Source organism: Humulus lupulus, chromosome 5 (assembly GCF_963169125.1).
Source record: "Humulus lupulus chromosome 5, drHumLupu1.1, whole genome shotgun sequence".
In the NCBI taxonomy this organism is placed as follows: domain Eukaryota; kingdom Viridiplantae; phylum Streptophyta; class Magnoliopsida; order Rosales; family Cannabaceae; genus Humulus; species Humulus lupulus.
In genome coordinates, this window is record NC_084797.1 from 205,027,832 (window position 1) to 205,099,920 (window position 72,089).

A 72,089-nucleotide genomic window follows, 5' to 3' on the forward strand; every position below is an offset into this window, starting at 1 on the left:
GTGGCATTGGATCCCTCCAAGGCGACCTGTACCTCCCCCAAGGTGGTCCTGGCGTCGTCCACCTCTGCTCGGATCCGAGAAATACCATGGATTTGAGCCATGCAAGACTGCAACCAATTATTAAAGATGGGTCAGTTTGTGAAAACATGGAACTAAAGAAGGAGGATAAGGATAAGACTTACGATTAAAGACATCCCCAACACAGAGTCAAGGAAAGTCGCCAAGGGTCTCGCCCTTATGGCCTGAAGCTTTGTAATGCCTTACTAATACAGGACTGTTACACTGTGTGATTTAAATAGTGCTTACTCGTTAAGCAAGCCATTTGGACTAAAACAAGTTATTAACATTAACTAATGGTTTAGGTATTAAAAATTTTGGTCAAAGAAGTAATAATTTTCATTAAAAGTTTAAGTCTATACATAGGATCCCAAAAATAGTTTAAAAGTTAATTACAGATACAAAATAAATACAAAAGTGGACGGCCTAGGAGGCAAAACAGGATTCAATCCTAGTTCCTCAAAAGCAATTCCGGCCATAGCAGTCGAGAAGGTTGTATATGTACACACCGCCCCCAAAGCTCTCCAACTTATGGTGGGTCCAACTTCTCTCTGCTCTTACCTCCACGAGTAGCACCTGTGAGCTAAGGCTCAATAAGAAAACTTAAATAAATAGAAATGAATAATCAACAGATCATAAATAACACGCTTAGCAGAAATAACCATACTCATACAGGAATTCTATTTATTTATGCGACCATTAAGTCACATGAGTGCATATCGCACTTAAAAGTGGCCTAGCCATAACGGCCTGCGTTCCGCACACTAATGCCGACCACGTCTTATAAGCAAAGATTTTAATTCAGATATAGAAAAATATGCAATTCAGACATAACCATGTTCAAATCCTAGGGCTCAAGCCCTACACTTAACCCAGGTGTAGTTTCCTTACCTCTGGTGCTGTGCAGAAGAACTACTACAACCCTGAGCACGATCCTTCCCCAAACCTTGCGGTAAACCTAATCAAAACCATAAGCGGTACTCCAGTTAAGATCCAATTCCAAAAACAGACTTTGAGACAAATCCCATGCTCTTGGTACCTCCAATTCCACCAAACGGAGTTGTGGAATCGTTCCTCGAGGCCTCGAGCCAAAACCCTAAAAATATAAAATTTAAGGCCCTGAAAATGACCTGGCAGTGCGACACTGCCTCCTGGCGCTGCGGTGAGTCGAAAGGGCACCCTCGCCATGGCCTGGTTCAGTGCTGCAACACTATTCATCTGGCAATGTGGCCTGAACCCAAACTTCTAGGTTTCTCTACGCGACAATCCAAGCTCATAACCTTCCAAAATCGATTTCTAGCCAGAAACATCCAAAATTTTGACTTCTAATAACATACCCAAGTGCCAAAAATCTTTAAAACAACATCAAAATTCCCAAAAATACACCAAAACCCAAAATCACCATTTGATCTTTATAGTTCACGTCTTTTCCAAATCCAAAAGTTAAAGACTTAAAATCATGATTCTGACCACAACAAGCTTCCAAACCAGTTCGTAAACCAATTCACATCCTCAAACCAACCTCTAAATAATCCTAAAGGCACCAATTCCAAATTTAAAAATAAAAACCCGCCCAAACTCAAGAACATCAAAGGAAACTTAGATAATTCATACCTCTGATGAATAATTCTGTGATCTTAGCCTTTGAATGACCACTTAGAAGCTCCTAGCTCCAGCCAAACCCAGTTTTCCTCAAGAAATCTCAAGAAGCTTCAAGCTTGGATCACTTGAAAACTTTTTGTGCACTTAGCTAGCTTTTGAAAGAAACCCCAAGGAGAGAGAGAGAGAGTTACGTGTATGGCCAATCCATCAGCCAAGGTTCTCTTCCCTAGTTATCTAGTCAAAAGACCACTTTAACCCTAGCCCATAACTTCTCCCCGAAGCATTCCCAAGGGCATTTTGATATTTTTCCTGAAATTTCCACTAATCCTCAAATTATACAATAAATTCCCAATTAAATTAATTAAACTCTAATATCCACCAAATTAATTCCCATTAACCAATAAATCCAGATAATTTATCAAATTACCAGAATACCCCTATGCTCATCCCGAGCTGGGTATTTATCCCTATTATGAATTTTATGCTAATATCACAAATATATCCATATAATAATCTGGTCTCAATTTCATAGCATATAAAATTACAGATATACCCTCAACGGGTCAAAATTACGAAAATGTCATTTCCAACAGAAAGGATCCCACAAGCATAATTAGTACACAAAAACATGCATAATATCATCCCGAGCTGGGTATTTATCCCTGTTATCCAGATTTCTGGATAGCGTTTAGATGGATAGCCTCGGGGAAGCAGAATTATCAAAGTCTTTCACGAAAGGTGACCAGAGCTCGCGGATGGACAGAAAGGCTTCGCCTCTCCCGTTTAGTGTCAAGCTTACTCTTTCAAGCAACCGAAGGTCACGGAGGCTCGTCAATTCTCCCGGACTCCCGAAGGGATATCCTTCGGGGAAGGTTCTTCCAGGAGAAGCTCTTCAGGCTACCTTCGCGGATACAGTCCCGTGCCTCGCACTAAAGAAGACCAAGCGGCCGAGTCATGGAAGAGGCATAGTTGGAATGATCTCCACCTGACACAGGATCTCGCCTGACACGCCTGACAGATCGAGGCCGCACACATCCCAGCACGCCTAAAGGTACCACTTCGCCTACTGTTCCGCTGACAGCCTGGAAAAGACAGCTGCCTTTGTGCATTCCCCATACTTTCATGTAAATATACCCACATAGAGTCTGGTAACCAGACGACTACGGTAATTGTATCCCCTATTTATGGCTGGTGTAATTAAGGCTCAGGGGGGCAGAGTGAAACCCTAATCCAAAACCCTAGCTATAAAGACCCCCTCATTTTACGATAGAGGGGACGGCAAAAAAAGATTACATAGCAAGAACTCTACTGAAATCTCTCTAGCTTCATCTTCTTCAAGAGAACCCGAGAGAAACATTGTGAGTTTGTGAGGGTCTTATACACCAGCCATTTCACTGTAATCCACTACAAGTATAATAACATCGACTCGTGGACTAGGGCTCGTTAATGCCTGAACCATGTAAAAAACCTGTTTGTTTATTTGTATTTCCGCACTTCTACAGTTCTTATCTTTTTATTATTTTGTTTATATTCGTTTCCGAAAAACTCGGTAAACATTTTGGTGCTTTCATTGAGAGTTGTAGGGAGTTTTTAGTCAGCTCTTTTTCTGTGTACGTTTTTTGTATTCGCTCCGTACTGAAAAGATGGTGACTACGAGAAAATCCGCGGTTGACAAAAATGCTAGGGTCAACCCCGATACTATAATGGAAGATGCGGTACAAAACGAACCCTCGGACTACCAAGGGGAAGACCCGACGTCCCGCCAGGATCGGGTCAGTACTGAAGATACGACATACTTAGAAAGCGAAGAAGAGTATGGCCGAGACGGTTACTACAAAGACGGCTACTACTACGAGAAGGATCCAGAACTGGTCCAAGTAGCCGAGGAACTGGTGGCCACTAAGGCCAAGCTTGCTGAGCAGGAGCGCGTCTCCGAAAAAATGCAGCGCATGATGGAGCGCCTCCGAGGCAAGCTTGGAGATCTAGGCGACTCGGACGAGGACGCCTCTGTTTTAGGTGGTGCTGATGCCACCATGCCGGATCCAGCCGTTGCTGGACCATCCAAAGCCGCCCCTAACAAGGGCAAAGAAAAAGTTGGGGAGCCTGTGCGCACTAATGCCCCTGCACCTCCTAAAGGCGCGAATCACCAGGCCAACTGCCCCCCCCCCCCCCCCCCCCCCCCCGCGCGCAGAAGGTCTCTGGCTCTCCTAAGCCCAGACGTCCTTCAGCCCCAAGGGGGCACTCTGTGCCTGAAGGGCCCGGTGCTAAGGCACCCAGGCCTAAGTTAAGGAACAACCACCCCAGTGATTCCGTCAACCAGGACGGTCGAGCTGCGGACACGCGCTCCGAGGATAGTTGGTCCACGGTGGACCTAAGAAGAAGGTTGGAGGCCAAGTATGAAAAGGCCAAAGGAGAAAAGGCCCGGCCTCGCGGAGATGACCTGCGAAATCATCTCAACGACAAGATCCGGGGATGTGACCTCCCGGAGAGTGATACAAAGAGGCTCGAGGAACAGATAGCCGCCTTGACCAAGCTGGTCCGGAAGCAAAGTGGGGCCCTGTCAGACTCTGAGGAGGAAGACCCGGAACCATGTATTCGGAGGATCGCGGAAACGCCCCTCCCGGAGAACTTCAAGATGCCTCATATAGAATTATATGAGGGGAGGACAGACCCGCGCACCCATCTAGCTAAATACAACAAGATGATGCAAGTGGCGCGCGTCAGTGAGGATGCCAAATGCATGTGCTTCTCACTCACCCTTACCAAGTCCGTAGAGGACTGGTGGAAAAGATTAGCTCCCGGATCCATCCACAGTTGGAAGGAGCTACAGTCCGCGTTCAGGAGGCAGTTCATTGCTGCCCGGGACCACGACATGGAGGTTGGTTCCTTAACCAACATCAAGCAACTACCCAATGAGAGCCTCAAAGCTTTCATTCAAAGAATGATGGAAGCTGCTGCTAAGACCAAGGTTAGCGATGATATGAAGTTGATCGCCCTTCAATCGGGACTTACCGTCGGTTCCCTGCTATGGGGGGAAATGCAAAGGAGACGGGCAGAAACTCTGTCCGAATTCATGTCGAAAGCTCAGGGAATCATCAACCTAGAAGATGCCTACCAACAGGCCTTTGGAGTTCCCCCAGCTCCGACGCCCTCCGTGACTGCGCCGAGCTTTGCTTCGCAAACTCCTGCACCAGCCCTCACGTTTCCAGGAGCCCAGTTCACTCCAAGCGTGTATGGGCCTTCCGCGTCTGCTCAGACGCCGAGTCAAACCCATTTTTCTGGGTACGGAGCTGTACAAACCAGATGTAGTATCTCTCCCGGCCGGTCGCAACCGCAAGCGGAAGGCCCAGAACAGAATCTGAGCCAATCGCGGAATAAACGAGGAGGAAGAAACTCCAACCGGGGGGACCATTCAAAGAAACCCCGGAAGGACTATGAGCCCAAGTTCACGGAGTACACCAGTTTGATAGACTCACGAGAGAATGTCTATCGAGCGACCTATAATATGGTCAACTACAGGAAGCCCCCGAAAGTGTCTCACGGAGGAAGGCGTCCGCGAGACTCCAATAAGAGGTGTGAGTTCCACGGAGACGTGGGGCACACCACAAACGAGTGCCTTCAACTGAAGGATGAGATCGAGTCCCTGGCAAGAGCGGGACACCTCGGTCAATGGGTGAGGATACCCATAATCTATCCCGGACAGGGAGTAGTTCACGGAGCTGCGTTCTCTCCGGGACAGAGGGGGACCGCTAGCGCTCCTGGAGCTAGTCACCCCCAAGCTCCTGGATCCCAGTTCCCAGCGCTTCCTGCTCCGACCTCTCCGGCACCCATTGCCATGTTGGCTCGCGGACCCGGAAATCCATATCCGCCTGGCCTTACTCCGCCATCAGTTGACGGACACGTAGCCACCATTTCCGGAGGACCACACCTTGCCGGAAGCACCCGCAACTCCCAGAAAAGGTACTTGAGGGAGTTAGAACACACCAGGGAGATGTGCGCCTTGGTTCAGTCACCTGCTCAGCGTCCCCGAATGATGGATCTTCCCATCACCTTCACGGAAGATGACGCCCGACATGTGCACTTCCCCCACAACGATCCCCTCGTCGTGGAAGCCCAGATTGCCAATAAGAAGGTGTCACAGATCCTCGTCGATAATGGAAGCTCCGTAAACATCCTCTTCAAAGCTGCCTTCCACGCGATCGGATTAACCGAGACTGATCTGACCCCATGCCCCATCCAGCTTCAGGGGTTCAATGGGGATGCACTCATGCCCTTAGGCAAAATTCAACTTCCAGTCACCCTCAGAGGAGACAGCGACGCTTGTGCCTTCAGGCACTGCACATTCGTGGTGGTCGACTGCCCCATGGCGTATAATGCCATCCTAGGCTGACCGGTCCTAATCGATTTTGGGGCAGTAACCTCGATACGCCACTTATGTTTGAAGTTTCCATGTGACAACGGGCGTATCGGCACCCTCAGAGGGGACCAACGAAGTGCATGAAGCTGTTATAACGTCTCCGTCCGATCCGTCTACACGGTCCAGGAGGCGACTGTTGCCGCTCCTTTGGCGGAGAATCTGCCAGAAAATGGGGGTGCCCAAGGGGCATATGTTGACGAACTCGACCCTAGATTGGGGGTCGAGAGGGCGATAGAGCCGATGGAGGAAGTCGAGGAGGTGATCCTCAACCCGGGAGATCCCACCAAAGTCATTCAGGTGGGGAAAAACCTTCCATCGGCCGTTCGAGAAAAGATCGTGGCCACTGTGAATAAAAATCAGGATATCCTGGCATGGTGCCACGCTGATATGACGGGGATTAATCCTAATGTTGCGTGCCACGCACTCAACATCGACCCATCTGCAACTCCCGTTCGCCAAAAGAGGAGGTCGTTAGACCCAGTGAGGGCCGAAGCAGTCAAAGCTGAAGTGGACAAGCTGATGTCCATAGGCTTTCTCCAGGAGTCACACTATCCCGTGTGGTTGGCCAACCCGGTTCTGGTCCCGAAACCCAATGGGTCCTGGAGAATGTGTATTGACTTCACGGACCTAAACAAAGCCTGCCCAAAAGACTGTTTCCCTCTTCTGCGAATCGATCAAATGGTAGACGCTACTCCCGGGTATGAACTCTTATCCTTCATGGATGCATACTCCGGGTACAACCAGATCAAGATGCATGTCGCGGACCGGGAACACACCAGCTTCCTCACGGACAAGGGTGTCTACTGTTACGTGGTCATGCCTTTCGGTTTGAAGAATGCTGGGGCGACATACCAGCGCCTAGTAAACAAGATGTTCAAGGACCAGTTGGGGAGGAATATGGAGGTGTATGTAGACGACATGTTGGTAAAATCCAAGACCTCCGGGGACCACAGCGACGACCTTGAGGAAGCTTTCGCCGTGATCCGAAAGTACGGAATGAAACTGAATCCGAAGAAATGTACTTTCGGGGTCTCGTCGGGGAAGTTCCTCGGTTTCATTGTCAGCTCCCGCGGAGTGGAGGCCAACCCTGAGAAAATTCAGGCGTTCATAGATATGCCTTCTCCCCGAAAGCATAAGGATGTCCAAAGCGTTACGGGAAGGATAGCTGCTCTTAGCCGCTTCGTATCTAAGGCCACTGAAAAATGTGTCCTCTTCTTCAATGTTTTGCGAGGAAACAAGAGGTTCGAGTGGACCCCCGAATGCGAAGCAGCCTTCCAACACCTCAAGGAACATCTAACTCAAGCTCCCATACTGTCCAAACCTGTCGAAGGAGAGGCATTGTTCTTGTACTTAGCTGTAACCAAGCATGCCGTAAGTGCCGCTCTCTTCCGGGAAGATGGCCGTCTCCAGCTCCCTGTGTATTACGTGAGCAAGAGATTACTGGACGCCGAGTCCAGATATTCAATGATCGAGAAACTCTCCCTCTGCTTGCTAATTGCTTCACGAAAGCTAAGGCCCTATTTCCAGGCGCACACCATCAGAGTACTCACCAACCACCCTCTCCGGCAAGTCCTGTAGAAGCCCGAGTCTTCTGGAAGATTACTTAAATGGGCCATGGAACTGAGCCAGTTTGACATCCACTACCAGCCACGTGTTTCCATAAAAGGTCAAGCTCTCGCGGACTTTATTGTGGAATGCTCAGGAATGAATGACCTCCCGGAAGATCCTGTCCCGGAACTTCCCACATGGAAAGTCTATGTAGACGGAGCCTCAAATGAAAAAGGAGCTGGAGCAGGGGTTTTCCTAATTTCTCCCCAAGGACATCAGCTCCAGAGCGCCATCCGTTTCGCGTTCCCAGCATCCAACAACGAGGCAGAACACGAAGCCATGCTAGCTGGATTACAACTGGCCAGGGAAGTCGGAGCCCAAAAAATCGAAGTATACAGCGACTCCCAACTTGTGGTAAACCAAATATCCGGAGAATACCAGACGAAAGGCGAAAAAATGGCTGCCTACGTGTCTCTCTCCCGCGGCCTCCTGCAGCATTTCAAAGGCCACCAAATCCGCCAGGTCCCCCGGGACCAGAATTCACTCGCGGACACACTGGCCAAGCTTGCAACAGACCCGGAAATTGAACAATATGGCCTAGTGCCCATCGGGCACTTAGAAGCGCCTAGTACCAAGACACGGAGGGCAAATGCCATCATCGACCATTCCCATTCTTGGATAGGGCCCATCCTCAGATTTCTCACCACCGGAGAGCTCCCCACTGATAAAGCGGACGCAAGAAAGCTCCAATATCAAGCTCCCCGATACGTGGTTATGGATGGAAAGCTTTACCGCAGGGGGTTGTCCATACCCTTCCTTAGGTGTGTTGCCGGAACCGAAATCAGCACCATCGTCCATGAGATTCACGGAGGCTTCTGTGGCGACCATACCTTCGGTCTGAGCCTCTCCAAAAAGATCCTTCGTCAAGGATACTTCTGGCCCACCATGAAGAAGGATTGTGTGGATTGTGTCAGAAAATGTGAGCAGTGCCAGAGGTACGCCAAAGTTCCGCGTGCGTCGCCTACAGAAATTACCTTAATGACCAGCCCCTGGCCGTTCGCCGTTTGGGGCATTGACCTAGTAGGTTCCCTCCCAACTGGGAAGGGTGGAGTGAAGTATGCCATAGTCGCGGTAGACTACTTCACCAAATGGGTTGAAGCTGAACCTATGAACACGGTCACCTCTAAGAAAGCACTGGACTTTGTCATCAAGAATATAGTGTGTTGTTTCGGGCTTCCGCGAAAAATTGTGTCCGACAACGGAAAGCAATTTGACAGTAAGCATTTCACGGACTTCTTTGCTTCGCATGGAATCATCAAAAGCTTTTCCGCAGTCGCTAGACCTCAAGCCAATGGGAAAGTGGAAGCAGTGAACAAAATCTTAAAGACCACGTTGAAGAAAAAACTCCAAGCATGCAAGGCTCACTGGCCGGAAGAGCTTCCGCGAGTACTTTGGGCCTATCGCACAACAGAGAGAACTTCGACGAGGCACACACCTTATTCCATGACCTTCGGTTGCGAGGCCTTCATCCCAGTAGAAACTATGATCCCCTCTCACAGGCAGGACACCTACGACCCTACCCGGAACCACGCCCTTCTCCAGGAGTCCCTGGACATGATCGAAGAGCTCCGGGAGCAGTCGCAGGTCCAACTAAAAATGTACCAAGGCAAGATAGCCCGACACTTCAACACAAGAGTCAAGAGCCGTACATTCGAAGTTGGGGACCTTGTCCTTCGGAGAGTATTTCCTGCTACGAAGGATCCGGGAGTGGGAGTCCTCGGACCCAACTGGGAAGGCCTCTATGAAGTCCAAGAAAAAGTGGGCCATGGGACGTATCATTTAAAGAGACTCGACGGATCTAAAGTCCCTCGCGCCTGGAACACGGAGCACCTCCGCCGTTACTATCAGTAGGCCCCGGACTATCTAGTCGGAAGTCCTTGGTAGATATAGCCAAAATGTAAAATATGGAGATAATCCTCCCAGCTATAAAACGCATGCCTAACAGGCTAATTTAATAAAACACGGAGAAATTCACTCCGCTTTTACTGCATTTTTTATCCCTTTGTTCCAAGCTGTGTTTTAACAACTGACCACGCGGTCCGGAGACGTCCGGACCCCACGCTCACTTGGGGGGGTATACATGGCTAAGGCATAGCCATACGCCCCTTGAACAAAACATACAGAGAACACCACTTATGTGTTAGCATTGTGTTTGAAAATTTTAAATTGTTAAGCTTAAGTTGATTTGTTGCCATGAACATAAATGCATTACGTGTCATATGTGCCTTATGTGGTTATGTGAAAATTGCCATGCAAATGTCTGCCATTATGCATCATGAAAATTATCTCCTGTGTAGCCCAGCGACGAACAGGACTGGGGGTTGAGGCACATTCAGAGAGCTACGCCGAAACACCCCCAACTCCCCGACAAGTCCTGCGCAGAATACTCCGCGACCGCTGTAAAACTTTGCTTCGCAAGTTTCAGCTCCAGGTCTCATAAAGTAATGAATAGCGAGATCCGCGACTGCTGTAAGCTTTTCTTCGCAAGCTCCAGCTCCGGGTCCCGCAAGGCGAAAGATGGCAAGATCCGCGACCGTTGTAAGCTTTGCTTCGCAGGCTTCAGCTCCGGATCTCACAAAATAATGCATGGTGAGCTCCTCGACCACTGCAAGCTTCAGCTCCAGGAGCAGATATGATCGATCCCCCAATTACAGCAGGCCTTGCTTCGCAGAGCCCCTGCTCCGGGATCGCACATGGTGGGCATGGCAATTTCCCCGACCGCAACGAGCCTTGCCTCGCAGGGCTTCATGCCAAGTCCCTGAAGTCAGCCACCATGAGGTTTGCAACGACAGTTAGTATTGCTTCGCAAAGATCTAACCCTAAGTCTAACGACGCTCACCAAAAGAACTCCCGTTCCGGCACCATGGAACGGCTCACCTTAGCAATCCCAGCGAACGGTATAACTACAAGTCCCGGGATTGGCTATTTGCCTTAGGAAAGCTGAAATACGGTGAAAGGAGTCTGGCCGTTGGAACCAAGAAACCTTCGTAACCTAGAAACTACGTGGGAAAAGACATTAGCCATTGGAGCTTCAAATTGGAAATGCATAGGTTCTGGCCGTTGGAACCAAAACCTCATGCGCCCCTACAGCAGTTTCTACCGTATAAAAGCCTACCCTAAACGCAAAGTTAAACAAAGAACTCGGCAGAAAAGGAAAGAAAAATGCTATAATTATGGCAAATATGTCTGCAATGAGAAAAGAGTACAGGGAGCTTCGCCCCAAAGAAAAATACAAATGAAAAATAATAATCAGTAAAGAATATTTTTTACAAAAGATAAGACCCCTTCAAGCACTGGGGGTGGCAGCGGCATCCACGACCGGGGGCTCGGAGACAGCGGTCTCAACTGGGGCTGGCAGAGTCAGTTCATTGGAAGATGGAGCTTCATCAATGGCAAGTTCAGAGGTCCCCGCCCCTTCGGGATCTTCTACCTCAGGGACTCCAGCAGGCTCGTCGATGTTATAAGTCTGGACGTACACCTCTGGGCTTTGATCCCACGCCTGTATCTTTTCCCTCATTGCGGCGGCGTCCTCTCCCAGGTAGCCTACTACCTCCGGATTTATTTTCCAAAGTTGGTGCATGAGGACCACGTGGGATAGATTAATCGTTCTGTTCAGCACCACCTCGGCATCTTCCTTCTCCTTCAAGCGCTCCGCCTCAGAGGTCGCCAGCTTTGCCTCCGCGACAGCCAATTGAGCCCTCAGTTTTTCCAGCTCGGTCTTGGATGCATCCCGCTCTCCCTTAAGGGAATCAATCTCCTTGCGCTGCACCTTATTGTGACCCAGCAAGGATTGCTTCTCGATTACATGTGCCCTAACGGTGAATTGCAAGGCTCCAATCTGTTTATCCTTCTCAGCATGCCCCAACTCCTGCATAGACGCGAGATCCTTGCTCCTCTTATGATCCTGCTCCTCCTTGTGAAGCCTATTCTGAAGAGTGGCATATTCCTCTTGCCGCTTAAGGAGGAGATCATTTTTCGATTGCAAGCGGGCTTCCAAGGTATCTTTCTCCTCCCTGGATTTGGATAGCTCTTCCCGGAGCTTGGAGTTTTCGGCCTTCAAGTCATCCGACCGCTGTTTGAACTCATTCTCTGCGCTGGCCCGGTACTCTCGATATTTGGCAAGATATTTCTTATCCGCCTCTTCCTCGGCCGTGCGCCGAGCCTGGCTAATCTTCTCCATAGCCTCCCCCTTCATGCCCTCGACCTGTTGGGTCAGTTTCTGCTTCTCCGCCTCCAAGGCCTGGCGACCCGCCTGGCTCTCCTCCAGCTGAACCAGAACTGCACCCACCTCCCGGAACGAGCGTTCCGCGATAAGAGAGGCCTGCAAGGAAAAACAGCAGAATAAGTTAAGCAGAACCAAATGTACTAAGACCAACGACCCCAGAACACAGTAACTGATAGCTCACCCCAGTAAGTTGCTGCTTTACGGCATGTGTCAGCAACAGCGGGTCCTTATTGCTACTGATGGCCCATTTCTCAGAATTGAGCTCGCACAAGCTCAAGGCCATGTCTTCCATCATCTCCGCCCCGAACGGCGCCAAAGCACGCCCGAGTCTAGGCACCAGCCTCTTCTCCAAGGCTGGGCCATCCAGAACCGCTCCAGCCGGGTGAAGGGATCTCACCCCTTCTGCCAGCTCAGCTCTCTTCACGGCAGACAGGTTGTCTGCCCTTCCCTGAGTAACAGCCTTCTCGGCCTCCAACCTCCTCTTCAAAAAATTATCAGCCCATCTAACACCCTCCAGGAGGGCAGCGGAGAAACAGGTTGGTTTTTGAGGAAATTGGAACTTCAGGCCAGGCTGAGGAAGGCTTGTTTGTTGAGAAAGTGGAAGAGAAGGAGAAGAAGGAGACCCCGGAAGGGTGGACTCCCTTTGGACTGGAGGAGGAGGTAAAAGGGGTATCAGAGACGGTAGGGAAGACACTACTGCCCCGGTTTGTTGTTGCTGCTGGTGTTGCTTTTGTTTTTGCTGCTGCGGTGGCGGAGGTGATTACCTTTGTTGTTGCTGCTGTTGTTGCTGTTGCTTTTGCTGCTGCGGTGGCGGAGGTAATTGCCTTTGTTGTTGCTGCTGATTTTGCTGTTGTTTTTGCTGCTGCTGCGACGGTGGTGGTTGTTTTTGCTGTTGCTGTTGTTGTTGTTGTTGTGGTTGCTGCTGGGTGACAGTAGTCTGGCGAGGACTGCGCGCAGCCCGGAGGTCTCCATAACCTCCGGGAGAAGAATGTCTGAGGCGTTTCTTCTTGTCGCCCTCAGCCTCTCCTCCGGGGCGCTTGCTCGTCCCGGTCGTCTTCGCGGGGAACACAAGCCCTTCCCCGTCGCTGCTACTACTCGAGGCCGCCATGGTCTCGGAAGGCCCCTTGGCAGGAGACCTCTCCACCGCCGGAGACACTTGCGCCTCGCCACCTGTCTTCTTGGATGTGGCAGCTTTACCTCCCCTACCAGCTCTGGCTTTTCGTCCTTTCCCCTTGGACGGGTCTTGGCTGGTGGCGGCCTTCTTGATAAGTGAGGTGACTCTCCCCAACATCTTTGCTTCGGGATGTTCTGCAAGCAATGCACGAAGCAAAGTTAACCAACCAGCAAGCGATGTGAAGAAAGATAAGCAGAAAACAAAACATGCAACAACATAAAAGCGCAAACAAGTCCACCAGAGGGGAACAAGAAACAAGCAAGAGAAAAGTTTGAAAGGGACGACCATGCACGAGAAACGTGGATGGCCTTCCCCGAGCAAAACAAAACATCGCTTCCTGCTCCAGGAAGCTCCCGTGCTCCTCGAAGTCCGGGAATAACATGCTGAGGGAAGAAGGGTCAACCATGGTGACACCTTCTGGCGAACTATCGTCACTCAAACACCCGAGGAGCTCATCTACCCTATCGCAATATCTGTCAAAGGGTATCCTACGCGGATCTAGCATAAGGAAGTGGGGATCGAACCCCGCCTGAGAAGTCCGGGAAACCTCAGACAGGCTGGGGGTGTGGATCAATCGAAAACTAGTCTTACCTCTCCCGGAGTTACCAGCTCCCGGAGTCCCTTCATTGGGGTAAGCTGCGGCGTGGCGAGCCTCGATCTCTTCTTCCTCCGGCTGGGGGTCGGGGAACCTCTCCGCCCAACTAGGAGATAAATTATTCTCGTCCCGGGCCGCTTGGAAGATCACCTTGGACAGCTCCAGGGCAATCTGCTCCCGGATGTCAGCTGACACCTGACTTTTCCCCCTGCCACTCACTGGCTCAATATTTTGGAAAGAGGCAAGTAGCCCATACTCCCTCAAAGATTCGGTGGTCACAAGTCCTTCCACCTTCAGCTCTTCCTCCAAGAGCCCCTCGTAGAATTTTGACCTCCTTATCATCTCCGCACAGCGAGGTGTCCGCGGGACGACTTCTGCAAAATCCAAATACGAGCATTGGAGATCCTCCCGAAAGGCAAACCAAACGTAAAGAAACAAAGTTAAAAAGGAGAGGAAGGAGCACTTACCAGGGACTTTGAAGTCCAAAGATAGGGCTAGCACCCTCTTCAATGGGAAGCCGGTCGTCAGGAACCAGTACTCCCGGAGATCTGGAACCCTCGCGGTATGACAGGTGGGACATATCACGTCCGGGTACCTCTCCAGCCTGTAAAACCCCACCTTGTCTGGATGACCTCTCATGGGTTGAGACTTCAGCCTATAGAAGTATAGCACCTCCTCCGGGGTAGGGGCCTCCAGGTCCCGGGACTTGCAAAAGATGTACCACCCCGCTAGGAGCTTGTAGCTGGGGGGAATCAACTGGAAGGGGGCAATCCCCGCCTTCACACAGAAATTGGCAAAATAACTTCTTAGGGGCAAGTGCGCCCCACACACTATGTGTGCCCAGCTCCAGGCACCAAAACCCTCGTGACTCTGACTAGCAGACTCACCCAGCACCGACATACGGTGCCACATCAGGCCTGGGATGTTCTTCAGGCCTGCCTCTGAGGAGTACAGCTCTAGCATGCCGTAGTTCCTGAGCAGGTTCGGCTTCTGGTCCATCTCCCAGATTGAACTGTTGATAGTCGGTGGGCTAGCCGCGACCACTTTAGTTTTTCCTTTCCCCTTTGCGCCAGCGACAGGGGAACCTTGCTCCTGGGCAGATTCAGCCTCTACCGCAGCGATGATTTGTTCCTTTGAGGTGTTCGTCACTGAACAAAAGAAACAAAGAAGAAAACACTCTAAGCAGTCAGCACCCTTGTCATACCCTAACGGTATCAAAGGCATCGGGGAGACCCTCCCCGAAAACTGCTTGGAGAGGCTCCCACCGAGCTTGCCGAGGGGTTGGCACCATGCCACCCGAAGGATAGCAAGGAACCAAACTCAAACTCCGAGCCTATGCCCGCCAAGAGAAGTGTTTTTCCAGAGGAAGACACCCTAAAGGCGCTCACGCTTATGCCCTAAAACAGCAAACCAGAACAGCACAAGCAAGACGAGGAACGACTTTCCAAACGCAAATCGTCAAAGCATGCAAAGAGATTACTTATTAACTCACATCAGTCACATGCCTATCAAAGCCCTATTCACGCATGCATATAGACGACACCGGCAGAAAACTCAACCCTAACAACTACCAACAATCTAAGGTTTGGAAGGAAAGAGCAAAGTAGAAATACTTACTGGTGTTCGGATAGTTGAAGATTGAAGGAGTAACCGGGTCACTGCACCGCACGAACACAAGAAGTAAAGGCTGCCAAGACAAGGCAACGATTCAGACTTAGAGCTTCGGCGAACAAACCTACGGTCAAGTTGAAAGAAAAGTTTCAGGATTCCTTACCAAAAGAAGTGGCGAATTCGCAGGAAAGGAAGCTTGACAGCTTGAGAGTTCGAAGATTTGGGAATCTGAAAATCTGAAAGCTTGAGAATTTGAGAGCGTAAAGAGGAAGAAAGGTCCGTTCCCTCGTTTTTATAGCAGGAACGAAGTCCTTTCGAATTCTACAAATGGACGGTCCTGATCTTCCCATACCGCATGCATCAGATCCGACGGCTGAAGATGAAGCGCCGGTCCTATTTTTGACTCCTCGGATGGGAATAAAGTATTTATTTCCCATCATTATACCATCTTGGGCCCGGTGTACCATTAAATACCGTCAAATCACTACTCAGATGCCTGACGCACGAATACTCAGCCAGTCGCCTCACGCACACGTCTTGGTCACAGAGCCATACCCGGCATGACGCGTGGCCCTTTGCCACACTTGAGTACTTGAGTTCAAACAGAAGAAATTTCCTTTCTTTTTCATACTAACACTCAGGCGGGAAAAAGGAACCCTTCCAGGAACACAGGAGGTGACCCCTCGCCTAATCTAGAAACCAGAATACCCGGAGGGCTGTACAAGCTCCCGGACCTCTCAAAGCTCCGCGACCTTGGGGGGAAATGTTATCCAGATTTCCGGATAGCGTTTAGATGGATAGCCTCGGGGAAGCAGAATTATCAAAGTCTTTCACGAAAGGTGACCAGAGCTCGCGGATGGACAGAAAGGCTTCGCCTCTCCCGTTTAGTGTCAAGCTTACTCTTTCAAGCAACCGAAGGTCACGGAGGCTCGTCAATTCTCCCGGACTCCCGAAGGGATATCCTTCGGGGAAGGTTCTTCCAGGAGAAGCTCTTCAGGCTACCTTCGCGGATACAGTCCCGTGCCTCGCACGAAAGAAGACCAAGCGGCTGAGTCATGGAAGAGGCATAGTTGGAATGATCTCCACCTGACACAGGATCCCGCCTGACACGCCTGACAGATCGAGGCCGCACACATCCCAGCACGCCTAAAGGTACCACTTCGCCTACTGTTCCGCTGACAGCCTGGAAAAGACAGCTGCCTTTGTGCATTCCCCATACTTTCATGTAAATATACCCACATAGAGTCTGGTAGCCAGGCGACTACGGTAATTGTATCCCCTATTTATGACTGGTGTAATTAAGGCTCAGGGGGGCAGAGTGAAACCCTAATCCAAAACCCTAGCTATAAAGACCCCCTCATTTTACGATAGAGGGGACGGCAAAAAAAGATTACATAGCAAGAACTCTGCTGAAATCTCTCTAGCTTCATCTTCTTCAAGAGAACCCGAGAGAAACATTGTGAGTTTGTGAGGGTCTTATACACCAGCCATTTCACTGTAATCCACTACAAGTATAATAACATCGACTCGTGGACTAGGGCTCGTTAATGCCTGAACCACGTAAAAAACCTGTTTGTTTATTTATATTTCCGCACTTCTACAGTTCTTATCTTTTTATTATTTTGTTTGTATTCGTTTCCGGAAAACTCGGTAAACAATCCCTATTATGAATTTTATGCTAATATCACAAATATATCCATATAATAATCTGTTCTCAATTTCATAGCATATAAAATTACAGATATACCCTCAACGGGTCAAAATTACGAAAATGTCATTTCCAACAGAAAGGATCCCACAAGCATAATTAGTACACAAAAACATGCATAAGCAGTCATATCATAATATAACTCATGCAATTCATGCAATCACATAGATATTCAATTAAGTCATATAATATCACACAATATTCCCATCATGTCCTCTCGACACCCTAATCAAGGCACTAAGCCTTATTAGGAACTTTCAAACGTTAGAACTATCCTCTCCTTATAGAAATTTCTTCCTCGAAATTTACCTGAACAACTCGAGATACTAATCCAAATGTCTGACTCTAATTCCCAAGTCACTTCTTCGACCTTATTGTTCCTCCATAATAGCTTAACCAAAGGTATAGTCTTGTTCCTTAAGACCTTATCCTTCCTATCTAGGATCTGAACTAATCGCTCCTCATAGGAAAAATCTGTTAGTCGCTCCTCATAACTCAACACATGAGTCTCATCTGACACATATTTCTGAAGCATTGAGACATGAAACACATTGTGAACTCCTAATAATGATGGAGAAAAGGCCAACATGTAGACCATTTTTCCAATCCTCTCAAGGATCTCGAAAGGTCCTACAAACATAGGGCTCAACTTTCCCTTCTTCCTAAACATTTTCACCCATTTAGCGGGTGAAACTCTAAGGAAAACATAGTCTCCAACATGGAACTCTATATCTCTATGTTTGGGATCAACGTAGCTCTTCTGTCTACTCTGTGAAGCGAGCATCCGAGCTCTAGTCTTCTTAATAGCCTCATTGGTCCTATGAACTGCTTCAGGACCAAAATATTTCCTCTCACCCATTTCATCCCAATGAATGGGTGATCTACACTTCCTACGATACATCATCTCATATGGAGCCACTCCAATAGTTGAGTGATAGCTATTGTTATAGTAAAATTAAATCAAAGGTAAATACTTACTCCAGGACCCTTCAAAGTCCAATACACACACCCGAAACATGTCTTATAATATCTGAATCGTCCTCTCGAATTTCCCATCTGGCTGAGGATGATAGGCGACAATAAACTTCAACTGTGTACCCATAGCCTTCTGTCTACAGACTTCCCCAAAACTTGGAAGTAAAGGTGGGGTCCTGATCTGACACAATAGACTTCGTAGCCCAATGGAGACATACTGTCTCCTTAACATACAACTCAACGTACTGATCTACAGTAAAATTTATCCTCACAGGCAGAAAATGCGCCGACTTGGTATATCTGTCTATAATCACCCATACCGAGTCATTCTGCCCCACCGTTCTAGGCAAGCTCAACACAAAATCCATAGTGATGTCTTCCCACTTCCACTCAGGAATACATAAAGGCTGGAACAACTTAACTATGCTCAGGTGTTCAGACTTCACCTACTGACAGTTTAGGCACTTAGCCACATATTCAGTCACATCCTTCTTCATCTTAAACCACCAATATAAGGCTTTCAGATCTTGGTACATCATTGGGGCGCCTGGATGTAGAGAATAAATAGTAGTATGAGATTCATCCAGAATCTCCCGTTTCATCTCAGTGTTTTGTATCTCAATAAATCCATGTTGTACACTGTATAGTCCTTAGTTATTCCAGCTAGGACATCCCCTTTGATCTTTCCCAACCGTGGGTCACTCAACTATTTCTCGTGATATTCTCTAGAAGAGTAGAGTGAAACGTAATGTTGGCCAAGTGACCAACCAGTACCTCCACTCCAGCTTTGGTCATATCCCCTGTTAACTATCTGGATATCTGTCTCGCATTGTACCACTGCTTCAAGTTCCAGATCATGTGTGGGGTATCTCTGCTCATACTCCTTCAGCTGACGTGATGCATAGAAAATCCATTTCCTGTCTGCATAAGGACACAACCTAGGCCCTGCCTCGAGGCGTCGCAATAAACTACAAACTTGTCCAGATCTGTAGGAAGACTCATAACTGGAGTGGTGATCAAATTCTTTTTCAATCTCTGGAAACTATCCTCACACATGTCTGACCATATGAACCTCTGATTCTACTCTATCAGTGGTGACACGATCTTGGAAAACACATCCACAAAGAGTCTGTAATAACCTGCCAATCCCAAGAAACTTCCGATCTTTTATGTATTCTTTGGTCTTGACCAATCTCTGACTGCCTCAATCTTTGCTGGATCCACAATTTTGAGATGTTGCTCATGCTCTATCTTTGACTGAGAGTATAATGGTATATCGTCAATAAAGATGGTCACAAACAGATCCAGGTAATCTTTGAACATCCTATTCATCAGATTCATAAATGTTGCTGGGGCATTAGTCAATCCAAATTATATCACCAAAAAGTCATAATGCCAATACTTGGAGCGAAATGTTATCTCCAGTCTATCTCCTCCCTAATCCTCAGCTCTACTGAAGCCATTCTATAAGGTGCCCTAGACATTGGCTCTGTCCTTGGTGCCAATTCAATCACAAACTCTATCTCCCTGTGTGCAGGTAACCCTAGCAGATCCTCTGGAAACACATCCAGAAATTCGCAGACTAATCAGGTTTGTCATGGTCCCATTAGCATGACCTGAGTGGTATCCACCACACTAGCTAAGAACTCCATGCATCTCCCCTGTAATAGGTCTCTAACTCTAAGTACGGATATCATAGGTATACATGGTCTATGCACAGTGCCAATAAATACAAAGGGATCCTCACCCTCAGGCTCAAAGGTTACCATCTTCCACTTGCAATCTATTGTTGCCTCATACTTGGCTAACCATTCCATAACCAAGATCATAGAAAATTCGATCATAACCAACTCTACTAAGTCAACCGATACTCTCTACCATCCACTGTCACCGGTAATGATCTGAACCCTCTCTTAAATAGCTACCAGTTCCTTGGTAGGTGATAGGGTTTCAAATTCTTAGCACAAAATAATCACGTAATCAACAAACCAAGTCTATGCCTCTACTAGATGCAACAAAAGTAAGAAAACATGGCACCAGAACCAATCAACATAATATAGGAATCACAACAAGGAGGCTAACCAGTCACTACTGAGTAACCCACCTCAGACTCTAACCGCGTCAGAACAAGCACTCGAGTTGTAGTCAAGCTGTTTGCCCCTTTTGATTCTTTCTTCCTCAGCCTTGGGAAATCCCTACTGAGGAGCCCAACCATCCGAAACATGCCCTTTCTCGGCATTCCCCCAAATGCCACCTCCTGCATCGAGCATATTCCGGGTAGAGTTTCCAATCCTCGCCCCCACTCAACTGGCCTATCTAATCATTTCGGAACCCCTCTTTCAGCTCAGGGGTATTGAATATATCTGTTACCTTTTCTTTATGATCACTGGGGGCTCCACCCCTGCTTGACCCTATTAACGGGGGTATCTGTAACGACCCAAATTTTCTAATAAGGCTTAGGGCCTTGATTAGCGTGCCTAGAGAACAATAAGTGAATTATTGCTATAATATGTGAATTTATGTGAATATGTGATTAGAGATGCATGTTTAGCTGAATTAAATATGCATGTGAGCCCCATTTGGATATTACGGGTATGTTTTTAATTTTAGCCCGATGAGGGCATAAATGTAATAATTGTTATAATTGTGATATATCTGTGTAGCACGATCCGAGACAGTCCCTGGGAATTGTTAGTCAGAAAGTCACAACGGGGTTGAATATCTGACTCGGGACAAGTCGAGGGGTATTTCGGGTATTAGATGTTTTATGGGGTTATCGAGTTATGGAAATAAATATTTGGAGATATATTTGAGGTTAGAATGTTTAGGAGGGAACATTGGGGAAATTTACCATTTTGCCCTCGGGGACGTTTTTGGCACCCCGAGCCTTGAGGTAACCTTAGGAACTTGACTTAAATAAAACAAAACCAATAGAAGCTTTTAGAAGAAAAAAAAAACCGACCCTCCCTTCTGTCTCTCTCTCTTGGAGTTGCATCCTTTGGAAGCTTTGGGAAACTTTGGTGAATCTAATCAAAGACTAAGGAAATTTAGCTGGGATTTTAGGAGCTAGAGGCTTGGAGCTTAGAGAACTGATTTGGGGATTCACTTCAGCTTAAGGTAAGATTTAATCTCAGTGAATTGTTTTGAGTAGCTGCTGGTTTTTCTTAGAGTTTGCATGTGTGTTGGGTGATGGATCACTCTTGAGATTTTATGAGGTTTAGGGCTAATTCTTTGTTAGGTTTTGTTATTGAAATCATAGTAGAGCATCTGTGAATAATGGTTTGGATTGTTGGTTTGATTTTGGGTTTAATTGGATTGGTTTTCGTGGAAAAATTGGAGGATTTTCTGGGTTCAAAGGGTCAGGTCACGACATTGTTCTTGCTCAGCTGTAGCCCTCTGAAGCAAAACGGTGGCCTGGAAGAAGGGGTTGTCGCGGCATGCCCTAGCTAGGGCCGTGGCGCGCCTGCCTTGTTTTGGGGTTGCTCTCGGGTTTGGGGGTGGGCCGCGGCTCTTGGTGTAATTTTGGGCTTTAAAATGTGTTTAGGCTTGGGAACTTAAAGGTTAAGGCTCGAGATGGATTTTATCACCTGGATTGATAGAATTCAAGGTCCCAGAGATTAGAATTATGGCTCGATTTTATGTAATGGATTAAAACTTGATGGATGATTATTGTTGGTCCGTTGTCACTAGGGTTTCAGCGAGGCTCGGACTAGAGGACTGTGCTCGGGGCATCGGTGCTTGGAAAGCTTGAGACACAGGTAAGAAAAGGGATGTACCCATAGAGCTTGTGTTGTAGGGCACGACCCTATATTATTGTGTTGTAGGGCGCAACCCTTTAATTGAGTTTATTCATGTTTAAGTATTTACTTTACTATGCTATGTGTGCATATATGTAAATGAACAACAAGAGCCGGGAACAGGGAGGGCCGGGAATGGCAAAGGCCGAGATCGGCAAGGCCGGGAATGGCAAGGGGCTGGGAATGACATTAAGCATGTGGAGTGCAAGGATGAGTACGGAAAGGGGCTGAGAGCAGAATTTAGCATGCGGAGTGTGAGTTGCCAGGGCGAGACCCTAAAGGATACCTGGGATATCCTAACGGTGTGGACTGTGAACCCAGGGCCTGGTAAAGCACCTGGGACGGCATGGTCGTATGTGGTTAGCCTGATGATGGTTTATTTAAATGTTAAGTGTTTGATTTGCATATGCTATATGCTTGTGAGGGTTTTCTTGCTGGGCTTTGGCTCACGGGTGCTCTGTGGTACAGGAAAGGGCAAGGGGAAAGTCGACCAACCATGAGTACGGAGAGCGTGAAGTGACGCGTACATGTTTGGCCTGCCTGTTTGCCACGACCAGGGGTATTTTTTGGAGACAATTGTACTAAACCTAAATTTTGTCGCTTAGCCGACTCAGATTGTGTTTTTGAGTTGTAAATGTTTTTAAACAGTATTTTGGGATCCCAAATGTGTAACGTTTTGTGATTTTCAGTAAATGGAATTAATTTTTAAGGTTTATGACTCTGTTTATAGTTTAATTACACTTTTGCCTTAAAACCTTGATTAGCGAGTTAATTGCACGTTTTAAACTCACTTAGTAACGACTCTAAGGAAGTAGGGCGTTACAACTTGGTATCAGAGCGAGCCAAGGTTTATGGTTTCTGGAGATTGATCAAACATGTACGCTCGCTGTCAGTAACAAGCTCGACTCAGGGTTGGTTGGTAATGATTGACTATTATGCTTGAATATGTGCTTAAATGCCCTGTTTGCCTGCTTATTTCATATAGAGCATGATGAATGAGTTAACATATGCATGATGCCAGGGCATGGCCCGTTGTGTGTTATGTGCTATCTGTATGTAATGTGGACTGTTGTTTATGGTTGGCTGATGAGGTTGGGAGGTGGTTTTGGATGTTGTTATCATGCCTGATGAGCGGCGTCGTTGATTGCAGGCATATTTGTTGAGATGCGTCGACAATCATCTAGACTCCGCGGCAGTAGGGCTGAGGATGACAATCAGGGTCAAGACCCTCCACCTGCCCCATAGAATTTGCAACAGATGTTTGCCAAAATGGAAGCAAGATTGCAACGAACAGAGGAAGAACTTCGACAGTTAAGGCAGCAGGTCCCTCCACAGGTCACTAGGTTACCAGTTCAACAGGTTATGGCACCAGTGCCGGTTCAACCTGTTGTGGAGAACAGGTGGGAACCTTTATATGAGAGGTTCAGGAAACAGTATCTACCCACCTTTGAGGATGGATCAGACCCATTACGGGCAGAGCAGTGGATGAATATGATTTCCTCAATTCTGGATTTTATGAGGGTTGAGGGGAACGAGAGGGTAGCTTGTGCTAGCTACATGTTCAGAGAGGATGCCCGCATCTGGTGGGATGTAGTAGTTCAGAGGAGGAATGTGGAAGTTATGACCTTGAGAGAGTTCAAAAACATTTTCTATGAGAAATACAACAGTGTAGCAGTCCGAGCTGCGAAGGTTGACGAGTTCATCAACCTGACTCAGAACCGGTTTTCAGTTACTGAGTATGCTTTGAGATTTGAACGATTGGTGAAGTTTGCACCAGATTTAGTGCTGATGAATGCGGCAAGAAGGGACATATTTTTACGAGGATTGAACATTATGATCGCCCGTGATGTGAAGATCACTTTGGATCCAGAGACTACTACCTATGCTCAGGTTGTAGACAAGGTCCTTACAGCTGAGGGGGCCGAGGACCAGATTTGGAAAGAGAGTGCTGTTAGGTGCGCTACCAAGAGGACAGTGCCTCCTTTTATTAGATCCAGTCGGGGTAGTGGCTCCAGTGAGCAGAAGAGAAAGGCCCTAGATTCTTTTGTTCCTCCTAGCTCAGATAGGAGGGCACGGGGTGCTTTTGGTGGCCGTCAGGATGGAGGTGACAACTGGAGGAGCTTTCCAGTGTGTCCCCGGTGCAAATGAAGACACCAAGGTGAGTGCAGGATTAGAGCCTGCTTTGTCTGTGGGAGTTCCAATCATCTGAAGAAAGATTGCCCACAAGCCAAGAAAGATGAGCCGAAGCAGAGCGACGGTCTCGCTCCTGCCAGAGTGTTTACTTTGACTCAGACTGAGGTTGAGATTAGCCCCTTGGTTATGACAGGTCAGATTTCTAGTGCTGGTTCTTCTTATACGGCATTGTTTGATTCAGGAGCTACTCATTCGTTTGTGTCTGCTAGAGTGATAGATCAGCTGTGTAGACCTAGTGCTTTGTATGCTAGAGGTTTTCAGACTTTGTTGCCAAATGGGGAACTGGTAGTCTCAAGGAGGTGGATTAGAGCTTTACCAATAGAGGTAGATGGTAGGGAATTGTTTGCTGATCTGATTGAGCTTGCGATGGATGACTTTGACATGATCCTAGGGATGGATTAGCTATCGAAGTATGGGGCGAAGATTGACTGGAAGCGCAGGATGGTGACTTTTGAACCAGAAGGGGAGGTACCCTTTGTACTTGTGGGAACAGTTGGTGGACCGCAAATACCTATGATTTCAGCACTGAAGGCTAGAGACCTGATGTAGGGAGGTTGCATCGGATTCCTAGTGAATGTTGTGGATACCTCTAGGGTTGTGTCGGTTGGACCGGGGGAGACCAGATTGGCATGTGAATTTCCAGATTTATTTCCAGCAGATCTGCTAGGGCTGCTGTCGCAGCGGGAGATTGATTTTGTTATAGAGTTGGTACCAGGGGCGGAGCTAGTATCTAGGACACCATATAGAATGGCTCCAGCAGAGTTAAAAGAGTTGAAGATTCAGTTGCAGGAGTTACTAGATTTGGGGTTCATCAGACCGAGTTTCTCGCCATGGGGTGCTCCTGTGTTGTTTGTCAAGAAGAAGGATGGATCTCTTAGGATGTGTATTGACTACAGGGAGCTGAACAAGTTGACTATTAAGAATAAGTACCCACTGCCTAGGATCGATGATATATTTGACCAGCTACAGGGAAGAACAGTGTTTTCCAAGATAGATCTCCGGTCAGGTTACCATCAATTAAGGATTAATGAAGAGGACATACCAAAGACCACTTTCTGAACGAGGTATGGACAATATGAATTCCTGGTGATGTCCTTTGGATTAATCAATGCCCCAGCAACTTTTATGGATATGATGAATATGGTTTTCAAGAATTATCTAGATAAGTTTGTGATTGTGTTCATCAACGACATTCTAGTGTACTCTCAGTCAGAGGCAGAGCAAGAGAAGCATCTACGTTTGGTGTTGCAGTGGTTGAGGGAGCATGGGTTATACGCTAAGTTCAGCAAGTGTGAGTTCTGGTTACTGCAAGTTACATTTCTGGGCCATATCGTCAGTAAGGAGGGGATTCTGGTTGACCCAAGTAAGATAGAGGCAGTGAGAAATTGGCCTAGACCGAGCAATGTTCCTGAAGTGAGAAGTTTCCTGGGCTTAACAGGATATTATCGGCAGTTTGTTGAGGGGTTCTCCAGGATAGGTGACAGAATTGACAAAGAAGAAGACAAGGTATGTTTGGACAGACAGATGTGAGAAAAATTTCAAGGAGTTGAAGCGGCGATTGATCACCGCGCCAGTATTGAGTCTCCCAATAGATAATGAAAAGTTTTTGGTTTATTATGATGCTTCCAGACAGGGTTTAGGATGTATGCTGATGCAAGCTGGGCCTATGCATCAAGACAGTTGAAGGAGTATGAGTAGAGATATCCCACGCATGATTTGGAGTTGGCAGCGGTGGTATTCGCACTTAAGATTTGGAGACATTATCTCTATAGAGAAGTGTGAGATATACACCGACCATAAGAGTTTGAAGTACTTCTTCACTCAGAAGGATCTGAATATGCGCCAGAGATGGTGGCTGGAGTTGGTTAAGGATTATGATTGTGATATCCTATACCATCCTAGGAAGGCTAATGTAGTGGCTGATGCATTGAGTCGGAAAGGCCCAGGACAATTGTTCAGTTCGAGACAGATATCTGAGAAGCTAGTTGAGGAGATGACTAGAGCGGGTATAGAGTTAGTGGTTGGCCGGTTAGCCAACATCACTCTCCAGTCTACACTCCTTGAGAGGATCAAGGAGGCGCAGGGGAAGGATTCCCAGTTGAGAGGTCACTGAGAAAACATCTTAGTTGGAGCGGCTAAGGACTTTTCTATTTCGGAGATGGGGTTACAGAAGTACAAGGGTCAGATTTGTGTTCTGATGGATTCTGATATCCGGCGGGTGATCTTAGATGAATCGCATACCACTCCCTATCCCTTACATCCAGGTACAATGAAGATGTACCAAGATCTGAGAGCTTTGTATTGGTGGTCGGGCATGAAAAGGGATGTGATGGATTATGTGGCTAAGTGCTTAACTTGTCAGCAGGTCAAGGCTGAACATCAGAGGCCAGCAGGATTGCTGCAGCTTCTAGGGATTCCAGAGTGGAAGTGAGAAGATATCACCATGGACTTCGTGATTGGTTTGATGAAAATCGTGGGTCAGGACGACTCGGTGTGGGTGATTGTTGATAGGAATACCAAGTCTGCCCACTTTTTACTTGTTAGGACGACTTATACTGTGGAGCAGTATGCTGAGTTATATTTGAAGGAAATTGTTCGACTTCATGGGGCTCCGAGGTCGATAATATCTGACAGGGACCCCACCTTCACCTCCAAGTTTTGGGAGAGTCTGCAGAAGGCTATGGGCACACAGTTACGATTTAGTGCTGCTTATCATCCTCAGACAGATGGACAGTCTGAGAGGACGATTCAGATATCGGAGGACATGTTGCGAGCCTGTGTGCTAGACTTTGGGGGATCTTGGAGTAAGTATCTCCCTTTGATTGAGTTCTCGTACAACAACAGTTATCAGGCGACTATCGAAGTGGCTCCGTATGAGATGCTTTATGGGAAGAAGTGTAGATCACTTATCCATTGGGATGAGATAGGTGAGAGGAGTTATTTGGGTCCTAAGGTGGTTCAGAGGACCAAAGAGGGATTAAGAAGATTAGAGTTCGAATGCTCGCCTCCCAGAATCGCCAGAAGAGTTACTCAGACTTGAGACACAAAAGCGTAGAGTTTCGGGTCAGTGACCATGTGTTTCTTAGGGTTTCACCTTTGAGGGGTGTGAAATAGTTTGGTGTTCGGGGCAAGCTAAGCCCTAGGTTTGTTGGCCCCTTCAAGATTCTGGAACGAGTTGGAGAGGTAGCTTACAGATTAGCGATGACTCCAGCCCTATCAGAGGTTCATGATGTGTTTCACGTGTCCATGCTCTGGAAGTATGTGTCTGATTCAACGCATGTTCTGAGTTATGAGAATTTGGACCTGGATCAGGATTTGTCTTATGAGGAGAAGCCGGTTCAAAAACTTGACCAAGAGGACAAAGTCTTGCGGAGCAAGACCATCGCCTTGGTGAAAGTGCTGTGGAGGAAGAGCAAGGTTGAGGAGGCGACATGGGAACTTGAATCAGAGATGCAGTAGCGGTAACCTGAGTTGTTCAGGTAATTTCAAGGATGAAATTTCTGTAAGGAGGGGATAGTTGTAACGACCCAAATTTGCTAATAAGGCTTAGGGCCTTGATTAGCGTGCCTAGAGGGAAATAAGTGAATTATTGCTATAATATATGAATTTATGTGAATATGTGATTAGAGATGCATGTTTAGCTGAATTAAATATGCATGTGAGCCCCGTTTGGATATTTGGGGCATGTTTGTAATTTTAGCCCGATGAAGGCATAAATGTAATAATTGTTATAATTGTGATATATCTGTGTAGCACGATTCGAGACAGTCCCTGGGAGCTGTTAGTCAGAAAGTCACAACGGGGTTGAATATCTGACTCTGGACAAGTCAAGGGGTATTTCAGGTATTAGATGTTTTATGGGGTTATCGGGTTATGGAAATAAATATTTGGAGATATATTTGAGGTTTGAATGTTTAGGAGGGAACATTGGGGAAATTTACCATTTTTCCCTCGGGGACGTTTTTGCACCCCGAGCCTTGAGGTAACCTTAGGAACTTGACTTAAATAAAACAAAACCAATAGAAGCCTTTAGAAAAAAAAAAAGAAAAAGAAACCGACCCTCCCTTCTATCTCTTTCTCTTGGAGTTGCATCCTTTGGAAGCTTTGGGAAACCTTGGTGAATCTAATCAAAGACTAAGGAAATTCAGCTGGGATTTTGGGAGCTAGAGGCTTGGAGCTAGAGGCTTAGAGCTTAGAGAACTGATTTGGGGATTCACTTCAGCTTAAGGTAAGCTTTAATCTCAGTAAATTGTTTTGAGTAGCTGCTGGTTTTTCTTAGAGTTTGCATATGTGTTGGGTGATGGATCATTCTTGAGATTTGATGAGGTTTAGAGCTAATTCTTTGTTAGGTTTTGTTATTGAAAGCATAGTAGAGCTTCTGGAAATAATGGTTTGGATTGTGGGTTTGATTTTGGGGTTAATTGGATTGGTTTTCGTGGCAAAAATGGAGGATTTTTCTGGGTTCAAAGGGTTGGACCGCGACATTGTTCTTGCTAAGTCGCGGCCCTCTGAAGCAGAACAGTGGCCTGGAAGAAGGGCAGGCCGCGGTGTGCCTGCCCTATTTTGCGGTTGCTCTCGGGTTTGGGGGCGGGCCGCGGCATGGCCTCATGGGGCTGCAACTCTTAGTGTGATTTTGGGATTTAAGGTATGTTTAGGCTTGGGAACTTAAAGGTTAAGGCGCGGGATGGATTTTATCACGCAGATTGATAGAATTCAAGGTCCTGGAGATTAGAATTATGGCTTGAAGTTATGTAATGGATTAGAACTTGATGGATGGATATTGTTGGTGCGTTGTGACTAGGGTTTCAGCGAGGCTCGGACTAGAGGACTGTGCTCGGGGCATCGGTGCTTGGAAAGCTCGGGACACAGGTAAGAAAACTGTTGTACCTGTAGAGCTTGTGTTGCAAGGCACGACCCTATAAGATTGTGTTGTAGGGCACGACCCTATATGGTTGTGTCGTAGGGCGCAGCCCTTTAATTGAGTTTATTCATGTTTAAGTATTTGCTTTACTATGCTATGTGTGCATATATGTGAATGAACGGCAAGAGTCGAGAACGGCGAGGGCCGGGAACGGCGAAGGCCAAGATCGGCAAGACTGGGAATGACATTAAGCACGTGGAATGCAAGGCTGAGTGTGGCAAGAGGCCGGGAGCAGCCTTTAGCATGCGGAGTGCGAGTTGCCAGGGCGACCTTAAAGGATACCTGGGATATCCGTACGATGTGGATCGTGAACCCAGGGCCTGGTAAAGCACCTGGGACGGCATGGTCGTATGTGGTTAGCCTGATGATGGTTTATTTATATGTTAAGTATTTGATATGCATATGTTATCTGCGTGTGAGGGTTTTCTTGCTGGGCTTTGGCTCATGGGTGTTTTTTGGTGCAGGTAAGGGCAAGGGAAAAGTCGACCAACCATGAGTACGGAGAGCGTGAAGCCTCGCGTACATGTTTGGCCTGCCTGTCTGCCATGGCCAGGGGTAGTTTTGGGAGACGATTGCACTAAACCTAAATTTTGTCGCTTAGCCGACTCTGATTGTGTTTTTGAGAGGTAAATGTTTCTAAACAGTATTTTGGGATTCCAAATGTGGAACGTTTTGTGATTTTCAGTAAATGGAATTAATTTTTAAGGTTTATGACTCTGTTTTTAGTTTAATTACACTTTTCCCTTAAAACCTCGATTAGCGAGTTAATTGCACGTTTTAAACTCACTTAGTAATGACTCTAAGGAAGTAGGGTGTTACAGTATCATTGCCTGAACTCTGTGCTCTCCATCGCTCTTCCTCCATATCTCGTTTCCTATGCCTTCAACAACAAGGACCCTCCCTACCACTTGAGTAAAAGTAGAGATCTCATGTATTGAAGCGATCCTAACGCCTTGAGCTATCCCGTAATTCAATCCTCGAATAAATTGCTTTTTCCGAGCCACGTCATTGGGTACTATATCAAAATAAAACTTGGCCAACACATCAAACTTGTTGACATATTCTATTATTGTCGTATTTCCCTGAACCAAATTAAGAAATTCATTTGTCTTTGCAGTCTTAACCGCGCCACTATAGTATCTCTCATTAAACAACAGCCTAAATTCTTCCCAGTTCATCATAGTTGTATCTCGTATCTGGGATACTACTTCCCACCAAGTCCAGGCATCCTCCCGTAATACATACGTAGCACAAATCACCCTATCATGACTTAACCACTCTTATAAAGTCGAAGATGGAGCTAACCATGCCCATCCTTTGCTCAACTCTAAACAGATCTAGGCCTCACTTGAAAATTGGAGGTTAATGTTTATGAAACCTCTCATATATTGATTCCCACCTATTCTAAACCCTAGGTTGAGCCAATGCTGGTGCCACTCCAGTCATAAGAAAGGATGAAGTGTTCTCTGGCAGAACCGGCTGCTTAAACCACTTGATCTCATCCTCTTTCCTCTACAATCTTACTTGCATGTCTGTAAACACCTGTTGCTAATTCTGAGGGGCAAGCGAAGGGCTCTGGCCCTGATTATAACTTTCGGCCTCAACATAAATGTTGTCGGGTCCCATTGACTACCTTAGGTTCATAACCTCTAAGTTCGTTTACAGTCAATGACTTGTCCCATTAGGCATGATGATCACATCCAAAAACCTTCCCACGGGGAAAACCAAACAACATTGCATTCACATACAATAGTAATACTATAATACATGCCCATAAAATTCATGCATCGCTCAATAAGCCATGCTCTTACAAACATAAATATCAAGCTCTCTTCTCTAGCTTGTAGGTAAAGCATTTATTTATAAACTGAGCAGGTAGGCACATAATCATATCAACAATCAAGGGTCAGGCCCTATCAGAATATCTCAAGCTCCCTAATAAGCATGCAAATAAGGCACTTATATCCTATTTAATCAGTTAAACACATAACCAGATAAATAGTTACCAAACCCTGAGTCGAGCTTGTCTTTAGTGGCGAGTGTACATGCCTGGCTAGTCTTTAGGTACCCTTAACCTTGGCTCACTATGATACCAAGTTGTAACATCCTCCTAATCCATGACCATTACACTATGTGCTTTAAATAGTGTCAGACTTGCTAATCAAGTCATTTGGTTATAAACGTGTAACTAAAGATAATGTCAAGGGAACATAGACTTTTCATTTGAAAGTTTCATACACATATAGGATCCCAAAAAATTACAACCAGACGTTTAAAAGGGGTATACACAAATCAAAAGTTACAACTAGCTGGCCTAAGCGGCAAAATAAGGGGTACAACTCTAGTTCCTTTGAGATATACTCGGCCATGGTGGATGAGCAGCCGCATATGTACACGCCGCCACCAAAGCTCTCCAACTCGTGGCTAGTCTAGCTTTCCTTTTCCCTTACTTGCACCACATAGCACTTGTGAGCCAAGGCTCAAGTAGAAAACTTAAATATGTACATGAACAGTAAAAACAGATTCCAAATACATATCTAGCATGCCCAACAGTAATAACTTACTCATGCATGCATACGATTACTAATAAATGATTGCCATGTCATAATGAGGGTCGCTGCATTAAATAAATAGTTAACAAGTTATACTGGGGCTCAACGCCCTAGGAACTAGGACTAATGAGTCACCTCGGGGGCCCATGCCCTATCCTCCGTATAACCAACCTTAGAGCTGGCCCAACGTACCTGGCGCTTTAATTTTCCACAACCATTGGGTCCGACAAGCGTATAATGCGCTCCTGGATAGGCCTAACCATATCGACCAGCGCTCAGCGCGCTATTGTCGCCCTTGACTTATGAGCCAAGGCTTTTCGATCAGATAAATGCAAACATGTATACCACTTTAACCATTATCCCAAAATAGAGCATTCACACATGCTTAATCAATCAAAATCACACATATTCACAATCATGTTCATTCCTAGGGGGGCCAAGCCCTATTCATAATCATACTTAACAACCAGAAAAGCAAATACTATTAATCATACTTCAGAAAATACAAGTATGCATACATATTAATCATATATCCCAACCAATTAAACACAAACACATTAATGACCATGTTCCTTAACAGGGCCTAGCCCAAATCACATAGACAATCATATATAATCATGCTCATGTATAAGGGCCAAAGCCCTAATCATAACCACATCTAACAATCGAGCCAAGCCCTAATCATATACATCACATATTGGGTGTAGTTTTCTTACCTTAGGTTTGAGTGCAACATGTATTAAGATCGACCATCAAGCACGATCTTGATCTCGAGCCCCTAACGATAACCTAGTCACAACCAATAGAGAATCTCGTCAAAATGAGCAAATAAAGGTTTCTAGATTGAGTCTTAGCCTCTGAGACATCGAACTCTACTAAATCGAGTAGTAGGATCGATCCCGAGCCCTTATGTTTGAGTTCCCGCACTTAAAAACCCTCCCAAGACTCAAAAACCTTCAAGCGTCGTGACTCAAAACAAAGGAGTCGCGGCCTGCCACAAGTCAGAGAGCTTAAGCTCTCATCTACTTCAACACGCGCTGCAACACTCCCTAGTAGGCGCTGCAGCTCAAATGGCCCGATCCTACTTCTCCCAGTATTCAAGAGAGCCGCGACCTCACAACCTTTAGGAACTACTCGAGGATGAGAAAAAGTGACTAGAAAAGCTCGAGTTTGAGGCTGGAAAATTTTGCAAAAATTAGTTTCGACCTCACATCCTTGAGGAACTACTCAAGGATGAGAAAAAGTGACTAGAAAAGCATAATATAACCAAACTACTAAAATTACATGCCATATAAGTACCTTCGAGTGCATGGTAAAAGTAAGGTCCAACCTTGGCAATAATGAGGTCGGACATGGATATATCGAGTAAACTGTGCATGAATGCATTACAACTCATGCTTAAATTCAACAAGTGTGTTTGTACGAATAAACGAACATAAAATCAAGCCTTTAGTATAACATGCTTGAAATATTTCAACTCAGAAATGTAAAGCAAAAATATTAAAACAAAAGCTGGATGTAAAATTAAATGCAAAAAGGTTTTCAAGCATGAAAAACGTGTGCATAAAGATTAAAATTACTATCTAAATAATAATAAAATAGCCCTAAAACAAGTTATGTATTGTCTTTGCCCCAAGGCCATATATATTAAAAGTATTACAAAAAATACTAATGGGATGCAGCCCATGACCTCGATTTCATGAAGCAGGCACCCCCTCAGCAACATCGGACTTCTCCGCCGTCTTCCTCGTCAAGCGGAGCCTGCCACCTCTTAAGGAACTCGTCTTAGAGGTTGTCCAAAAAGCTGGTGTTGAGATTAGCAATATTGGCCCAGATGCGATACATGGCCATGTCAACAGCGTGATCCTTCTTCTGCTTGAACTCTTCAAGAAAGCAAGCCTTCTCACCCTCGATATTATCAAAGATTTCTTATCCTCCTCGAGCTTGGCATTCAGCTCCTGAAGTTCCTTGATTCTGGAGTCTGTCTCCATGATTTCACAATCCTTGGCCTCCAGTTTTGACTCGAGTTCACACATTGTCGACTTCGCAGCCTTGAGCTCGTCTGTGAGTGCTATCTGGAGGTTCGTCGCCTCCTGAATGTAGGACTAGCTCACGTGAACTTCGTTGTTCAGCTTGTAATTAAGTTGAGCAAATGCGATGAAAGCCTGTACACATAAATAAAAACGGGTTAGTAAACATATAGGATAAGTCCATATAAGCATCATGATAGAGTAAAAGGACTTACCGAGGTGAAGAGGTCTCTGCCCTTGTCAAAGAGTGTGTTGGTATCACAGTAGGAGTTGAGAAACTGCCATTGAGGAGCACCAAGGTTGCTGAAACTTTGGCGAACTCGGGACAATGTTCCCGTGTGGGAACATGTTTTCTTGAGGCCGGAGTAGTCTGTTGGGAAACTTGGAATTCAAGAGGAGGCGAGGGAAGTGAGACCTTGGTAGATACTCAGACCTCGGGGTTTGGATCGGCATGTAGGCTAGGGCCATGAGTGTCCGAGGTGGGAGGTGTCGCCTCAGATTTTTTCAAGATTTTGGAGGGGTGCCCCGCTCTCTGTGATGCCCTTGGGCATTTACTCTGCTTAGCTTTGGAGCGGCGATTGAGCATATTTTCTAAGTCAGATTCCATGTCGTCTGCACATACACAATTTACACATTAGTGATCGAGCCTAAACTACAAAAAGAAGCAACACTAAAGTCAAAAGAAACCTAACTGGTACTTACCCCCGAGCTTGTGCTCGGCGACCAAGAAATCCCCCTATCTTCAAAGGATGCTGGGGGAGTCCCTTTCCTATATGTAGGAGACAGCCTCAAAAGGTCTCTATAGACGTTGGTCCCATATTGAATGGGGACCCTATTCCAAACCTTATTTAAACTATACATGGTTTGGTACTTACCTAACCAGCTATAAAACATATGTACCCTCTCATCCACCCAGGACCAAGTATGAAAGTTATCCCTAGGATCCGGAAAAAGGATAAGTGTGTTGGGCTTGTGCTTAAGCAAAGAAGGGGACCACATGGTCAAGCTAAGTAGTACTTTACCTCCACCACCCGAGCTCAAGGCCTTGTCTTGGGCTTCATTTCCCGAGCCAGATCGATCATGATGGCGAGCCACAGGGGGACAGGCCCGTGAGCTCGAAGACCTCTGTCTCATGGGAATTTTCTCAGTGGGAAGCTGCATGTGCTCCCACTTGAAGTATTTATGGTAGGCAGCATCGTCTGTTGACTAGTCTTGCTCCAAGAGGCCACAGGCTCGGAGCCGTTCTTCATGAAGAAGATAGGATAACGAATGTCAGTCGTATGGTAGTTGGAGCAAAGTTGTCTTGTGCTCCACCATCGACTCTGAGGGGATGGGACAGAGATAATTGGCTGAAGAAAAGGTTACATATTATTATTTCGAGCCTAGTCATTAAACGAATAGGAAAAGGATAAGTGCGAGTACTTACGGATGCGTTGGAATGAATAAAATTTGGAAGGAGTGAGGCCATCCGTCCAGAAGAATGCCAGCTTGAAGTTTGGGGGATGGTTTAGCATATCCTCAAAAATCTTCTTCTCCTTCGGATAGCTCGACAAATAATAGAAGCCATCCCCTCCCTAAGCTCGAGAAGGGTTGTTTTTCAGGCATAAGAGATACATAATATCTTGTGGTGAGGGTCCTTCCCACTTAAGTTCATGGTACAGGGACTTGAGAGCAGAGAGAACCCTATAAGAATTTGTCTGGAGTTGGAATGGGCGAGCCCAAAAAAATCCAGAAAATCCTTAAAAAATGATTTCAGGGGAAGTAGGGCCCTTTCCTTCATATGCTCGCAACTCCAGGCCGCGAGCTTAATCTTGCTATCTGGGTTGCCATCGCCCAAGGTATAGCAGCTCCATTCGTTTGGAGTCGCAGGTCGACACATCAGTGTGCTGGAAAGTTTCAGGCCATGGAGAGCTAGAATCTCAAAGATTTTGCATGTTGAGGTGACTGAGCTCCAATAGTGCTCAGCTTTGAAGAAACCTTCTTGCAGGGTCGGAATAGATGTGGCTCGAGAAGTGGAGGGGCGGTCTAAAGGGTCCTCCATCAACAAGAAGGGAAGTGCACCAGGCTCGTAAGCAGCATTGACTTTGAGTTTGGGATCAAGTGGGATAGGTCTTATCTCGAGGTCTGGATCTGGGTAAATCACGACCCGGAGTATCTTCCTTTTTCTTTCCTCGACCTCGTCAATCTGACGTCAGAAACGGTCTCAGATGTCCTCTTATTCACACCTCACGTGGTGCTCGTGTATCAATTGCTGGTTCCAAGTGAAGGAAGACTCCGGATTGGGAGTTGATGGATAGTAAGGAATTGTGAACACTGACCCCCACCGATTATCAAAGTTTTACATCATCTAACAAGAAAAAAGAGGGTGAGGGCCAGGCATGCAAGGCATCACAGAATACAATTTTGGTGATTTGAGATCGAAAGCCCGAGATCAAGGATTAAACACAGTCGAGACCGAGGTCTCGATATGATGGATCGGATTCGAAGTAGAGCCCCGAACTATTGTAAAGCTCGGGCTTCAAGCGTGTACTTGACACGAGAGTGGGAAAGTTTGGGTTCAATTTAAGAATCCCAGATTTTCAGGGATAAAGTTGACGGTTACCCAAAAAGGTGATAATTTTGGGATTTGTGCAATTAAAATCCCTAATTCAGAGCCCCCATTTCTTGGCTTACACGATACACTACCCTTAATCTGAAAAAACCCTATGTTTGCATTATTTACACTAAATATGGGTTTTAAAACTGTGTTGTCAAAAACTTTGAATTGGAAGTTTCTGGAGTATCAGATAAACAGTGTGGCTAAGACTACTAACTACTAAAAATATCCTTATAAAACCAGTGAAAAACTAGTAAATATACTCACGGTGCAGAAGAAACACGTAAAAAAAATACATGTATAAAAGGAAAGTAAGTGAAGGAGGATCAGAGTACTTACACAAACTGGTCCGAGGGAACGAGAAGATCGTCGAATGAAAGATGGGAAGTAGGAATTATTCCACTGAGCTAAATGATTTAGAGTTGCTTTGTTTCTGTGGTTTAGAAAACATGCACAAGAAAAAGGTTTCTCTCTTTTATCTGGTTCGTGTTTTCTGAAGAGCAAAAATTATAATGAATATGATGAAGGAGAAGAGAGAGCTTATATATATGACCCTGCGGGATGTCAAGGGTCGAGTATATCTAGGCCTTTGGTTTGATTTTGAGTTTGATTCGACGGTTGGGGTGTAAACATTGCATTGGAAACAAAAAGCTGGGAAATGAAAGGACGTGGGTAGATGAAAAGAGTACTCGAGTACTCTGACTGCGCAATCCATGACTGACACGTGTCCACACTCGAGTATGGTAGGTGGCTCGGTTTTCAAAGGTATCAGTTCAAAAGTTTCCTTCTCATAGGATTCAAACTGATACTTTTGAGGGGGAAAATGTTACACCCAGATTTTGAGAATGGAGATTTTGATCTCGAAACTCAGGCTTGTAAGGTGTAACCTGAAAATAAGCATACTTGTCATGTGATCAGCATTAATGAGAAAGTCAAGGACAGTCTCGCTAAGCAGTAAATGCGACATCATCGGGATTGGTGAGCTCAGAAACTACGTGGTCTCGGAAGACACAATGACAGTAGTTCAAACACTTGTATAAATCTCCTGATTTACTTCCTGCCATCAGACAAGACGGTTCGAGCTCAAGGATTGTGAACTCGAAGAAGATGATCTCGACAATGTTACTTGTTGAGAACATAGGCAAACCGAGGTATCGAGCTCGCGATGGGTGAACGATCTCAAAGGCATACGATTCTAGTGTACAAGCTCGTAAGCTGTGTGTGTACATGTCTATTGTTATAGAATCCCTATGTTTAAGGAATCATATGTAATCTATTATCAAATCCCTAATATCGCGGGATTTATACGCGTACTAATAACCATACACATTTATTTGCATTTATTTAATTTATTTGTATCATAACTCTCCGAAATCTGTGTGGATATATTCAGTAATCCACTCTATAAATAGAGTGGGACAATTCATTTGTAAGGACTAAAACTTTTTTATTGGGAAGACTCTACATAATTGCTTCCAGAAAGCTTTGAGAGAATTCCAGAAAGTGAATAACACAGACTCGTGCACTAGGCAGATTTTAACTGCTGAACCACGTAAAAATCGTGTCTACATTGTTTGTTTCCTCTAGTATTTTTGTTTAATTTCTCTTCATTTCTAAGTTGATGAAAAACGACGTCAACAGCCATCATGGCCTCCTAATCAAGGCCCTGAGCTTTATTAGGTAATTTTGGGACGTTACATTCGGGCTCCTCATCCGGACTAGACTCATACTCGGCCTGCCTTATACCTGGGGTAAATGAACTGTAATGCTCTGGACAGCCAAGACCATTACATTGTGTATTTTACATAGTTCTGGACTTGCTAATCAAGTCATTTGGATATAAACATACAACTAAGAGTAATTAACGAATTAGGGTTTAAGAGTTTTGATCATAGGAACAGGTACTTTCATTTAAAAGTGTAAGTCTGTACATGGGATCCCAAATATAATTGTTTACAAGTCTTTTACAAATCCAAAAGGGTAGTTACAACTCAAGTCGGCCTAAGCGGCAAAACTACGGTTTGACTCAAGTCCCTCTTTGATTCTCGGTCGTGGCAGCCGAGCAGTTGCATATGTACATGATGCCCCTAAAGCTCTCCAACTTATGGCTGGTCCAGCTTCCCGTTTCCCTTACCTGCACCACATAGCACCCATGAGCGAAGGCTCAGTAAGAAAACTTAAATCAATAGATTCAAATAAGCAACAGAATATAAATAACATGCTTAGTAGTAGTAACCCTACTTAATCAAAGTCATAGTCCAATTTAAACAACCAATGAGTTACACAAGTGCAAATTTAACTTCTAATTATTTAGGTGGCATTCGGGCCAGAAAAATGCATGTTGCACTCCCAAGTCTCCCTATCCAAACGGCTTGCATTCCGCATGCTTGTTGCCGACCTCAACTCTTAGACTAAGCTTGCAAATCAGGTATAATCAGATATACAGTGTACCTAACACACAATCGTATACAGTGTATACAAGCATGCCTAAGCAAGTAATCAAAGGCATAATTATAGTCATATTTATTAACAGGGCCCCGAGCCCTAGTTACAACCAAGGTGCAGTATTCTTACCTCGAGTCCCGAGCAGATACCGTATGGCAACCCCGAGCGCAATCCTTACCCCTGAGCCTAACGGTATAACCTAGTCACAACATAATAACCTCAATTCCAACTCAGATCACCACTACATTGAAAGCTTAAAGAATTCCACACTCACTAGCTTGAGATACTTAGCCTATGCTGAAAGAAAACTTAGGAGGAGAGAGAAAGGGCTAGTGTTATACATGAATGACTAAACCCTTGGCAAAGGGTGTCCTCTTACTCTAATTATGTGGTCAAATGACCAATTTTCCCCTGCACGCTCTTAACCTTCATGGTAACCTCTAAGGGCTATTCAGTCATTTTGCCATTACTTCCCACTAAACCTCAAATAACACTATAAAATCTCAATTAACCTTGACATACCCAAATAATCACCAAATAACTTCCCATTACCCGATAAACCCCGACAATGTACTAGATTACTAAAATACCCCTAGCCTCAACCTGAGCCGAGTATTATTCCTAGTTGTGACTTTTCTGCCAACTCGCTCACTAGGATCGCCTTTTGCCAAATATTGCCAATATATCCACATAATAATGTGATCTCAATCACATGACACGTATAATTACAATTATACCCTCAACGGGTCAAAATTACAAAAATGCCCTTAGTAACGAAAACGGGCCCATGTGCATATTTAATACACACAAACATGCATGAGTATTCATATCACAATATAACTCATATATGCCACATAATCACACACATATTGAATTAAATTCACATATTAATCCATTTATGCCCTCCTCTCACACTAATCGAGGCACTAAGCCTTATTAGTAAACTTGGGACATTGTAGGAACCATGACGCAAGGAATTCCATGGCAGGAGGTTTGTACCATACTGCTAAAGAATGTTGGACCTAAAATGTAAAGTGTTATGTACTACTACAGTATATTTGGGGTAGGAAAAATAGTGGCATACGACCAATTGGTCAACACAATGATGTAAAGTCACACTCAGGTTTGGGTCTTCAAGATGTCGGCTCACAAGTTACCTCATATTTGAATCAGACTAGCCTAAAACTAGCAGCAACCCGGTTTATTTCTATATCTTGATTACCTTGGTCGGAGGTGCCGACTGCTCCCTCTGATTCGGCACGACCTTGGTCAGAATTCTACCTGCCTTCAGTGATCTTTATTTTACACACCAACCATGTGACCTCCTCTTCCTCCTCGACCTCCTCAACTATTGGAGAACTCTCATTGGGAGGACCTCAAGGCTTGATGGTCGGTGTCTGATCCTCTCTGGTCAGCTTACAAGCCACCATGGTGACGTCATTTACCACTGCCTTGAACTTCTTCTCCTTAGAAAAAGTGTTGGCCAAAGTTTGGTATTGACCCCCAAGGATCTCAAACTGCTCCATTCTCTTGTAAATAGCTGCACAAGATAACAACTCGATCAGAGTAAGTAAAACTTAGCAAAAGCAAAAATATCTCAATCAGATGAAGAGTTTAAGAGTATAGATACTTACGAGGTTTGTTGAAATAAAGGTAGTCGTAGTTCCAGAATTTGTTTGACATAAAGAACTGGTCTTTAAAGTCATTCAGATGGCTAAGGAGGTCGATGATGCTTGCAGACATGGGGAATCGAGTGAGGTAGTAGAAACCGCCACCTCAGGTCTTAGTGTTTGGGTGGGCCTTCAGACCGAAAAAATACAAAATGTCGTATGGAGTGGGGACCTTCCACTCGTTCTTGAGGAGTAAATACTTTAACCCCGCATGGAGGTGATAGGAATTTGGTGGGAGTTGGAAAGGGGCGAGCGTCACATAATTCAGGAAGTCTGTGAAATACGGATCCAGGGGGAGGAAGGCACCTGCCTTTAGGTGTTCATCACTCTAGGCCCCGAATTCGTCCTCCAATAGGGTGTAGCTTCACTCAACTTCCAATGGTGGTTGAGCATAGAAGTTGGGATTCATCTTGATCCCATGAAATAACATTATATTATTCACTTCGGGTTGTGATGTAACTCGAGACACGATCCTCTCGGCCTCAAAGAAACTATCAGGGCCTACCTCCATCCCCTTCTCCACCACTGGACCAAAGTGGGGAATGGGGGTCTCGAGGGCGATCTGGGTATCCTTGCCTCGAGAAGGGGAGCCTGTCATTATCATTTTCTTTTGAGGGATCATGACGAATATTTTAGTTCGCCTGAATACAAAATCACCCGTTAGAGGTGAACTTGGAAGATAACCTAATTCTAATAACGGAAGAAATAGCGACCTAAAATTCTAAGGTTTTATTACTCGACCTAAGGCATCTATGAGTTAAGTGTAGGCTTAACACCACGACGCGTGGTCCCACGCACATCTCTAGTTCACGCGCCCGAATCTCGGGAAGGTGCTGAAATTTCAAGATTCGTGTGTCAGACACAGTGGTTTCAAAAAGCGATTTAATGCAAAACCACTCCAATATCGTAACCCTTAAACTACCTAGAACTGAACCTAAAACCCTTGAGTCTTCTAACCCAGAAATTCAAACCTTCATCTTTTGAACCCAAAAAAGCCCAAAAAATAACCTACTTTTTGCGCATTATTATTAATCGTTTCTAGTGCTACTATTTTTTGCCTAGTTAAAACCTAAATGGAGCTCGTACACAACCAAAGTAAGGCAAAAGCACTAAAAAATTTCATAAAATCTTATTGAAAATTGAAAAATAAAATTTAAATTGGGATGAGTATGCTTACATATTAGTTTTTTGATCGACGAGTGCAAGAAGAATAGAAAATGTTTGAAAAATCCAACTGTGAGGGTCTGAGAATTTATGTGAAGCAAAGGACTTCAGAGAATGTGAATATTTTGAGAAGAAGAAAGATAAAAGGAAAATTTTGAATGCAAAGGTGGCTATGCACAAATTTTCCCTTCTATTTATATGTAAACTATAGGGACAAATATGAGTCACGCGATTAAAGCAAGTAGAGATCCGAGGGATAGAGTTAAATAAACCAAACAGAGGCAAAAGGTTGACGAGACAATTATTACAGTACTCGAAACTCGAATAAGCACCTATAACAAGCAGACATGTGTCTCGTACTCTAGTAAGTTGGTGGGCATGTTTTCTCATAACAGAAATCGAAAAGCCCCTACAGTGTGTGTTAGAAGTGACGTTATGCACGAGCAAGGGCTTGTGTGGAAAATGGTGTACACTAAAAACACAAGCTCCATTTACTAGCTTGGGGTACAGCTAGCGCAAAATAAAAAGAGGAGGCAAGATTTCAGAGATGCTTCGTTAACTCCGGACCAAACATCTCGAGGCTGTGTCACTGAGTTCGGAACAGCCCAAGATCTTGTAGACCATTAGAGATGAAATGACAGAGATCGAGGTACCCAGCGAGTAGATTTTCTGCATCAAGGTCGAGCATTATCTAAATCAAGCCATCCTATTCCAGTCATTTCCAGCCCGAGAATGACATCTAGCTCGGAGTGGTTCAACGACGCACACAGAAGAATACCTACAGACTAAGATTCCCAATATGCGCAATAAATGCGCACAATCATCATATACTTTTATTGATTGATGCAAATGACAATAGGATCAATTACGATAATTAAACGTCCATTAAATTGGGAAGTTAATCAATACTGTACGTTTCAATTTATAGAACGGTTACCTAATGTTGTCCATCATAATTCCCTATAAATACAAGGGGAATGGACAGTAAAAGGGACCAACATTTTTTTGTGTAAAAACTGTGCTGAAATTGTAATAAACTATTTTATCTAGGGTTCCTAAATGTAACACCCCAAATTCCCTAATATGGCTTAGTGCCTGTATTAGGGGGTCAGGAGGCAATAATTGAATTAATTGAGTGCTTATGTGTTATGAGCATGTTATTATGTGAATTGTATTATGATATGATTATGCTTGCATGTGTTAGGTGTATTAAATATGCATGTGGGATCGTTTCTTACTAGAGGGCATTTTCGTAATATTTACCCGTTAAGGGTATAATTGTAAATATGTGTGCTATATGATTGCGATATATTTAAGTTACGTGGCACGAGGTGATCCTAGGGAGCTAGTTAGCGGGAAAGTCACAACGGGGTAAAATACCAGGCTCGGGTGAGCCTAGGGGTATTTTGGTAAATTACCGCGAATTATTGAGTAACAGGGATTAATTGATGATTAGTAGTTTGATAGATTATTTGGAGTTGTTTAAGATAATTTGAGATTAGCAAAAATTATGCCAAATGACTAAGTTGCCCTTGAGGATAACTTTTGAAGTAAAAAGGGGCAAGGGGTATAGTGGTCATTTGACCACTTGGGTTAGCTAATTAGGCAGCAACCTTGAGAAGGCTCACTAATGTTTTCAGCTCATTTCCTTCCCTCTTGGTGTGCACATTGAAGCTTAGAGAGGTTTGTCTAGAATTCAAGCCAAGATCATTGTGGTGAAGATTGGAGAGTGATTTTGGGGACTAGGAGCTTCTAAGCTAAGAATCTCATCTGGATTTTTGAGTTGGGTAGAGAAATTGAGGTAATTCTTTAGTCTTTTCCCTTTTCTAGTGATTTTCATGAGCTCTTTGGGTTTTAATTCCTAGAGGCTAGCTTGGTTGTGTTCTTGAGTGAGCTTAACATTGGGTTTTGTTGGCTAAGGCTAGTGTAGTGTTTCTGTGGTTGGAATCTTGCTAGAAACCTTATTTTGGGTCAGATTAGAAGTTTGAATTGGCTGGAAATTGCATGTGTAAGGAATTGGGGAAGAACACCTAAGTTATCGGCAAATTTTTAGGTTCTGGGACCTAGAGCGACAGTGTTAGTGTCCTAGAAAGAGGGCAATTGGAATTCAATTTTGGGGCTCGAGTTTAGGGGCGCGACTGCGCCAAGGGATGGCGTGATTGCTCCAATGGTCCAGTAGCCCCAAATTTTCTATGGGCACGACCGCACCCAGGGTAGGTGCGACCGCGCTAGGGGCCCAAATTGCCTGTTTTCTTATTTTTAGGGCTAGGCCTGTGGGGCTCGGTAATCCAATTTGGAAGCTTGCTTGGGGGGCTCGGGGGGAATTTTTAGTGCCCCGTTAACTGAGAACCATGGTTTTAAGATTTAAAGTTCGATTTGGAACTCAGGATTTAGGGTTAAGTCCTTATGAACGTATACTTGTGTTGGGACTAGGGTTTCTGCCAGGCTCGAGTCAGGATCAGTGCTCGAGGTCGTTCCACTACCTGCACAAAGATCGAGGATGGAAAATTGCACTTGATACGTCAAATGTATGATTGGGGCTTGGCCCAGCTATTAATGTAAGATTATTGGGGCTTGGCCCGTTTGTTAAATGTAATGTGATTACGTCTCGGGCCCAGCTAATGAGAATGATTATAATTGTGCCTGTGCATATCTGCTTAGTATACTATAATGCATTGTATCTGCATGTATGATGAATGTATTATGTGGATGTTTGTTTTGGCTGGGAAGCTCGGTTTATTAACTAAGAATTTGTCTGTTGTATATGATTAAAGCTTGACCCTCTAGTCAAGGGTATATTAGGTTAAAAGGGGACTCGACTTATAAGTTGAGGGTTTTCAAGGCTTGACTTATAAGTCAAGGCTCTGTAAGCCTCAGCTTATAATCCATGATCAACGTTATGCGCATTGAGCGCAGGCCTTTATGGCTAGGCCACTCCGGGAGTGCCTTATGCACTTGACTGGCTCGGATGCCATATTAATAAATGGGAGTGCGACATGCACTTTTGTAACCCTATGGTCACCTATTTGTACAGTGTGTATGCTTGGTTCAATTTATGACTGTTAAGCATGTGTTATATTCTTTGAACTATCTGAATACTTTTTCCTGCTAAGTATTTTGGCTCACAGTTGCTTTGTGGTGCAAGTAAGGGTAAGGAAAAGCTTGGCCAGCCATGACTTGGAGAGAGTTAGCGGTGATGTTTACATATGCAGTCCGCTGACCGCCACTGTCGAGATATCAAATGGGAGATAGGGTTGGACCCTGTTTTGCCACTTAGGTCAGCTTATTTTGTAATCTTTGGGTTGTAACCAACTTTTAAACTTGTATTTTGGGATCCCATGTAAAGAGTAAAGTTTTTTTTAATGAAAATGTTTATGTCTTAACAAAAATTTTAATACCTAAACCTTTAGTGGCTTAATCACATGTTTTAGTCCAAATGACTTGTTTCGCGAGTCTAGCACTAATTTTAAACACACTTGCTAATAGACCCTAATTAGCAGGGCGTTACAACTTGGTATCAGAGCAGCCAAGGTTTAAGGGTTCCTGATGATGGACTGGGCATGTACACTCGCCGCTAAAGACAATCTCATCTCATGGTTTGGTAACTATTAATATAGTTAAGTGTGTAATTGCTTAAATGAAATATATTTGCCTAACCTGCTTGTTTAAATAGAAAGAATGAGCTATTCTGATGGGGCCTGGCCCTTGATCGTTGTATGTATGTTAAAGATGTGCTTATTAGCATAATAGTCGCTTGTAAAAGTGGTAGGATTGCTTATAAGCATAGTTGTTGCTTTTGGATGTCAGAAACACTTATTAGCTCTGCTATACGTGCTTGTATGCTAAGAGATGCTTATTAGCACCGTTAAATGTTAAAAGGAATGCTTATTAGCATCGTTATTTGTCTATGCATGCTAGAAAATGCTTATTAGCATCCTTGTTGCCCTTGAGTGTTAGAAATGCTTAATAGCATTATGTTATGTATATGCATGCCAGGAATGTTCTTATTAGCGTTATTAATGTTTGTGAATGTCAAGAATGTGCTTATTAGCATCTTGGTTAAGCATAAATATGAATCTCCATGCTTATTAGCGTGATTTTATATGTGTGAATGATTGGGATGCTTAGTAGCATTGTCATTGAACCATGGGCTGACATGAGATATTATTATTACTGCCTAATAAGTTGAGTCATTGATTGTAGATGGACTTGGAAGTATGCTTCCAGGGCAATCTAATGAGCCAGCCGGCGCTAAGCATCAGGTCAGAAGTAATGACTAAGGTCAAAACCCTCTGCCAGCTCCTGAAAACTGGCAACAGATGCTTGCTAATATGCAAGCTAGGCTGCAGAATCAGGATGAAGAGATTCGCCAATTGAGGCAACAACAGGTTTTGGCAAGGAACGCTGCATCAGCGCCCCCATCTGCTGCTTCAGTACCGGCTGTACAGTAGCAGATAGAGTTAGAGAATTTTTGGGAGTTAGTATATGAACGGTTCATGAAACAGCATCCTTTGGTTTTCGAGGGTAGCGCAGATCCACTCAAGGCAGAGCAGTGGATGTCTATGATTACATCCATCCTAGACTTTATGAGGGTGGTGGGCAATGAAAGAATGTCCTGTGCCACATACATGTTTCGGGAGGACGCCCAAATCTAGTGGGAGGTGGTGTCCCATTCTAGGGATGTAACCATAATGAACTAGGAAGAGTTTAGAACTCTCTTTAATGACAAATATTGTAATGAGGTAATTAGAGCTGCCAAAGTTGAGGAATTCAGTAGATTGTTGCAAGGAAGTATGTCAGTGACACAATACGCCCTGAAGTTTGACAGATTAGCAAAGTTCACTACAGACTTGGTACCCACTTATGGGACAAATAAGGAAAGATTCCTTCAGGGGATACAACCTATGATAGCCCTGGATGTTAGAATTACAACAGTATATGGAGTGACGACATACGCTCAAGTAGGAGAGAGAACTATTACTGCAGAGGGCGTTAAGAACAAGATCTGGCACAAGAACGCGGCCAGAAAGGATATGAGGAGGACGGGACCTCCCTTCACAGGATTAGGTAGGGGCGGAGGCCCTAGTGACCAGAAAAGGAAGACCCCGGATACTGTTTTGGCTTCTAATCCTGACAAGAGGCCACGGGGTGTAAAGATTGGCCGCCAGGGCGACAATGAGAACTGGAAGACATATCCAGAGTGTGCAAGATGTAGAAGACGTCATCTGGGGGAGTGTCGGGTGAAGGCCTGCTTCTTATGTTGGATTGTGGGGCATCTCAAGAAGGATTGCCAATGAATGAAGAAAGAGGAATCGAAGAAGGCAGACAACTTGACTCTAGCTCAAGTGTTTGCATTGACACAGGTTAAGGCCAAGGCTAGGCCCTAAGTGGTCACATGTCAACTTTCTAGTGTTGGCATTTCTTATACTGTGCTGATTGACTCTAGTGCTACACATTCTTATGTTTCTAGTAGGATTATTGATAAGTAGGCCATGTGACTACTATGTTGTGGGGTTCGGGACGTTATTACCCTTTGGGGAGTTAGTGGTTTCCAAGAGATGGGTCAAATCCCTACCAGTGATAGTGGACGGCAGGGAGTTTTCGGTTGACTTGATAGAGTTTGTTATGACCGACTTTGATATGATTTTGGGGATGGACAGGTTAACTAGATATGGGGAACCATTGATTGTAAAAAGAAAATGGTAACCTTTGAGCCTGACGGTGAGGACCCCTTCGTATTCGTTGGCACTGTGCATGGACCCTGAGTGCCTATGATTTCAACATTAAAGGCTAGAGACCTATTGTGTGGAGGTTTCATAGGATTCTTGGTTAGTGTGGTGGATACCACTGAGGCCGTGCCAGTAGGACCATAAGAGACTAGGTTAGTCTGTGAATTCTTAGATGTGTTCCCAGAGGAGTTACTAGGGTTGCCGCCACAAAGGGAGATAGAATTTGTTATTGAGCTGGCACCATGGATAGAGCCAGTGTCTAGGGTACCTTACATAATGGCCCTAGCAGAGTTGAGGGAACTCAAGGTACAATTACAAGAGTTGTTAGACTTGGGTTTTATTAGACCCAGTTTCTCGCCATGGGGCGCACCAGTCCTATTTGTGAAGAAGGATGAATCTATGAGGATGTGCATAGACTACAGGTTACTAAAGAAGCTGACCATTAAGAACATGTATCCTCTTCCATGGATAGATGATTTATTTGACCAATTGCTAGGTAAAATGGTGTTCTCGAAGATAGATCTTCGGTCTGGTTATCACCAATTGAGGATCAAGGAGAAAGACATACCCAAGATAGCCTTCCATACTAGATATGGGCACTATGCGTTTCTTGTTATGTCATTTGGTTTGACTAACGCCCCGGCAGCCTTCATGGATTTGATGAACATGGTGTTCAAGGACTATCTAGATCGATTTGTGATCGTCTTTATCGACGATATCTTACTATATTCACAATCAGAGGGAGAACATGAGAAACACCTCAGGTTGGTCTTACAAAGGTTGAGAAAACACAAATTGTTTGCAAAGTTCAAGAAGCGTGAGTTCTGGTTACCTCAGGTGACTTTCTTGGGTCATATTTTTAGTAGAGATGGGATTAAGGCAGACCCAGCTAAGATTAAGGCTATCAGGAATTGGCTGAGGCTAAGGAATGCCTCTGAGATTAGAAGCTTCCTTGTATTGGCATGTTATTATAGAAATTTTGTAGAAGGGTTCTCAAGGATAGCTACCCCACTAACATAACTGACATGCAAGAGTCAAAAGTTTGTGTGGTCAGACAGATGTGAGAACAGTTTCCAAAAGTTGAAGCGGCGTTTGATTACCGCCCAAGTCCTGAGTCTTTCAATAGATCAAGAGAAGTTCATAGTTTATTGTGATGCTTCGCGAGAAGGGTTAGGATGTGCCCTTATGTAGGTAGAAAGAGTGATTTCTTATGCATCACGTCAGTTGAAGGATTATGAGAAGAGGTATCCTACTCATGATCTGGAGTTAGCAGCGGTGGTCTTTGCATTAAAGGTATGGAGGCATTACCTTTATGGAGAGAAGTGTGAGATATATAATAACCACAAGAGCCTCAACTACTTATTTACACATAATGATTTGAATATGAGGTAAAGGTGTTGGTTGGAGTTGGTGAAGGACTATGACTGTGACTTCCTTTAGCATCTAGGGAAAGCCAACGTGGTGGCAGATGCCCTAAGTCAGAGAGGTCCAGGGCAGTTGTATAGTTCGAGGTAGATTTCCAAGGAGTTGGCAGAGAACATGACCAGGGCAGGGATTGAGTTAGTAGTCGGCCAGTTAGCCAACATTACCCTACAGTATACTCTTCTAGAAAGGATAAAGGAGAGTCAGCTACAAGAGTCACAGCTAGTGAAGATTAGAGAGGACGTCCTAGCTGGAGTGGCTAGGGACTGTACAATATCAGATATGGGTTTGTTGAGATATAAAGACTGGATTTGTGTTCCGATGGATACTATTATCAAACGGGAGATTCTAGATGAATCTCATACTACCCTATACTCCTTGCACCCCGGCACCACGAAGATGTACCAGGACCAGAGAAATTTATATTGGTGGCCAAGGATGAAGATGGACGTAACCGAATATGTGGCCAAGTGTCTGATGTGTCAGAAGATCAAGGTTGAACATCAGAGACCAGTGGGCTACTAGAGCCCTTGGATATCCCATAGTGGAATTGGGAAGACATCACAATGGATTTTGTGGTGGGATTGCCCAGGACGGTGGGTCAATACGATTCAGTGTGGGTTATAGTGGACAGAAACACCAAATCATATCACTTTCTACCAGTGAAGACAACTTATATAGTTGACCAGTATGCGGAGCTCTATGCGAGAGAAATAGTACGACTTCATGGAGCTCCGAGGTTGATCGTGTCAGATCAGGACCCCACATTTACTTCAAAGTTTCGGGGAAGCTTGTAGAAGGCGATGGGCACGTAGTTGAAGTTTAGTACAACTTATCATCCATTGACCGATGGTATGTCTGAGAGGACCATTCAGATATTGGAGGACATGTTGAGAGCATGTGTACTGGACTTTGAGGGGTCCTGGAGTAAATATTTACCCCTGATAGAGTTTTCCTGCAACAACAGCTACCAGGCGACCATAGGAGTGACTCTTTATGAGATGTTGTATGGTAGGAAATGCAGATCACATATTCACTGGGATGAGATGGGTGAACGTAGATACTTGGGTCCTGGGGAAATTCAAAATACCAATGAGGCTATCGAGAAGATCAAATCAGAGCTCAGATGCTTGCATCACATAGTAGACAGAAGAGTTATGCGGATCCGAAGCCCAGGAACATGGTGTTTCAAGTGGGAGACTATGTCTTCCTTAGGGTCTCAGCACTGAAGGGGGTGAGGAGGTTTGGTAAGAAGGGAAAGCTGAGCCCTAGGGTTTGTAGGACCTTTTGAAATCCTAGAGAGGATTGGTCAGGTGGCCCGTAGATTGGCCTTACCTCCGGCACTGTCGTCGTGCACAATGTATTCCATATCTCGATGCTGCAAAAATATGTATATGATGAGGCTCATGTGTTGAGCTATGAAGATCTAGAGTTGCAGGCAGACTTATCCTTTGAGGAGCGGTCAGTCCAGATATTAGATAGGAAGGACAAGGTCCTGAGGAACAAAACTATACCTCTAGTTAAGGTATTGTGATGGAATAGCAAGGTCGAGGAGGTGACCTGGGAGTTGGAATCAACCATGCGGGACCAATATCCAAAGTTGTTCGGGTAAAATTTTGATGACGAAATTCCTGTAAGGAGGGGATAATTGTATCGTCCCAAATTCCCTAATATGGCTTAGTGCTTGTATTAGGGGGCCGGGAGGCAATAATTGAATTAATTGAGTGCTTATGTGTTATGAGCATGTTATTATGTGAATTCTGTGAATTGTATTATGATATGATTATGCTTGCATGTTTAGGTGTATTAAATATGCATGTGGGCCCGTTTCTTACTAGAAGGGCATTTTTGTAATTTTGACTCGTTAAGGGTATAATTATAAATATGTGTGAAATATGATTGTGACCACATTATTATGTGGATATATTTAAGTTACCCAACACGAGGCAATCCTAGGAAGCTAGTTAGCGGAAAAGTCACAACAGGGTAAATTACCGGGCTCGGGGTGAGCCTAGGGGTATTTTGGTAATTGATAAATTACCGGGAATTAATTGATGATTATTGGTTTGATCGATTATTTGGGGTTGTTTGAGATAATTTGAGGTTAGTGAGAATTATGCCGAATGACTAAGTTGCCCTTGAGGATAACTTTTGAAGTAAAAAGAAGCAAGGGGTATAGTGGTCATTTGACCACTTGGGTTAGCTAATTAGGCAGCAACCTTGAGAAGGCTCACTCACATTTTCAGCTCATTGCCTTCCCTCTTGGTGTGCACATTGAAGCTTAGAGAGGTTTGTCTAGAATTTAAGCCAAGATCATTGTGGTGAAGATTGGAGAATGATTTTGGGGACTAGGAGCTACTAAGCTAAGAATCTCAGTTGGATTTTTGAGTTGGGCAGAGAAATTCAGGTAATTTTCTGGTCTTTTCTATTTTCAAGTGATGTTCATGAGTTCTTTGGGTTTTGATTCCTAGAGGCTAGCTTGGATGTGCTTTTGAGCTAGCTTAGCATTGGGTTTTGTTGGCTAGAGCTAGTGTAGTGTTTCTATGTTTGGAATCTTGCTAGAAACCTTGTTTTGGGTCGGATTGGAAGTTTAAATTGGCTGGAAATCGGAGGTGTAAGGAATTGGGGAAGAACACCTGCTATGGGAAATTTTTTAGGTTCTGGGGACCTAGCGCGATCGCTCTAGGTCAGCTGCGACCGAGCTATTGTCCTAGAAAGAGGGGAATTGGAATTCAATTTTGGGACTTAAGTTGAGAGCGCGATTGCGCCAATGGTCCAGAAACCCTAGATTTTCTGTGGGCGCAACCGCGCCAGGGTCTCTGAAATGCTTGGTTTCTGATTTTTAGGGTTAGGTCTGGGGGGCTCAGAAATCTGATTTGGGAGCTTGCTTGGGGGGCTCGAGGGACATTTTTAGTGCCCCATTAACTAAGAACCATGGTTTTAAGATTTAGGGTTCGATTTGGAACTGCAGTTCTAGGGTTAAGTCCTGATGAACATATACTTGTGTTGTGACTAGAGTTTCTGCCAGGCTCGGGTCACGATCAACGCCCATGGTCGTTCCACTACCTACACAAATATCGTAGTAAGAAAATTGCACCCGATACATGAAATGTATGATTGGGGCTTGGCGCAACCATTAATGTAATATGATTGGGGCTTGGCATGTTTGTTCAATGTAATGTGATTACGGCTCGGGCCCAGCTAATGAGCATGATTAAAATTGTGTCTGTGCATATCTGCTTAGTCAACTGTAGTGCATTGTATCTGCATGTATGATGAATGTATTATGTGGATGTTTATTCTGGCTAGGAAGCTCGATTTATTAACCAAAAATCTGTCTGTTGTATCTGATTAAAGCGTGACCTGCTAGTCAAGGGTATATCAGGTTAAAAGGGGACTCGGCTTATAAGTCGAGGGTTTCCAAGGCTTGACTTATAAGTCTAGGGTCTGTAAGGCTCGACTTATAAGTTGTGATCGACGTTATGCGCATTGAGCGCATGCCATTATGGCTAGGCCACCGCGGGAGTGCCTTATGCACTTGATTGGCTCGAATGCCATATGAATAAATGGGAGTGCGACACACACTTGTGTGACCTTATGGTCACCTATCTGTACAGTGTGTATGCTTGGTTCCAGTTATTACTGTTAAGCATGTTGTTATGTTCTGTGAACTATCTGAATACGTTTTCTTGCTGAGTCTTTTGTCTCACGGGTGCTTTGTGGTGCAGGTAAGGGTAAGGAGAAGCTTGGCCAGCCATGAGTTGGAGATCGATAGCAGTGATGTGTACATATGCAGTTTGCACGACCTTCACGACCGAGATATCACAGGGGAGCTAGGGTTGGACCTTGTTTTGCCGTATAGGCTGACTTATTTTGTAATCTTTGGGTTGTAACCAACTTTTAAACTTGTATTTTGGGATCCTATGTAAAGACTAAAGTTTTGTTTAATGAAAATGTTTATCTCTTGACCAAATTTTTTAATACATGAACCTTAGTGGCTTAATCACATGTTTTAGTCCAAATGACTCGTTTAGTGAGTCCAGCACTAATTTTAAACACACCTGGTAACAAGCCCTAATCAGCAGGGCGTTACGCTAAACATATCAATAATAATGGCTCATGAACTATATGGATTTTAACCACAAAACCACATAAATTGGGTGTGCGTTTATATTTCTTTACATTCAGCTTGTTGTACGCTTAATCTCTCTATTTTGGATTTATAAATTCTTTGTTGACGAAAAATCGTGTCAACAACCTTAAACACCTTTAAATGTTCTTAAGCTTTTTAGGCATCCTTAAATACATCAATGTATCACTTTGGACCCAAAAATATAGTTTATAAATGCCTACAACAAAAAGTCAAATTTCATACCTACATTATATGAAATCATTAGAGTTTTACACCTAAATTGTGTAATACTACATACACTTTATATTTTAATCAATTCTAACAAGTACTAACTAAAAGATAACCAATTTATTTAAAATTTAAAATTTAAGATCCTTAAATACAATTATATTGGAACCCAAAAATATCAAAGTTAGCATTAAATAAATGAAACTACGTGCGTATGGGTTAACACAAAACAATCTAGTAACACCACCGTAATGCTAATCGGAGTGCTTGTTACACAATATTCACTAAAATGTAGAAAGGGTATAAAGGTAAAAAAAAAAAGAGGGGGCAATATTCATCTAAGTGCAAAAATACAAATTGGCACTAGCAAAATGCATCTTTCTCTTTTCCTATGAAATTGAAACACTGATTTTGCTCATATTTTATTTTAGGCTCAGTCAAGTGGGCTCGTGACTCACAATGTTTTATAGCTTCTTTTCAAGGCGTGTTTAAAGTTCAAGCATTGATGCATGAATGATAAAACGAACGAAGTGTCTTCTTACCTTACCCCCATGAAAAAACAGCAGTACCACGTGGAGGGCCCTAATTGGTAAACGGACTAGTAGATGTCACCTAACTTTTGCTGACCAAAGGACCACTGATAGCGCCTGGGTTGCATCATGGTTCACGCCAGTCCACACCTACCCATGAAGCATGGACTCAGTGGTCACCATTGATCATCTTAAACAAATATTGCTTTTCCCTCCTTTATCTTTTTACTAATTATTAAGAAAGTACATCACATATATATATATATATATATATAAACATTATTATCAAAATAGTACATATGTAGCATAATTAGGAGTCATGTGTCCAATTTACGGGAATTTATGAAATTGGTTAATATTACATAACTTGGATACGCACTGCAAATTGAAAAGTTTTCATTTCAAAGTTTGGTTTTGGTACATTGCAATAAATTATATTAATTGCATATGATTTGGTTGATGATGGCTTAGTTTATAATAGTTATTAATAAAAGGGTCGTTTTGTTTAATGTTGGTGTTGTTGGGTTTTTGCCAAATAAGGGAATTTCTTAGTTAATCTTTTCTTTTGTTCTTCATGGCACCTGACATTCAAGCTTATTAGGGCTGGCATAGGTGTTACATTAGAAGCTGTTTCAGATTATATAAGAAAAATATTAAAGTATATACATATTTATATATAATAAATTAGTGACATATATCTTCCAAATCTTGGCATTCTTTAGTTCTTTTTGGGTGAAAAGTTGAATGATTCATGACACCCAAGATTAGGGTTGGCAATGGGCTCTTTAAGATATTCTTCTCTCTCCCTAATGAGAGAGATATTCGTAGTGTAAGACAAAGTCTAGAATTATATATAATGGTACACCAATAAGACATCTTTTATTAAATAAAAAAATAAATTTTACACACCATAACACGGAAGGCTATACATATAGGTATACTTAATCAATCATATCAATTCAACTAGCTATAGCTACATACAAAAACAAGTATATTTTTCTCAAAGTACATGTCTTTATATCTGTGGACCATATATATGTCACAGCTCTAACTAATTAGTTAAAAAAAATAGAAGAGTTACCTGAACTATTATTATTCTTATTAATTTTATTAATTATAAACTTTGGAAATGCCTTCCTCTGAGTCATGATCTAGTGATTAAAGACTTGTCAAAGTTAGAAGAGAGGGTGTCTTCTTTACTTAGTTGTTAAGGATTCATGCTTAGTTGAATCCCTACCTCATAAAGAATTATTCTTCATTTATATATATAAGTAATAAATGGAATAAGGTCAAACTTAATTAGTCTTTATTATTATTGTTATTATTATTATTATTATTATTAGTTTCAATTGTCAAACACATTTGTCATGTAATAACTATTAATGGTTTCTTAAGCCAAAGATAATTGATAATAAAAAGAATAACTTGTAAGAAAACCATAACATATATAATACTTGAATAAACGTAATATGATAAATACAATATTTATATCTACTAAATTAAAGATACATAAATATTATAATTATAAATAACTTATAATATATATATATAACAATATAATATTATAATTATAAATAACTTATAATATATATATAACAATATTATAATTATAAATAACAATATATAAATAACTATAATATAAATAGCAATTATAATTAATTTACACAATAATTATAAAGAACAAAATTAAAAGTCGAGGCCTGTGTAACACACAGTTTCCTTAAAACAGATTCGCCGCCTCTACGAGGTTTCGACGTCTATCTCCCAGGATACAACGGTGAACGACAAGTAACTCAATTACTTCGCCGAACCAAATACGCCCAAACTCTATCACACTAGAACAGATCTAAGAGTAGAAAGGAAAAAACAATATTGAAAATATATATATCACAATCTTCAAAGGAAAATAAATATATATAAGTATAAGTTTTTGGTGTGTTTAAAACTAAGAGACCCAAGACTCTATATATAGGCAACAAAGGAGAGGCATAAACTCTTATTTACCAATGTGGGACAAAACCCAATTTGGTTTTTCCATTCAAATATCCAACAATCCCCCACATGAATGGAAAAACTGACTCAAGAATAACCAACAGATGGTTTAGACCTAGGTGATAGAGTTCAATGTTAGAAACCCGCATAGGATAGGTAGGTGTTACCCTTTGAACCTTCCCTTGTGTAAGTATATTTACTTTACTGGCTGATCAGTAGACGCGATGTCTTTGAACTGTTCTGCCGTTCGTGTAAACGATGATATACCACACACAGGAATCTTTCCTGACATATATTGGTTCTCAAGATTATGTTCGTTTTGGCCCTGAACATTTCCCTGGTTCTGCAAGAGATATTCTAGGAATTGAGCCCTTATTCAATCCCTATAGAAGCGGCCCATCTTCTCTCTCACATAGGTAATTTTCTTAATTAAGAGTAACCCGTATTACTCTGCTCGACATTTCGACGCATAAGAAATCATTAAAAGCATAACTTAACCTTTTCCTTACGGTTATCACTGTTTCATCATAGGAATGGACAATGAGGATAACCCCCACAGTGATCCAACATAGTCTTTACAGTTTTAGTTGTCCCTTTGAACCTAGATCTTGGGATCTCCAGTCAACTAGGTGGGGTGTCTACTGTATTGACTTTATTCATTCATGGGCTTTAGACCCATTCCCCTCGATGATTTTTCAACCAACTCTCTATTTAACCCTTTGGTTAGCGGATCCGCAATATTATCCTTTGAGTTCACATAGTCAATAGAGATAACTCCAGTTGAGAGTAGTTGTCTAATGGTATTGTGTCTACAACATATATGTCTAGACTTACCATTATGCATATTATTATGTGCCCTACCAATTGCAGATTGACTATCGCAATGTATGCCAATAGCTGGCACTGGTTTAGGCCATTTTGGAATATCTTCTAAAAATTGACGAAGCCATTCAGCTTCTTCGCCACACTTGTCTAAGGCAATAAACTCAGATTCCATCGTGGATCTAGCTATTACCGTTTGTTTAGAAGATTTCCATGATACAGCTGCACCACCGAGTGTGAACACATATCCACTCCTAGATTTTGAATCTTTCATATCAGATATCCAATTAGCATCACAATACCCTTCAAGTACTGCTGGATATTTAGTATAGTGCAGCCCATAGCTACGAGTAAATCGTAAGTACCTAAGTACTCTTGTTATTCCTTTCCAGTGGTCAGACCCTGGATTACTCATGTATCTACTCAGTTTACTAACTGCGTAGGCTATATCAGGTCTTGTACAACTCATTAAGTACATTAGACTTCCAATAATTCTAGAGTACTCTACCTGAGAGACACTCTCCCCTTTGTTCTTGAAAAAATGTAGACTTGAGTCTGTAGGGGTTCTGGATACACCAGAATCTTCTTTGTTGAATTTCTCAAGAATTTTGTCCACATAATGTGACTGACTTAGAATGATCTTATCAGATGTCCTTGAGATTTGAATCCCCAAAATGACATCTGCTAGACCCATATCTTTCATGTCAAATTTCGAGTTCAACATACTCTTGATAGATTTGATCATCTTATCACTGCTTCCAACAATGAGTATGTCATCTACGTAAAGACACAAAATGACATAGTCATTATCTGTTTCTTTAACATAAATACATTTATCGCATTCATTGATTTTGAAGCCATTTGCCAACATAGTTTGGTCAAATTTCTCATGCCATTGTTTTGGTGCTTGCTTTAAACCATATAAAGATTTCACCAATTTACATACTTTTCTTTCTTTTCCTGGGGAGGAAAAACCCTCGGGTTGTTCCATATAAATTTCTTCATTTAAATCCCCATTTAGAAAAACAGTTTTCACATCCATTTGATGTACTTCAAGATTGCGTAACGCAGCTATAGCAAGTATCATCCTAATGGAATTTATTCTCGTCACACGAGAATAAGTGTCAAAGTAATCAAGGCCTTCACGCTGCTTATAACCTTTAATTACAAGCAGTGCCTTATACTTATCAATTGAACCATCAGATTTCATTTTCCTTTTGAAAATCCATTTAGCCCCTAAAGGCTTACATCCTGGAGGAAGATCTACTAACTCCCAGGTGTGATTTTGAAGTATGGATTCAATCTCACTATTAATAGCATCTTTCCATAAAGAGCCTTCAGTGGAGTTCACAGCTTCATCAAAGCTTTGAGGTTCACCTTCTAGCAAATAGGTCAGAAAATCTGGACCAAAAGATTTTTCTGTTCTAATCCTTTTGCTATGTCTAGGTTCATCCTCACATTCTTGACTTTGATCCTGACTATTTTCAGCAATAGTCTCATGTGTTCGTTTCAACGAACTTGAATCCTCTTTTGATCTAAGAGGAAATACGTGTTCAAAGAACGACGTATTTCTGGATTCCATTATCGTGTTTTTGTGTATGTCAGATATTTTAGACTCATACACCAAAAACTGAAACGCACTACTATTATGTGCATAACCAATGAAAATACAATCAATAGTTTTTGAACCTATTTTTACCATTTTTGGTAAAGGTACAGCCACTTTGGCAAGACACCCCCACACTCTTAAGTATTTGAAGGAAGGTTTTGTTCCTTTCCATAACTCATAAGGGATCTTATCTTCTTTCTTTTTGGGTATCTTATTTAAAAGATAATTAGTTGATAAGATAGCTTCTCCCCACATGTTCTGCGGCAATCCAGAACTAATCAACATCGCATTCATCATCTCTTTCAATGTACGATTTTTCCGTTCAGCAACACCATTTTGCTGAGGTGAATAAGGTGCAGTGGTTTCATGAATGATTCCATTTTTTTGCACAGAATTCACGAAATGGTGATTCATATTCACCACCTCGATCACTTCTCAACACCTTAATCTTTTTGTTAAGTTGATTCTCAACTTCGGTCTTATAGAGAACAAATTTCTCTATAGTCTCGTCTTTGCTTTTTAGCAAATACACATAGCAATATTTCGTGCTATCATTGAAAAAAGTAATAAAATACTTATTGCCTCCCCTTGTTTGAACAAATTTTAAATCACATACATCGCTATGGATTAAATTTAGGGGTTCATTATTCCTTTCAATCGTTTTGAAGGAAGACCTTGTTAGTTTTGCCTCAACACAGGTTTCACACTTATGATTTGAATCAATGTGGAATTTTGGTATGTGATTCAAGTTAATTAATCTCCGTAGAGTATCATAATTAACATGTCCTAATCTACCATGCCAAACATTGGAAGACTCAAGCAAGTAAGTAGAAGAGTTATTAACTTTATTGATAATTGGTTTAACAACCATTACACTGAGTTTAAACAACCCATCAGTTACATAACCACTTCCTACAAACATTCCACTTTTGGACAGAACAACTTTGTCTAACTCAAATACAAATCGGAATCCGTGTTTGTTCAACAGTGAACAAGACACTAGGTTTTTCCGGATCTCTGGTACGTACAGTACGTTGTTCAGAGTCATCTCCTTTCCAGAAGTCATTTTTAGGATCACACTTCCTTGACCCGCAATTTTAGATGTGGCAGAATTTCCCATGAAAATCTTCTCGCCATTATCTACCTGTTCAAAAGTTTTGAACAGACTCTTGTCTGAGCATACATGCCGAGTGGCACCAGTATCAATCCACCACTCCATTGGGTTGGAATTGACTAGGTTTATCTTAGACACCATGGCTGATAGATTTATTAGATCAAACTTAAAGAAAATTCTTAGGTTAGCCTGGAAGGGTAAAAAACCCAACCATTCGTGGTCTAGCCTCTCGTAGAATATTTCTATTAAGTATTTATCCAGCCTCAAATATCTCTACTTGATAATTTCCAAAGAACACTAGAAGAAGGGTCTAGCCCCTGCCTCAGCAGTCTAGTTTCTTTGAAAATATTCAGTTCCCAAAACTTCTCCAGTGAAATTTAAGTTCAAACGAATTTTTCGCAATAACAATATCTTTCAATATATAGATATAGAAATATCACTAAGATATATTCAAATATTATATTTAAACAATAATCTGTTTTAAGATTGTAAGAAAACCATAACATATATAATATTTGAATAAACGCAATATGATAAATACAATATTTATATCTACTAAATTAAAGATACATAAATATTATAAATATAAATAACTTATAATATATATAGCAACATAATATTATAATTATAAATAACTTATAATATATAGATATAACAATATAATATTATAATTATAAATAACAATATATAAATAACTATAATATAAATAGCAATTATAATTAATTTACACAATAATTATAAAGAACAAAATTAAAAGCCAAGGCCTGTGTAACACACAGTTTCCTTAAAACAGATTCGCCGCCTCTACGAGGTTTCGACTTCTATCTCCCAGGATACAACGGTGAACGACAAGTAACTCAATTACTTTGCCGAACCAAATATGCCCAAACTCTATCACACTAAAACAGATCTAAGAGTAGAAAAGAAAAAACAATATTGAAAATATATATATCACAATCTTCAAAGGAAAATAAATATATATATATATATAAGTATAAGTTTTTGGTGTGTTTAAAACTAAGAGACCCAAGACTCTATATATAGGCAACAAAGGAGAGGCATAAACTCTTATTTACCAATGTGGGACAAAATCCAATTTGGTTTTTCCATTCAAATATCCAACATAACCAAACTTTCCGGTTACAAGGAATTACATTTTCCTTTGATCATACACAAAAATTACACTTTTATCTTTATTTATTTAATCTCCATATATGTCCTTTTTTTTTTCTTTAAGAATATCAAATTGTTGCTTTACATGGACCCATTAAACCATAGTTGGAATAGCAAAGAAAGATCAAAGATTGGAACTTTGAAAGTGACATAGATGATACATTATTCAACAATATATAATATCGATATTATTGATATGGGCATTCATTTAGATGAAGACCCTTCACTCTTGTATGTACGTTTAAATCATTTTAGTATAAGAGCAGTAAATTATTGTTAAGATTACATATATAGCTACTGGACAACTCATATTTGTAGGCTTTTCAATTTCAATTATGTTTGATAATAAACAAATAATTTCATAAACCCTCTTTGGTATATCTTTCAAATTCAAACTTTGCAGTGTGAAATTAAAAGATGTCAGAAATTAAATACCTCATTTATTTTCCAAAACATACCAACCGTAAATAATTCAACAAATTTTCGTGTAATTTTACTTTTAAATGACTAAAATTACTTTGAACTAAAATACAAATGTAATTAGAAAACAACATTGTGAAAGAAGGGGAACCATGATCAATATTTTCAAGCTTTTAAAATTCAAAGGCTTTTCCTTAAACATAAATAGTTTAACTGAGGTATATTTTTTGTTTGTTTTCGATACATACGAGATATTTTATAAATATGAGTAGATTATTAAAAAAAAACGACTAAGGACAGCTAAAAAAAAAATAAAACTAGTAAACAACCAAGTTTTAGAGCCAAATGTAAAAAGGTAAGCCCATGCCCGGTCATCAAAAACCTTGGTTCCAAAAACAGCTAATTTCGTAGGAAATGAACCATTGTATTAGCTATTCTTGAGCAATAATGAAAGGTTACAACAAAAATGCCAAGACTGAGATAAGTGATCTTTAGCTAAAACAGGCCCAAAACACTATTGGGAGAGAGCGAGATCACACCACTACAATAATAAGAATTTACACACAAGTATCATTGACAGAGTTCAATAAACGATTGAGATAGAGATATGCAAATCTTAGTTATTGAACAAACTCTTGGATATTCTTGGAAGCTTCAAACCCTTATTAGAACACCACTTGAAACTTCTTCTTCTATGATGAGAATCAAAACAAGGCTTATACACGAGTAGTATTGGTGTCCAAATTCTATATTGTCATAGCCCTTGATGGATGCTTGAGGCTTTCTCTAGTAGGAAAGAGAATTAGGATTGATCAAGCCTTGGAATTCACAAAGACAAGAACTTTCTTTATGAATTTCGTGGAGAAAACTTATTATCTTGAGAGCTATAGAGAGATGTTTAGAGAGAGATTGATCAAGTCTATTAAAACTCTAAGAGAACTCTTTTATAACGTAGGCAATGCCATTAAATCCAACCAATAGGATTAAAACTTTTAAACACATCATTTGTAGCTTAAAACACGTATCTGTACAGGCACGTCAGGCGACGCTTGCTTGTCTATAGGCGATACAGGCGATACATTGCTTACTAACAAGCGATGTGTTGCCTGCTGGGCATCGCCAAAACCCTAGGGATTTAGGCGATGCAACTCCTCCAAGGTGGCAATGCAACGCCACCTAGGCAGATCAAAATTCTAAAAATTGACCTTAAACACCTCCAAATTCTCCCAAAATTTTTGGGCATCCTTAGATACCTCAATGTATCACTTTGGACCCAAAAACATAATTTTTAAAAGCCTACAACAAAAACTCAAATTTCACATCTTCACTTTGTGAAACCATTTAGTGTTTTACACCTAGCTTGTGTAAGAAAACTTGGACTTTATATTTTAACCAATCCTAACATTCCCCCACTTGATTAAATGCACACCTTTTCTTCTAGCTCAAAATAGTATTGTTGCCTAAAATAAAGTGTATTTTGACTTAAACTTTGCCTTTGTGAAAATACCACAAAGTCTTATCGAAATCACTGGTTGGTTAAAAGCTTGAACCAAGTATTTCTTATGATAAAACCGGTGATACCTCACACACCTCCACTTGGTCATTCATTTTCCTACTTTTCTCGCTTAGCATTCATATGGCCATGTGCTCATCCTTTCATGAATTTTTCGGGGAGAAACTCCAACTCCATGAGGGGCGGTACCTCCTCTAAGTTCACATAGGTGAAGTTCTTAGAACAACTATGCTACCATTATAAATGTTCGTTGCACTCAACTGAACTTCATTAAAAACCCTTGGTTTAACCCTCGCTGGTAGCAACCAGCACTAACTATCTTGGATGGAACTCACAATTGTTCTAGTGTTGAAACTATCCACTTATCAATGTCTTGTTCTTACCCATCGAACTCTTTTCCTTGATATTAACAAGGTTGGAGTTAGGTTTCCATCATTGGTGAATTTCTTATTCTAGGAGTTTCAGTCACATCTTTTTTGAAGTGGAACTTACTAACCTTCTCACAAGAAGTTTTGTAAATGGATCTAATAAGTTCTCACTAGTCTTAACACATGAGTTTGGTATGATTCCATCTTGAATCAATTGTCTCACATATTCATGTCTTAGACTTATATGTCTAGATTTTCCATTGTACACAATATTATATGCTCTAACAAGAGTAGCTTCACTATCACAATGTATCGAGATTGTCGATACCATATCTGCGGTAAAAGGGATATCTAATATGAGATCCTTAAGCCACTCGGCTTCTTTGTCGATTGCCTCTAGAGCTATAAACTCAACTTCAATGGTTGAGTGTGATATGCAAGTTTGTTTATTGGAACCCCAAGAGATAGTACCTCCTCCAAGAGTAAACACCGAACCGGTGGTGGAGAAATTATCTTTTACTCCCGATATCCAACTATCGTCGAAATATCCTTCAAGTATCCTAAGAAATTTTGAGTAGTGAAGGTTATATTCTTTAGTACACCTAAGGTGTCCTAGAATCCTTTCAATAGCCTTCCAATGGTTGATACTTAAATTTCAAGTGAACCTACTAAGTCTACTAACAACATATGCAATGTCCGTTGTAGTACAATGAGCGACGTACATTAGACTCCCTATTGCACTTGCATATTCCAATTGAGCCACCGCTATTCCTTCATTATTTTCAAGCTTCATATTTGAATCGAATGCTATACTTGTCTCTTTGATTTTGAGATGACTAAACTTGTCAAGCACTTTCTTGACATAATAGACTTGACTTAATACAAAACCCCCACTATTTCTTCTAAATTAGAAACCTCTCCAAGGTCCTTCATTTTGAAGTTAGAAAATAGAAACATCTTTGTTTCTAATACAAAGACACACTAATATGACATAGTCCTTATAGGTCTTTGAGTATAAGCACTTGTCTGTGTTGTTGTGTCTAAACCCATTCAAGACAATGATTTTATCAAACTTCTCATGTCATTGTTTTGGAGCTTGTTTCAAACCATATAATGATTTGACAAGTCAACACATTTTATGTTCATTTCCTTGAAGAATAGAACCCTATGATTGTTCCATATAGACCTCTTCCTCGAGATCTCCATTCAGGCATGTCGTTTTGACAACCATTTGGTGAGTATAAAGGTTATATATAGATGATAAGGCAAATAACAATCTAATAGAAGTGGTTCTTGCTACTTGTGCATATGTGTCAAAGTAATCTATTCCCTTATTTTGTTTGAATCTCTTGGCTACTAATCTAGACTTAAATTTTAGTATGGTGCCATCGATATGGTATTTTATTATATATATACTCATTTGCACCCAATTAGTTTAGACCTTTTTGGAAGGTCAACCGATTCCCAAGTGTGGTTTGACATAATTGAATCCATTTCATCATTTATTTCCTCCTTCCAAAAAGCAAAGTCTCTTGGAGACATAACTTCTTTGAATGTTTTGGGATTATCTTCTAATTGAAGTACTATTGGATATTTCGACGTAGCTTCCTCATTATTTCCTTCTATAAGAGTTAGTGTATTTATTTAAGAGCCCTTTTCACTTGATCCCAAATCTTTGAACCTTTGTCTTCTTCTAGGCAATCAAGAATGCACCAACCATTTTAGCAGTCTCCTTTCGAGGCTCTATAATTTGAATAGGTTCTTTAGATTTGTTTTCATCACATGACATGTTCTCAAAGAACTCAACCTCTCTTGATACAATTATCACATTATACTCCAAGTCTAACAATCTATAAGCTTTTCTATTTGAGGCATAGCCTACAAATGCACATATTATGGCCCTTGGACCTAACTTGGTCCTTTTAGGGTTCGTGCTCTTGCAATAAGAAAAACAACCCCACACTTTAAGATAACCAATATTTTTTTCTTTCCTTTCCATAACTCATATGGAGATACATTATTTTTCTTCATGGAAATACAATTCAAAATATGACATGCAGATAACAAGGCTTCACCCCACAAATTCAAACTCAATTTTGAATGTAATAGCATAACATTAATCATTTCAATAAATATTTTATTTTTCATTTCTGCTATACCATCTTGTTGTGGTATAGCGAAAAGGAAAAGTAGAACATTTATGTATCATTCCATGCTCTTCACAAAACAAGTTGATATTGTTTGAAAATATTCACCACCTCTATCACTTCTAAGAACTTTTGTTTTCCTTTATAATGGATTTTCAACTTCCACTTTATATGCTTTAAACACACTAAATGCTTCATCTTTGTTCTTAAGAAAATAAACATATGTGAACCTAGAGCAATCATCTATGAAATTAATAAAATATCTAATTTCTCCTCTAGTAAACATGTCATTTAGTTTACATAAATCACTATGTACCAAATCTAACAAGTTAGAATTTCTATCAACACTACGGAAAACTTTCTTAACCATATTAGATTTTACTCATTGTTCACACTTAACATGATCAACATTATCATAATTAATCAATCCAAATTTAATTGTTCTTTTGATTGTGCTAAATCCTATATGTGCATGTCTAACATGCCACAAAATAATAGAATTTGAGTCAAGCATATAATAAGAAGAATTAGAAGCTTTATTGATCATATAATCAATTGAGGTACAAAGTTTAAACATGTCATCATAAGCATATCCCTCCCGCACAAAAATATTCCCCTTTGACAAAGTACGCTTGACAGAATCTTTCACAACCTTGATCCCCGGTTTCCCTGAATACTGTCGCTCACAAGGTTTCTACTCAATTTCGGTACATACAAAACATTAGTGAGTATAACCTTCTTGCCGAAAGTGAAGAATAAATCAACTGTTCCCTTGCCTACAACCTTGGATCTTTTCTTATTACCCATTTGGATTTCATGCCCTTCCTTTGAAGTCTCAAAGATCTTGAATATTGATCCATCATAAGTAACATGGATGGTATCACAAGTATCATACTACCATCCATTTATCTTTCCATATATGACATTAATCTCACTTAGTGTTTTCACTAACCCTTCTTTGGTTGGATTAACCCTAACCTCATTATTTTGGCTCCTTTTGAACCTACATTCCCTTGCAAAATGACCATTCTTTCCACACAAAAAGCAAGATCCTTTGGAGCTCTTGAATTGACATTCATTATTCTTAGGTCTCAAGGGTTTGTAACCCTTGCCTTTAGGCTTACCAAATCCTTTTCCTTTGTTGTTTTTGGGAGGTTTGGCCACCATATTGGCCTTAGAAGTTTCTCCAGTAGACTATTCCACGTTCTTATCTCTAGAATGGGATTCTTCTTCAATCCTCAAGTGTTTGAGAATTTCCTCTAAGGAAATCTCTTCATCTTGTTGATGATTTTCTTTCTGTAGCCACCCCACGATGGAGGCAACTTTTCTATCATGACACCAACAAGGAATTGTTCTAGCAATACAATATTTATTGTAGATAGCTTATTTACAATAATTTGTAATTCATGAATTTGGGGTAGTAGAGGTTTCACATTATAAAACTTAAATTCCATATATTGAGAAATAAGAAATTTCTTTGTACATGTAGGATCTCAAAATTTAAATATAGAACACAGTACCACAATCTTCCAAAACTTTCTTTAATTTAGATCTAAGAAATGGTGGGCTAAGTCTCAACATATGAGAAGACAGAAATTGTAATGACCCAACTATTTCTATGACCTTGGACCATTATATCTACTATACATAACTACTATTTTGGGAAATATACATAAGAAATAATATAACTTTATTAAATCTCAAAATATTGTATCAAATACATAATAATAGAAAATATGGCATGGGTACCCATTGTTTAAAAGAAAGACATAAACTTTAATTCAATTGTTTAAAAAAAACTAAATGCGGAAAAACATGATCTAAAAGACTAAATATAAATAACTTCATCCTCGATCGACACGCAGTCCACTCAGTCCATTCATCCTCAACACACATTCCAAGCTTCCAAGAATCATTCCGCCTCCGTATCTAGTTTCCAGCATCGCACTAAAAAATAAAGGAATGAGCCTAATGCCCAGCAAGGAAAACCTAACACATAACTCATATACATAAAATTCATAACGTAGCATATAATAAAACATATCATAAACATATGTCACACATACTATAATGGCCATTATTACTTGGGGTCCCATAAACTAAACAAGTCATATGCCCATTAGATTAGTGGGGCTTGCTAGCTAAGCAAGTCATATGCCCATAATCTATTTGGGGCTTGTTAGTTGTACGGGTCATATGCCCAAGTCTACAAACATACACAATATAACATTTCATAACACAACATAACATAAGATAACATATCACATATCATATAACATATAAAATCCTATCCTATTTTCCTTACCAATATACCGGGATGATGAGAACAAAGTCGGGATTTTGGAACACTCCTAAAAACCATAATATAGAGGTGAGTATACTAAAGAAAAGAGATGGAAAGAATAAACTACACCATCGAAACGATACTTACCAATGAAAACCTTAAGTTCGAAGAACTTAGATGCCTAAGAATAGAAAAGACTGAGTTAGGATTTGAGTAGAGAAGAACTATAAGAATCAATACAGAAAGGAACTAGAATTAGGAATACCTTGAATGCTTCTATGATCGAACTATACCTCGAAACTGAAATACACTATAACCTTACTTCCCAAGTGTTTATTAAGCTTATAACCCCAATCCAAGTGTTTATTACTCTATATTCTCACTAGCACATAGAAGGCTATGATCAATGCTTGAAGAATGAATGAAAAGGCTTGGTGCTAGGTTCTATTTATAGAGTTCTAGGAATAAAAATCTTCTTTTTGGCTTTGAATAAAAATAATAAATTTAATTGAAAATATTTGAAATCCTTCAGCCAAAGGCTTAGGAATTGGTCAAAATTTTCAGAGAGATTTAAGGATTCAAAGCTTGATTTTTAAAATAATAAAAACAAATAGAATGCTAACTTCTAACTCCCTAAATCTCGTAACTCTAAACGCCCCTTCAGTAAAATCAACATAACTAGATCTGTAGAACTTCGATTTGGACTCTCTATATACCGTTAGAAAGATAATTAAATTATCTAAAACTTTTTAGAAATACTATTTTTCGAAATTCATAACATAACTGGGTCAAAAACAGGTCGGAAGTACCCTAAAGTTACGAAAAATCTATTTACATCCTAATCCACAAATAAATAAAATTGTGACAAATATCATACTCTTATCAGATTTTGGTGAAGACTAAGTCTTATATTTCTCTTATTTTATCATTAAAATAATAATTCATTAATAATCATAACCTTAGGAATAACCATGCTCATGACAAGTGTCATATTCTTATTAGCTCTATCTAAACCTTAGGTTATAATAATTATCATATTAATAACCAGCAATATTAATAAAACCTTATGTTATAATTAATATTCTTAAACTATAGGTTAAACTTATAAAATCCATAACTATTGCTAGGATTTCCAACTAAGTCATGGCTTGAACCAAAATCCATAGTAATGAACATACTATAACTAATACTCACTATTACTACTACTACTACTACTACTACTACTACTACTACTACTACTACTACTATCTAACAAGCTAAGTAAATTCTGGGACTCTACATAAATACAGAGAAAGAGAGAGAGAGGCGACCTAGTGAGTATTTTGACAAAGTTCTATTTATAGGCAACTACTAGGGCAACCAAAAATAGGGTAGTTACCATTTTTTATTTAATTATTTAATTAAATAAATAAGTACGTAATTGGAGCAATTACTTGCTCACCAAACATTATACATGGTCGGCCATACAAGGGAAAATATGTCATTTTGATTTTTCAATTTTGTTTATAAAATTATCCAAAATCAATTCCTTATTTATTTATTTTAAATAATAATTAATTAAATACTTGTTCACAATAAGTATTTATATTTTGAACCTTAATTTAATTTATGTTACAAATATTAATACTAACATATTAATATCAATAAAATTGCTCAATTGTCTATAAAACTCTCTTTTGAGAATTTCCAATTAAATCCCCAAACTTTTTCTTATTTCTAATTCTCACCTAATATCAATAAATAATTTACCATTATTTATTTATGTTGACCCAATCAACTCGATATTACTAATTGATAATTAAATCAATTATTTGAAACCATTAGATCTAATTTTACTAGAGATGACATGGGGACCATGGATCCATGAACCCAAGCTACAATCAGTTCTCATGAGTTTATTTATAGTAATAAATTATCTCACAACTTATTAATTCCGTATGACTCCAATATAGACTTGGAATTGAACTCTTGAGTTCGCAGAATGTATTTTCCAAACCACAAATATGTCATCCATTGTTATAACCATTACAGTCAGTCATTCCTCTATCGATGACTTACTAACAGGTCGGGTGCAAATGTAATGACCCAACTACTTCTATGACCTTGGACCATTAAAACTACTAGACTTAGCTACTACTAGAAAACATATATAAAGAATAATCATAACTTTATTAAACAATTCCAAAGCAAATATTGAAGTACATAAATGAACGGTATGGAATTCCATTGTTTTAAAATAAAACATAACTTTAAAATTAAATGAAACTGTTTACAAAACTAAATGCAGAAAATACATAAAAACGTAGTTTAAAATACTAAAATAACATCATCCTCGATCGACACGCAGTCCATTCATTCCATTCATCCTCAACACACAAGTCAAGCCACCAAAAATCCTTCTGCCTCTGTATCTAGTTTCCTGCATCACACTAAAAATAAAGGAATGAGCCTAATGCCCAGCAAGGAAAACCTAATAAAAAAAACATACAACATAAATAATATTCATAAGACTATATCATAGAGATATACTATAAAACATATATCACTATTCTAACCCATGTACATGGTTACACTAGGGTTTGCAAGCTAAGCAACTATGAGCCTCAAAATATATTAAGGTTTGCTAGCTAAGCAACTATGAGCCCTAGATAACATAAAAACATTGGGGTTTACTAGCTAAGCAACTATGAGCCTCAACACATTGAGGTTTGCTAGCTAAGTAACTATGAACCCCTAGCAACATAAAAACATAAACATAATCATAACATAACATATTATAGCATAAACATATAAGCATATAGAAACTATCCTATTTTCCTTACCAATACCGGGATGTGAGAACAAGGACATGATTTTGGAATACTCTTAAAACCAATAATAAGAATGTGAGTATTCTAAAAGAAAGAGATGAAAAAAATGAACTAAACCTCTGAGACGAAGAACTTACCAAAAGGAAATCTTAAGTTCAAAGAACTTAAATGCCTAACCAAGAATGAAAAATATTGAGTTAGGATTTGAGTAAGGAAAACTATAAGAAACTAATGAAACATATAGAAATGAACTAGGAATAGGAATAACTTCAAATGCACTATAACTGAACTACACCTCGATATCGAAAAACACACTATTAACCTTACTTCCCAAGTGTTTTTTAAAGCTTCAAATGATAAAGCTTATAACCCCAACCCAAGTGTTTATCACTCTAAAGTAAACCTAGCAGCTTGAAGGCTCTGAACTCAGCTTGAAGAATGAAAGAAATGGTTGGGTACTAGGTCCTATTTATAGAGTTCCAACAATGAAAAGATCTTCTTTTAGCTTGAATAAAATAATGAATATTTAATTGAAAAACATTTGAATATTCGTTCAGCAGAGGCTTAAGACTCGGTCAAAAGATTCAGAGGCTTGCTAAGAGATTGAGGGTTAAATTGAGCTCGGTTTCAAAACCATTGAAAAATCTTTCCCTAGGGCCGATATATTGCCCATGGTAGGCGATATATCGCCTGGGCTTATCTTCTTGAGGCTCGTCGAAACGTTCATGCGAAGTTACGTGTTTTTCGTATTCCCCGAGTGGCGATATATCGGCATACGCTGAAATATTATACACGTAATTGTACTTTTTCAGCCTAATTTAAATTGAGTAAACAACTTTGACTGAGTCATATAACAATTTTAAAGCTGCTGGCAAATTCTGGGGTTTTCAAATATTTCTCTTATAAAACTATTCCTCAAAAATACTATATTTCTCAATAAACATGCATCATGACAAGTGTCATGATCTTATTAGTTCTATCTAATCCTTATAGTATAATAAATAACATCTTCTTAATCTACTACATTAATCAAACCTTATGTTATAATTAATATTCTTAAACTATAGGTTAAACTTATAAGTGTTTCTACGAGTGTTCAACTAAGTCCCAGCTTGAACCAAAATCCAAGGTAATTATCAAACTATAAACTAATACTAACTACTACTTTCTAGCTAGCTAAGTAAATATTCTGGGACTCTACAATTCTCCCCTACTTAAAAGAATTTCTTCCCCGAAATTTACTTATCAAACAATTCTGGATACCGGGCTAACATGTCTTCCTCCAACTCCCACGTTGCCTCTCTTTGAGAACTACTACTCCATAGGACTTTGACTATTGAAATACTCTTAGACCGTAATTCCTTCATCCCTCTATCTAGGATGCTAACCGGTCGTTCCTCATAACTCAAGTCTTTCTGGAGTACTATCGTATCATACTTGAGGACGTGAGATGGGTCTGACACATACTATGTAGCATCGAGATGTGGAATACATTGTGACTATCTGCTAGAGCTGGCGGTAGGGCTAATCTATATGCAACCGCTCCCACTTTGTCCACTATCTCAAAAGGACCTATAAATCTGGGACTAAGCTTGCCTTTCTTCACGAATTGCTTCACACCCTTCATAGGAGATATCCTTAAGAAGACTTGATCTCTAACTTTGAATTTCACATCACGCCGCTTGGCATCCGCATAGCTTTTCTGACGGCTTTGAGCAGCGAGCATACGCTTTCTAATCAGCGCGACTGCTTCCTGAGCTTTTCTAACATCTTTGGGACCAAGGAGCTACCTTTCTCCTACCTCGTCCCAATGTAACGGCAATCTGCACCTTCTTCCATAAAGTAACTCATAAAGTGCCATCCCGATCGTTGACTGGTAGCTATTGTTGTAGGATAATTCTATCAGCGGCAAATACTTACTCCATGATCCTCCGAAATCCAGTACACAAGCGTGCAACATACCTTCTAAAATTTGTATGGTACGCTCGGACAGACCGTCTGTCTGATACTAAGGTCTTAGTGATTCCATGTAGTCGTACTATTTCTTGAACATATATTTCGGCATATTTTTCTGTTGTGTATGAAGTCTTAACAAGCAGGAAATGAGCTGATTGGTTAGTCTATCTATTACTACCCAATCTGAATCATGCTGCTTTCTTATTCGTGGCAAACCTGTCACGAAATCCATAGCTATATCATCCCATTTCCATTCTGGCATGCTAAGTGGTTGCAATAAGCCTGCAGGCCGCTGATGTTCTGCTTTCACTTGTTGGCATACTAAACATTTAGACACAAATTCTGCTATATCCTTCTTCCTTCTATCTAACTGCATCCATATGTGCTATTAATGTGTCATCATGCCCTTGCCCAATCCGTATATCTCTAACAGACTTGACTGTATGGACAAGTTAGCCAGTTTACCAATGACTACTTCTATTCCAGCATTGATCAGCTCC